Source organism: Urocitellus parryii, chromosome 8, assembly GCF_045843805.1.
Source record: "Urocitellus parryii isolate mUroPar1 chromosome 8, mUroPar1.hap1, whole genome shotgun sequence".
NCBI lineage: Eukaryota > Metazoa > Chordata > Mammalia > Rodentia > Sciuridae > Urocitellus > Urocitellus parryii.
The window spans coordinates 25,512,202-25,584,290 of NC_135538.1; positions in this window are offsets into that span (position 1 = coordinate 25,512,202).

Below are 72,089 nucleotides of genomic sequence, written 5' to 3' on the forward strand. Positions count from 1 at the left end.
GGAACCTAACTCTGCCTTTCCCCTAGGAACACTGGTTCAGTATTCACTAATTTAGTACTTACGGCAATTTTATAAAACAACTCCACTGAATAATGAGAACCAACTATATACAGTGTGCTACATTTGCTAAAACTATATGTGCAATTGATAGAGACAGAGATATAGACACAGATATATAAATTTGTAGAAACAATGAAAAGTATTTGGAACTATATATACCAAATTTTTTATGCTTTTCTGTTTTTGACAAATTTTTCAACAAGTAATTACTATTCTGCTTATTTTCCAAACCAATGTTTTTAATGAACTAAAATTATAAATTCTCCTTTTGAAAATAAAGACACAAAAACTTAAGCAAGACCTAGGAAAAACATCATATAATCTCTGAATATTTTCATTTTAAAAGAAACATTAACAAGAACATGCAGGTCTGTAAAGAAATAAAATCAAAATAGATCAAATAAGTGATTGAAGGGACAAAACAGTATTGTGAAAATAACATTGCTTAACCAAATTGCTGAAGTACGTAGATCAACAGCAAGTATCTGTAGTTAGGAGATTGCCTCGAAGCCAGCAACAATGCAAATGAAAAGATTTGTAAGAAATGTAAGAAAAGAGGAAAGTCTTTAGGTTTGGCATGAGTGAAAAGAAACAACTCAGAAAAACAAAACAAAAGCTGGAAGCAAACAAAACTGCCCAACTTTCTGTATAGGCAAAATGGAATAGGCTCAGAACAAAGGAATTTTGGGGGGGTATGACTTTCAAGCATCTTACATTTAAGCAACTAGAATTTTTTAAAAGTAGCATCCAATTATTCAATCTTTTGCAAAATGTGGCCCCTTAGTAGAAAATGTGTCAGGTTTGTTTTTTTGTTTTGTTTTGTTTTCCTTGAAAGAAAGAAAATTGTATTCATGTTAGCTTGGAAGAGCAGGTTACTGGTAAAGATGAGTTAATTTAATCAGGCATAAGAGACTTAGGGACATGCACAGGTAGATGAAAGAATAAGATTTAGCATTCATTCCTAGGATAGGGGATGAGAAGTAAGACTGTTTTCAGAGTTAAAGTCATTATTCTTGTTTCATGAACAGAAAGTCATGAAGTAATCATTTACATGACTTTTCCCTCTTTCCCAGATAGCAGTAATACAGAATAGCACCAGTTGGCCTTGTGGTTAGCGAAGTTTAGCACTGTTCTCCCCACCTCTTTATACCACAACCACCCTCATGAGTTCCTTTGTCCATAGTTCTCCCTAGAAAATGTCTTGTTTAAAAGGGATTCTATGGATAAAACATTTGGACAGATAGACTCCCACATAACCCAAGCATAAGAAAATCTAGACAATCAAATGAGCCATCTTGGAGCTTTTCCCCTGGCAAAGAGAAGTTGGATGGGTAGGACTCAGTGGTTTCATGGGGAAATACTGAAGCATAATGGCTTTACCTGGGAATGTGGCCCTTTAAGATGTCAGATCAGTGTTTGACACCAACACAAACTTGAACAGCATGCTTTGCAATTATCAATGAAAAAAAAAATCCACACAGCTACATTTTTTGCTTCAGAGTCAAGCATAGCAATAAGATGTTAGAGAATAGAAATTAGAAATCTTCACATGGGAGGTTCATCCAAAAGAGCTACAGGTAGCATGAGCATATGCCTGATCAATGAGCACAAAACTGTACTTTATTTCTTCCTGGATGCATTTTTGTTTCCTTAAATAAGGAAATTTTTCATTTTAAAAAAAGCTTCCAGGGCATTTATTGATCTTTCAGCATGAACATTTATATTAATGGCTGAGAATAAAATTGGAGCATTTAAGAGGAAAAAAAAGCACTATGCAAGTTAATCTTATGCCCAGCCTGCAGCCAATCTAATTGAATTTTAAGGATGGTCGTGAGTTCTTCCTTCTTCCCACCTCTAATATATTTTTCTGAATACAGAAATAATTTTTTCACTATATATTTAAAAACTCATTAATAGACAACATTACAAGTCACAGATGGACTAGGGAGAGGCTCTCCTGGGGTTTCATTCCTCATATTACTTTCTTAGTCTACAAGAAAAGAAAAGGACGACCTTAATTAAAATTTGGGCTTGACCATTCTTAGGGTAGGTAAATTCTAGGGAAAGTTTCTACAAGATATCACCAATACTCAGCAAAATAAATGCATTTTAGAAGCTCAGAGTTAACTTCTTCTAATGAGCCTATAATAAAATTTTTTCCCAAGGACTTTTTGCCTGAGGGATTTGGGCTTTGTTATTGGAACATAAGAAATTCTAGACTCTGAGAAAGGCCACTTGGCTAAGTGTGGCTGATAGTTTCAAATTCCCTGATTCCAGCTCCCCACAGTTTCTTAATTTACAAACTCATCTATTCATGTTTGAAAAAACTTAAATGGTGCTCCTACCTTCTAAAGCATTTTTTTTTTTTTTGGCAACTGCTTACTTGTGACATTTGTCATTGAGTTAAGAGCTTTCAGCAACAGCATCTTTCTTCTCCTACTGTCCTGTTGGTATAAGGTCAGGTGGGCCTCTACACTATGAGCATGAAGAGCATAATTGGAGCATAATAGTATTGTCCTTCACCATTTACAGAAATACGTTTGGCCTCTATGAAATTCATTTTCCTCAGAGAGAATAAGCTGCTTCCTTATTAAGCCCTTTTTTAAAACAGAAATAGTTCTTTTGAACCCCTTGGTGTTAGCAAGGCATTCTACTGTGCTGCTCTGAAAGCAAAAGAACAGAAGAGAGACGATGGATTGAAATTTTATTCTAAAACAACCTCCAAAAGTGAAAAGCTAAAAAATCACTGGTTCAGTGTTGAATTGGTAGATTTCACAGGAAGTGTTCCATTGAACCCAATAGGAAAGGATTTGGTTTTTAAGAAAATAGAATCCACCATCATGTGACCTCCATGCATGAATCTGTCAAGGTCCTTTGAATTATAAACACAATGCCCTCATCCATTCCTGTGACTTCAGCTCCCTTTTCTGCAAAGCTGGCAGTCATTCTAGGCAACCACTTCTCTTGGATCTCTTTCCCTCAGAGTTTGAGCTGCAAAACCTACAGCCAGAAATCCCACTTCCTGAAGATCAAAATGAGTAGAACCATGGCTTCCTTTTATCCCTTTTCTATTGCTCAAATTCTCCCCCATCTTTTTCATGTCTATCATTCACCTTCACCTCAACATTAGAATTTATTGCCATGCCCCCAAACACTGGACTTTAAACTTCGGTTCCCATCTTCTTGCCTCAACAGTCTACCTTTCTCAGCCTTTTGGTCATCAGCCCATCTAGCTGTTTTTCCCAGACTCTTCTCTTGTTCACAGAATCCTGTCAATTCTTACTTAGTGATGTCACTCAGGTTTACTTCTTCCTCTGTCTCAACAGCCATTATCCTACTTAAATGCTCTTTACCACACTGCTTTTTATGACTAGGAAATAATAATTATTGGTATTTATCTGCTTCTACCCTTCCTTCTTTTAGTCCATCATATACCATGAAGCCATCTCTAGCTTCCCGAAATGCCATTTTCTCTGTTCCCATCTTCTCTAGACATCTCCATCCTAGCTTAAACAATTAACACCAAACAGCGGAGTACCTGCTAAAATCACAATAGGCACTATATGAAGTGCTTTTTATATGTTATATATAATCTTCACTGCACCCTAACAGTTAAGTTTGATTATTCTCGCTTAACAATAGAGAAAACAGAGCCTTAAGATGAACAGGCAACATTCCCAGTAATGATTAGAACTGAAATTAGACTTCTCATTAGCTTGACTTCCAAACCCATGCTTCTCCCTGATTATGAAGGCCCTCAATTGCCCGACAGATCTATCAGAAATCTCCCAGATGAGTCAACACCTTGGCCCACCCACCTAATCTCCCACATCACCATAAACCTGGTACTCCAAAAGATGGAGGTTAATATCACATACTCTGGGTTCAGATCCTAGCTCAGTGGCTTACCAGCTGAATGGGCCCCAGCAAGAGCTTCACCTCTCTGCATCTCAGTGTTCTCATAAGTCCTAATAACAGTACTTATTTCCTAGAAATGCTGTGAGACAATGCCTCTCTTCTCACTGATTTCTACCTGTCTCTTCTGTCAATAATTATTTTTCCCTCTTTTTGCAATTCATGAAGATGCAACACAAAACAAAATAAACCTTTTAATAGTCAATTTCATCTCACCAGATTATTTTCTGTAGTAAATTCCATAATTTCATACTCTCACAAATATATTAATAATATGCCATACTATCTTGCTGTGGGTTACATATTATATTCCTTTTTTATTCTTTCACTTATCCTTGTATAGTGTTTTTCTCTTTCCAAAACTATTACAAATTTCCAAAGGATGCAGACATCATTTCCCATATGCCTCACAATAAGAATTTAATACTGCGCTCAGTACGAAACGTTTTGCCCACAAGCTGAGACCCTCAGATTTGCATTTCATATATTATTATTTATTAACTATAATGTCAGTTACCTTTCACTCTCTATGTTCCTTGCTATAAACAAATCCCTCTTCTAGATTCTAATCATCTCCAGCCAAGATCCTAACATACCACCCCACTGTCTGCACCCCTAGCAATTGACTCACTCATTTATGGCCAGTAGAAGAAGCTGAAGGAAAGCCAGTGTGACTGAAATAGGAGAAGGTGAAAAGACACAAAGGAAGACTAAGCCCAAGAGGAAGGCAGCACCAGCACTTACAGAGCCCATATGTTTCCCTTGCCCTATTTGAGACAGAGCACAGTGGCTGAGAACGTGCCTCTGGACCTGGATTCCTTAAGTCTGGATCCTGTGTGACTGAGCTGATTACACTTCCTTCCTATCTAGTTTCCTTGCCTGTACAATGGGAATAATAAGAAGGTTGGTGTCATTTATATGATTCCCCAGGAATCAGATTCTGAGATAGAAATTAGGACAGGTGAGCTGTCAGAAAAATCCCCAGAATGCAATGAGAGAAGAGAGTTGGAGAAGAGAAAGAAGTTGAAGCATGAAGCAATTGCAACAGGAGCTTCAGCTGATTCCACAAAACTCTGAAGCTGGAATAGCCCCATGGAGATATTGACCCACCACTGGATAAAGGCTGTCTCTGGAAAGAATGTAGCCTTGAAGAGGGAGCTCCTTACTGCCAAGGGCAATTTCTCGGGAAGGATTTAGTTATGAGCTGTCAGCAGACAACACTCCAGGAGAGGAAGGAGTGTAGATACCTCAGAGTTCTGGAAGCAGATGGCTGTGTGACACACGACAGCATACATTACAGCTGGTTTAAGGACTAAAAAATGAATTAATACTAATAAATCACCTAGGATGTATCTGGCATATTTTAACTCAAAATAAAAGTTAGTCATCATATCAGTTTCATTGCCTAGAAGGTCTCTTTACCTAAGGGTTTCCTGGTCAAAATTTGAAGAGTGTCAGTATTTCTTTTTATTTCAATGCTGTCCAATGCAGCTAAACTCGGCAAATATTTATGCATTCATTTGATTATTTATGTGTTTGCTTTTTTACCTATTACATAATTCCTTGGCTTGTTGTACTTTCAAGTGTTTATTTCCATACTGCCTATCACCGCTTAAAGCAAACAGAAGAGAACAGTGTCTTCCTGACTAAACATGACCATCACTGAGCACATGCCAGAGCGACCGCTGGTGATTTAAAGAATAATCAATACAAGAGAGTCTTGAAGAGGAAAATGAAATTTGTAAAAACAAGACCAAACTTAGGGGCATACTTAAATGCCACCAGGACTAGAACTTGGCAAATCTCTGAATGGAATATCCTTTTTCCATGTATCCTCTGGGCAACAGTCTTAAAGCCCTGACTTCTGCATCCTGAGTCCTGGGTTCACAGCAACAAAAAACCTGGCAGTAGTTTTTGCAAGAGATCTGATTTATGTATGCAGATACCCAATTTATGCTCCTGTTGGTCCAAAAATGAAAAATATCAGTTAGGAGGAGTGACTATGATGACTATGATGACTGTAGCCTGTGAGGTAATGTATAAAGTCAGTTAGCTTGATTTAGCCATTTCACAAAGAATATATATTTCAAAACATGTTGAACGTGATAAATATATATAATTTTTAGTCAGTTAAAAATAAAATTAGAAAAAAATTAATAGTCTGTATCTCTCACTGTAAACACCACTATCCCTCAAAATAATGTAATAGTGCGATTAGCAATGTGTAAACACATTTAATAGCATTAGTGAATAAATATATAGTTTTCTTTCATGAATTTCTTTAATCAATGTTTAATAAATATACAAATATTATATATGTTGTAGTAAGGGAGCATTCTCATACTTAGCCTCTAGATCTCTGCTTTTCCCCTCATCCTTAACATTAAATGTCTTTTTTCTGTTAAGGTATCAGAGATGCCAACCTTCCTCTTAAGGTTAGAGACAAATGTCTTATTCTTCTATATATTCCTAGAGTATCTTTTATATAGTATAAAAAGCAAAGAAACATAATAATTTTCCAAATATGTTTTGCATACTTGGTTCATGCCAGATACTGTGCTAGGTGCTGGAAATATCATACTGGACCAAACATATAAATTCTCAGCTCTCATGTAGTTTACAATCTAGTAGAAAAGACAACCTCTAAGGGGCTGGGTCTGTGGCTCAGTGATAGAATGCTAGCCTAGCATGTGCAAGGCCTGGGTTCAATCCTCAGCACCACATATAAATAAAGGTATTGTGTGACTACAACTAAAAAATAAATAAATATTTTTTTTTAAAAGACAACCCATAAAAGAAAAATCTATACTTTGGATAAGTGAGATGAAGGAGAAAAAGGGCATGCTAAGTGCTTGTTTCAGGGAAAGATGTTTTAGGTTGGGTGAGCAGGAGGAGAGAAACACTAGGAAGGTAAGCATCATTCAAGCTGAGGGCCAAAGGATGAGTTGCTGTTCACCATGACTGATTGTTGGAGAGTCCCAGGCAGAGCGTCTATCTTGTGAGTGCAAATAGAGTTACCACGTACAGATGGTTAGGTCTAGTTGCAAGTTATAAGAATGAAATTCAGAGATAAATTCCATTTAAACTTTGCTTAACATGCAAGGTTTTCTTTCTTTCTTTCTTTCTTTCTTTCTTTCTTTCTTTCTTTTTAAGTTGCTTACTTCAAAAACAATGTCAAGACAACACATTTTTTGGTTTAGCAGTGAAATCCTACTAATCAACCATCATAGTAGGGGTCAAAAATGCTGGTGAGCAAGACAGAGTTAGTCCTCCAGGAGCTTACAGTTAAAGCCAAAGGGGAGGTTGGCAGACAACTACAAGAAGGAAGGGCAAGTGTTGAGAAGAGGACTAGTACAAAAGAGATAAGACAAACCCAGAAGGGGCCATTAACTTCAAAGAAGGCCTCCTGCTGGAAGCAGCATCTAACTGGAGATGTGCTCTAGGGTCCCATTCTTAAAGCAGCCCAGCAAAAAGCTACAGGACTACTGATGAGAGAGGATTATTTAGCCTGCAAATGTTGGGGAGCCTGGAAAGAGGACTTACCTCAAAACAGGGGCCCTGAAGAAGATCAGAGCTTGAGAAAGATATGTGAAGGGGACATAAAACAGGTAATAATTTAAAACTTAGAAGTGGGGGGGGGTACTAAATTTTATTTAAAGTTGAATTAATACATCAAAAAACAATTCTCCACTACTTGAAAAGCAAATCCAACGGTACAGGCCAAATTATATTGCTGTGTTGTGTGCATGTATGAATATGTGGCAACAAATCCCACCATTATGTTTAACTATAATGTACAACTAAAAAATATGGAAAGAGAAAAATAAATAAATAAAAGCCAATTCAAGTGATTGAGTGTTCTTTCATTTAATACTTTACAACTCTCTATTTTTCTCAGCTTGGTGAAGTAAATTGAGAAAGATATATTACTCAATTTCAATTTATGGAGGTTTCCATTTAAATCAAACTTCTTAAATTTAGATCTCATCTGCCTAGCCATGAGAGGGCTAGTTTTGCATATGGACCTTATCATGGACACCCCATACGTTTTTTAAAATAAAACTGACACTAATAATGGAAGCCACACCATCTCAGCATTTCCTGAGTGTCAGCTTTGATAGGAGGCTCTTTTCAAGATCTCAGGCCTCCTAGGAGAACACATTCTTTAGGGGTTTTGTTTGCTATCTCTTTAGACATGCCCCTCAGTGCCTGGCTCTTTCTTAATTAGTTAAACTGTTGAATGGCAAAAGCCTCTTTTCCTTGGGGATGAGAACATTGCCACATGATCCTTCTGCAGGTTCCAACAAAAGACTGTCACCTGACTCCCACAGCCTCCTTGGGTCCTAAGTGTTTGAGTTAAATTGTGATTCCTTCACATTAGTAAGTATGTAAAGAAGAGCAAGAAGACAAGCAGAGATCCAGAGGGAGGAAGCAAGAGGTCAGGAAAGAACAAAAGTTGGAACAGCTTAGGACAGAGAGCAGTCTTTTTCAAGTAGGTTACCAGAGTTTCTAAAATCAAAAAAAGTCTTTGCAGTTATTTCATTATAATTTTGGCCACATTTTATAATGATCAGATATTCCCAGGAGTTTAAATGCCTAGCATTTTTTAGTAACTCAGTTCAGTTATGATCACAGTTCCAAATATACCGGCATACTCCACAAAAATTGCCCAGTGAGCTTGCACTAAAAGAAAGGAGTTTTCCCTTGAACTCTCCATCTTTGCACTGCTTAATCAATACATAAGATAAAGAGAAAGGGATAAAAATTACTTTGGTCTGCACTTTGCATTCATGGAAAGTGCCAGAAAAAAAAATATTCTAATGCCTACACTTACACAGTCAATCAAGGGCAATGCCAAGCCCAAATGCCATGCCCCACCCTGTGGATTCCACCTGCCACCCTCAATGTATCAGAATGGATTACTAATTTAAACAAAGTCATCCTTTAGCCATAAAACAAACAAAACAAGGGTTCTTTGGTGGTGGGAATATTTTTTTTCCTTAAAAACACACCCTCTTAAGAAGGAATATGTTTATACTAAACATAAAAGAATGTTGTAAAACCCTGTCTCTTCGTTTCAGAGCCATTAATCGCATATATGATGTACTTTGGTTTGTAACATCTCTCTAAGCTTCCTTCTGCTGACAATGAGACCCTGAACCACACTTGTACATTGTACGGTAGAGGAACCATCAGCCTCCTCTGAGGGGATTATCTAATATTTATTTGCAAAACTACTTTTATTTGGATTCATGCTTCATTTCATGCTTTCAGGAGATCTGTACCTGAGAGGGGAGAGAGTCATGATACAGAAATTACTGCAGATACTTAGTGCTGCATTTGCCTCTGGTAAAACCACTCAACTTTTGTATTTTGGATGTGGTCTCCTAGCCTCTCTAAGATGTTCTTGGGGACCCTGAACAATATATGAGCTCCTGCTACTGTTCACAACAGCACAGCAGTGGCTTTCAAATGGAGTCATTCAGTGAAATCCGAGCATAACAATGAGAAGTGGTTGATCCACTCTCCAGCTGGTGGTAAATCGTGCAAGGTATTATCAAATCCTTTTCCCAAAGCTGGCATCTTTCCTTCTGTTCAGTAAATCCTTCTACAGAATCCAAATACTTCAGGGTCCAACAGTTGCATGGTAAGGACTCACAATCATCCAATACTTTCTGCAGGGGATGTGCTCACACAAAGTTCTAGCAGGTCAAAGTTTTCTGCAATTTAGGCAATGTCCACTAAGACTTGCTTCCCTACAACAATCCAACTTGATAATAACATTTGCCACCATCCTGTAACACAACATGAGAGAGTTTGGCTTAATAGAATCACCTACAAAAGGCCAAAAAAGGAAACTAGAAATCAAAACTTGGTGTTTTGCAAATGAGAGCAGAGATTCTAAGACAAGTGGCTTGTCCAATGTTACCTCAACAAATAGCAACACAACCAGGACTGGACCCCTGACGTCCTGGCTCCTTCTGCCTCTGCCTCTCTTATATGTCCTACACTGTAAGATGCAGGACTGCAGACACCATGCCTCGTTCATTTGTCACTTCATATCCAGCTTCTAAGCATAGTGTCTAACACATAGCACAGAGAGAAATATTTAACACTTGAATCCTGAATCTAACTCAGTTTTTGTCCTAAATATTTTTGCCTCTATATCTGGGAGTAGGATTATGGTGAAGAAAAAATAGAGAAAAAAGCCAGTGAGCACATGGAGAGTAGTGAAAAACCAGCCTCTACCTCAGAGCAAAGCCTGTCCAAGGAAGGGACATCACCTTTGTCCTTGGAAAAACCCACAGAGCACTCCTAGGCACATTCCCATCCTGCTAAGTTGTTTATCTACAAATAACTGGAGAGATCTGCTGCTCCAGGTGTCCCTGACTCAGTCAGGCTAGGTGGGGATCCATAGCAGCCCCCTAGCAGCCACCAATCAGCATGAGACAGGGAAATACCTGGGATGCCAGATGACCCTCCCAGTAGTTTATGGTGGTTGATAACAAGTTGGGAAACCATGTAGTTCAGCATGTACACCCCTCTTGGCTTAAACCAATCAGTTCAAATAAATACCCCTTTTGTACTAACCAATCACCCCTACCCAACTTGTTCCCGCCAGTGAATGTGCTAATCATGTTTTAGAGTTGTTATTTGTGTGATGATTTGCTAAGAGATGCTATGATGTATGTGAAGTCCCTGCCTTCTCCAAAGAATGTATAAAACTACTGCAAACCCTGGGCTCGAGGCCTCTCAGTGTCACCAGTTGCTGTGTACGCGCACCAAGGACCGAGCTAGCTCGCAATAAACACCTCTTTGCTGCTTACATCGATCTTGGGTCTCTGGTGGTCTTTTGGGGGTCCCGAATTTGAGCATAACAGTAGGTTATGGGGTTTGCAGAGAAAGTAGGAGGTTGGTCAGAAACTTACAACTGAAGAAATAAGCATCAAGGCAAATGTCTAGGCCCAAAGTGTGACCCATGTATCAAGGTGGTTGGTATGAGTGTGTGATAGCAATACAGGGATCCGGAACAGTGCTGCTGGTACATTCCTCTTGTCTCCCAAGACAGCAGCCTAGATCATCAGACACAGAAACTTCCATATTCTGATTCATGCCCTCCTGCCAAGAGAGCCTGTTCTCCTTGAAGCATTAATTCCAAAAGCCTCTTGTACCAACTTCCTGGCCCCCTCTCAGGGCCGTAACCCAGAGCCCAACTTACATCACATTCTACTGAAGGACATGAAGAGACACAATGCAGGTGGAAGCTTACTTCATGAAGATCCCAAGTGCCTCCAAAGTCACATGTGCTCTCCCAATACTTCCCTGCTTCTCCATCCTTATACCATATATGTACTCTGTAAGTAATTTCTTATGCCCTGAAATGATCTCCTCCACCTTCGGTGTTTCAGCCTTTTAAATGCTAATGTATCTCAAATATCTATTTTCTGGCTGAGTGTCTCTCCTTTCATTCTAAAACATGCCACTAGCTGCCATCTGTTGAAGGCACATCAAAAGCCAAATTTCCCAAGTGAATACAATGGATCCTTATAACTTGTAGATCCTGTATTTGTAGGTTTTCCAATTTTATAAAGTTTGTTTGTATCCCCAAAATTAAAACTCATAATATTTCCTAGTCTTTGGTAGACAAGAGCAAAGAGGTAAAAAACTTGAGCTGACAAGCAATAGCACAGGAAGTAGAATAAAGCAATGCTCTTTAAAAGACACATTCGGTTTGTGTGTATTTGTAGTATGTGTGACTTTGCCTACTTAATAAAATTTATTTGTAACCCCCAAATTAATATTCCAGTGCTTTTGCAGTCATTTGTGGACACATGCAAGACTGCAAAATTTTCAGGAGTGCTGCTCAGCCCACACATTTAGCTGAGGTTGAACAGGTGAAACTTTACCTTCTTGTTTCTGTTCTCCTACAGTAAAGTACCTTCTATGCAGTTTACTTATTGCCACATTTTTCACATTTTGGTGCACTGGAGGGAGGGGGTCACTTGTTAAAATGCCACACCCATGTAGTGCCCAAATGTTATCTAGTATTCCCAAGCACATGAAAACTATGGTGTGATTTACAGAGAAAATACCCAAGTTAAGTTTTGTTCAGGCATGAGCTATGGTGCTGCTGGCTATGACTTCAAAATTAATGGATCAACAATGTGTATCAATAAGGTGTCTTCAAACAAAAGCATGCATAAAACAATTTTTGTACCCATCAACTGATGAAAATGCTGTGACCAGAGACTCAAAGGAACCTAACCCTGTATTTCCCCAAGGAGCAATACTTCAACAGTCTATAATTCAGTATTTGAGGCAACTTTATAGAAATAACTACTGTAAATGATAAGAATCAACTGTGATTATTTGTTTATCCCACCTAAATCCACAAGCTCAAGTAATGTCCCAGAAACCTGAAGGTATCTTAGTCTTCTCCCTCTCCACCCATACCCAATCTGTCCTCAGCCCAAATAAACGCATTTTCCCTCCCCACCATCTTGAATCAGGTCCTCATTACCCAGCATCAAAACAACTACCATGGGCTCCTAACCTTTCTTCCTCCTTTGCTCCTTTCCCCTCAAAGCTCATTTTCTGCCCTTGTGAACTGTTTGTGACTCTACCTTTGTGCTCTCATAATGCCTGAATCTACACCTCAACTCCAAACTCTGCAGGGGAGATCTTAAAGCCCCAGAACAACTATTGAGGTTCTCTGCATTTGCCAATCTTCTCATCTCCACTAATTTGCATATGTTGATCTCCTTGCCTGGGATGCATTTCTTACCCTTTTAAGTTGACAAGTTCCTATTCTTCCTTTGAAACAGCTCATTGATCCTCCAAACTAAAATTTCCCAGATTCAAATACAAGTAGAGGCAGGAGTTTCCTATATAAAACTATCTCTGTTCCTGGAATATAATTTTCTAATTACCTTGATGACATTCAATAGGGATATACATAAATAGTATTTATATTTTCCTATTCCTTTACCCTATCTGACTGAACCCAGAAAACAAGGGCAGTCTTTTGATATCACAAGAAAAATTCTACAGAAATTCAGTTTTAAGTTTCTGGTCAAAATTTAATATTCAATAAATAGTGCTGAAAAATGAATGAGAGAATGAATAAATGATCCTATCTCCATGGACTTCACTGACTTACTCTTGTCATCAGTGAATCTCACTTTTGGTCCCACATTCCTACCCACTTAAAGTCATAATTTGGTAAGTACACATTCAGACAAGGGAGAAGAAGTTTCTAGGCTAAATTATACCAGTAGATTTTGACTGTTGAAAGCATATAGTTAAAATCAGGTCAGTATGAGAGTAGCACAGGAGGAGTACAACATAATGAATGGGAGTTAATTCTCTGGGATTTAAATACCTGGGGTGCACTTCTGATCCGGTTACTTTCTATCTGGGAAAATTTATGTTATTGAATCTATTTGTGCCTTGGCTTCCTCATTTATAAAATGAACCAATGATAGTACATACCTTATAGGTCTTCGTCATGACTAAAAGAGATAAAGCATATTATGCACTTAGCAAATTCTTTACCACAACACCTGGTACACCCCCACATGCCCATTATAGTTGTCCTGTGGGGTGTTGGTTGCAGGACCCCTGTAGATACCAAAATCCATGGATATTCAGGTGTCTTGTATAAAATGGGATGTTGTTTGCAAATAGTATCCCAAATTACCTTCTGGATTACTTACAACATCTACTACAATGTAATTGCTATGTAAATAGTTCTTTTGCTGTACCATTTAGGGAATAATGACAAGAAAAAAATCTATACATGTTCAATATGGATGCAATTTTTTTTTCTGAATATCTTCAATCCAAGGTTGAATGATGCTGGAGAATTACAATGGTTTGGAGGTGAGGTTGAAGCAGAAAAATCTAAATGGATTTCTAGTGCTAAAATGACAAAAGTAACTTGAGAGTAACAAATAAGTGCAAACACCAAGAGGGAGATTCTCAGACAGCCCTGCTGGATCACACCGGGTCAAGGGAAAAGTGCATGGAGAGAGGCCTCTAGAATAAAGTGATTCTGAGTGCATGAAGTTTGGGAGAAGGAACAAGCAACATAAAAAAGTAGATATATTCTAGAACAGAAGCCAAGGGGCTGCTGGCTTAGACAAGGCCCAGAGAGCTAGAGTCAGAGGCTAGAAGGAAGTTTAGCATTATTGCAAATTAGGAGTGAAGGTTAGGAGCTCCCCAAGATAGAGTCAGCATGGAAAGTTTATCTTGGTAGGGAAACATGTGACAAAGGTATTCTGGAATGAACTGTGAATGCTTTGGCCTGAGGAAAGAAGACTCATTGAAGTTTGATCTTTCTCAACCTTGCTTGGTTTGTTCCACATAGATCTTCACCTTGTGTAAAGGTCATCTGTGTGCTTGTGCCCATCCTTAGGACTGACTTCCTCATTAGGCACAGTGGCCCAGCATTCTGGGCTTGCAAAGCTTTCAGGGCTTCATTACAATGTTTCAATGTTTACTTAAAATCAGAAGGATAAAAGACATAATTATGAATATGTAAAAATGTCACTTAGGAAATTATATTCATTTTATACCAACGTGGTTATAAAATGTAATTACCATTATTTTTAAGGGACTCAGGAAGGCAAAATCCAAGTGAACCACTTACCAGATAAGGCACAAAGGTCATAATTTGACCCTGTCAATCATGTGAGCTGGAATCCAACGAGCAAAGAAAAACCTTAGAAAGAATGTTCAGAACTCTAGGGCCATATGTTTAGGAAAGAAATCTCTCTTGTTCTTCCTCCTCCTCCTCCTTCCCCCTCCTCCTTCTCCTCCTCCTCCTTCCTCTTCTTCTTTCTCTTCTTTTTGTTGTACTGGGTATTGAACTCAGAGTCATTCTATCATTGAGCTACATCCCCATCCCTTTATAATATTTATTTTGAGACAGGGACTCCCTAAGTTGCTAAAGACAGCCTTAAACTTGAACTTGTGATCCTCTAGCTTCAGTTTCCCAAGTTGCTGGGATTACAAGTGGATACTCCTGCACCCAGCTGAAATCTCTCTTATAAGTGAGGACAAAGAAGTCCCCTTCCCTGCCCACTCCCCCACACCCACCCCAGCAACAATGCAACTCATAAAGCACTTTATGCACCTTTACATTAAATATGCCTTTGGGACCCACTCACTCATTTCCATGCAACATCAAAGATCACCCAAATACTCTGGCATTCACATTTCTATCATTTGGTCAAGCTGTTCCTCACCATGAGCCTATTCCACTGATGGTACTTTAAAATGTTTAAAGAGTGACAATATCTATTTCCTCTATGTTTTGAGCTCGTGAATCATAAATTTCAAAGAATGGAATTTTCATGCTGTGTTCTATAACCCATAGATCTATCCTTATGAAATATTAAGATCAATGAAGAACAGCTCCTATCACTGAAATATTTAAATGAGTAAAATAGAAAAGGAGCTATTTCTTCCTCTTATTTTGCACTAAACACAGTTCCTTGGGGTTTATAAATACACTTTATCAAATCCCTCTGTGCAAGTAGTCCTGAGTGTTCCCCCACCAACCCTGCACCATGAGAGAATGAATAAATGAATATCTAACAGGGCCCACACAATACCCACGAGATAATCGGCATTCTGAAAGTGTCTGAAGATATCATGTATGATAGACACCAGAGAGTGACCCTGTGCATATTACTCCTGAATTACTGGTTGGCAGAAAGGGCTGAACAACACAAACAGATCCGAGAAGGACGCAACAGATAAATTCAGAAAACAGGGTCGGCATGATTAGTAGATGTCAGAAATGATACTTTTCTATCCGTTCTGTTTTATGCAGGACCCAGTTTCCGATTTCCTTTGTTTTTCAGTTCCAATATATTCTGGCTCCTACTACAAATGGCCACACTGTTACTGTTTACTGATGTGTAGTTGTTGAAGGAAGAAGGGATGTAAGCAATGTCTAACCCCAGAAGCCCAGTCCCCAGCCTCTTTGGAGTTCCAGCCTTCTAGAGAATAAAGACAAAGGTTGATCTCCAAATTGAGTTCTTGTAAGACCAGCTTACAGAGGCCTCACAATAGAAGAGGACACCAAAGGAACCTGCCAATGACAGACAGCCATACTAAAAATAACTATTCAGATCCACAAACACAGCAAAGCTATGAGAATGGTCTTATGAGCAAGGTCTGCTTTAATAGAAACATAAGTGTTATGCATTGCAGTCTATTATAAATTGGTTGTAATTTTCTCCTGACAGTTTCTGAATTAAACTAGTTAGTATACAAAATAATAATAACAATAATAATAACAAATGCCACAAAGCAAAAAGCAAACTCAGTGTCTGAAGGTTAATGATTGCTCATGAAAGCCACAGAAATAAATTATCTGCCTAGGGACACTGTCACATGATCAGCACAAAAGCTGTAGCAGCCAAAAATGTTTATGTAGAGGAAAAAAACACTGTCAGCGTCACAGCACCCTTCCCCCCACAGCTAAATTCCAGTCCTGAGCAGCCAGCTGCTCCTGACTGCTTACATTAAACTAATTTGTGCTGCTACATTGCAGCTGCTTAATTTTTAGTCTGAACTTTATCACCAATAAGTGTTACAATAACAAGCGATATGATGGTATCTCTAAAGAAATATCCATCAACTCCCAAACAATGACAGCTTCACTAGAGTGGATTGTAGGAAAAACAAATTTTAAAAAGAAGCAGAAGAGGAGGAGGAAAGACAGAAAGAAAAGAAAAGAAAGAAAATTACCCCCGCACTGCCTCTTTAAAAGGGGGGAGGGGCGAACTTTTAGTGGGAAAGCCTTTAAAATGCTGCTTTGTTCCGAAGGCCATTCTGCAACGATGAAGGGGATGATTGAAAAGGTTAGCGAGCAGGGGAAGAGTTAACAAGTAAGATGTGCTTTTGCTAAGAGGGGGTGATTTGCAAGGTGAGAGCCTAAGACTGGAGAAGGCAATTTCCTCACAACAATGCAATCTGTGCTTACTGTATTCCAAACGTTTTTGCGAACCCAAACTGCAGCTTGGGCGGTAATTCCTGAGTTGCTCCAAACGTTGTTCTTTAGCCAGCCTGGCATTGGAGCTTACAATATTAGTTGTTGTTCCCATGTTTTCCTGTGTTATTTTCCTAGCCCAGTGTAAATGCACAAACTCTTCTTTGGGCAGAAAACAGACACTGGCCTGAACTGGTTTAAATTCCTGCCAAATATGCAGGCCCTGTTTTTGCTACATTTTGGAATTTGGCTGAGACCATATGTCAGGCATTTATTTGTACTCAAAACTAGAATAGAGACCTAACAACTTAAAAAAAGAACACATTTTTTAAAAAGCATTAGGAATGCCCTGAAACTTTTCCATTATTAATTAATCCGTATATGACTAATGTTTTTAGTTGAGATATCTCATTACACACTATCCTGTTTACTGCTGAGGACAGTTCAACTTTACCCTGCTCAGTAATTACAAAAACAATTCCTTTGAAAGCAGGGGAAGAACACCCATGTCAGCTATTTACTGCATTTTTTAAATTCTGTGGTTTTCAGAATTAAGGTTCAAAGTGAGTGTTATTAATGTTGAGTAATAAAGTAGTTTTTCTTGCACAAAGAAATCCTAAATTTAAAAAGAGATGTTTACACTGGAATGATTTTCTCAGGGCAGTAAGGGGGAGGGGTGGGGAAGGAGGTGCAGATTTTAGACCCACCCTTGTTTTTTCAACTTGACACCTTCACACCTCATGGTCACAGTCCAGGTCCTAGCAGTATTTTCTTTTTCAAGCAGCTGGTAAATCATGCTGCAAGACTGAATCAGGGCACCACAGAGAATGGCCCTGTTTCTGTGGGTCTCTGTTGAGGACCCTCGATTGTGGCACTGTGATTGTGTTTGCAAGGGCCCTCCACAGGACAATCCCAGGGGAAGTGGATGTGGACTCCCTAAAGCCCATCAGGATTACTCTCCCCGGTGCCAAATGGGTCACAGTTGCACAATGAAGGGTTTTCTCTTCTGGAGCTCAGCGTGATGCCTCCTTTGCTATTGGCCAGGGTTTAACACTGCCTGGAACAGAAAGCATCCTCTGGCCTGGAGGTGTGGCAGGGTGTAACTTGAAGGAGAACAACATTTTAAAAGGCACCTAATCATAGGCAGGCAGGGCAGGGATCTGGAGAGAAGGGCAGCAGTAGGAGGGTCTCTGAAAAAGCTGCTCACTTTTCTTAAAAGGATAGAATGGGCAACTGTGTTTGGCCTTGAACAGAGACCTTCTTGCGTTTGGAGGCCAGAAGTCCTGTCCAAACTTCAATTATGAAATTGTGAATTAATTGATGGGATTTATCAGTCTGTCTTGTCTGTCTCTTCACAGCTGGACCAAACTGGTCTGACTGGGACACTGTGTTATGCTCCAATTCGGGACCCCCAAACACCACCAGATCGATGTAAGCAGCAAAGAGGTGTTTATTGCAAGCTAGCTCGGCATGCGCACACAGCAACTGGTGACACTGAGAGGCCCAGAGCCCAGGGTTTGCAGCAGTTTTATACATTCTTTGGAGAAGGCAGGGACTTCACATATATCATAGCATCTCTTAGCAAATCATCACACAAATAACAACTCTAAAACATGATTAGCACATTCACTGGCGGGAACGAGTTAGGTAGGGGTGATTGGTTAGTACAAAAGGGGTATTCATTTGAACTGATTGGTTTAAGCCAAGAGGGGGTGTACATGCTGAACTACATGGTTTCCCAACATGTTATCAACCACCATAAACTACTGGGAGGGTCATCTGGCATCCCAGGTATTTCCCTGTCTCATGCTGATTGGTGGCTGCTAGGGGGCTGCTATGGATCCCCACCTAGCCTGAGTCAGGGACACCTGGAGCAGCAGATCTCTCCTGTTATTTGTAGATAAACAACTTAGCAGGGTGGGACTGTGCCTAGGAGTGCTCTGTGGGTTTTTCCAAGGACAAAGGTGATGTCCCTTCCTTGGACAGGCTTTGCTCTGAGGTAGAGGCTGGTTTTTCAACTGAAGGCTAGTGAATAAGATCAGAGGATTTGTGAAAGCCAGGTAGAAAGAGCGGGGTTCGTGTGTTCCCATGAATATCAGCACACATGAAGCACACAGATGAGCTCAGAAGAAGTAGGTGTGTGGAGAGTCTTCACCCTCAGAAAGATGACAGAAAGGACTCATTACCAGCCAGGAATGACCTCACAGGGTTGAGGAGTTTGAATTGGCTACTTTCCTGAGAATCTCTAGAAACAAAGCCTTTTCAACATAGCCTTTTCCAGAACAGCATCAAATCAGAGTCCACTGCAAATCCTGAATTAGGATCATAATTCAGGAAAGTTGTTATTTTTACCCTTGGGGTCTTCATAAGCAGCAAAGCGCTCTGGTCTCAGGTTCCTTCATCACATCTCTGAACTTCCTTCAACTAACTTTGCTTTTTAGCTAGAAATGATGCCTTTTTGGCTTTTAATTGTGGGAAAAGTGGAAACAGTTAATGAGGTATGCAATGAAGTATGCTGTAATTTCCAACTCACAGCATTAACGCTTGTACTCATAAGCTTGAAATGTATCATTTTTCACTAGGGCAAAGTGTGGAAAGTAATATATATGACTAAGGAGTACAAATTTTATTTTCTATTTTTTGCCTACCTATTGGAGCATAGGCCAAGTTTTAAAGTGACAAAAAAATATAGAGCTTATTTTTCCCAGTATTTTTCTTAACAAAATTATAAATTTCAATTTACCTAAAATTAAAACCACTGTTACTATACTACCTTTATATAAATAAATTATAAAATATTTTTCCTCTTAAGGTTTTAAATGACTTTATAGCTTATCAAAAGAGTAAGTGGATAAAAGTGTTTTTACAAATTGTGGTTGCTACTTAAATATAAATATCTACATTATTAGTATATCCATCTTCAAATTTTAACCAGCAATCCATTCTATCTTTCATCTGCAACTTAGCAAAGAAAGATATATATGAAGAAAGGCTTAGTTTGCGGAATCTTCCAAGAACAAAAACTAGAAGACAAGAGTCTGATCACAAGTCTTCACTGGACCAGAATTTCTCGTGTGTTTACTGTGTGTGCAGAGTGAGGGGGTTCTCTGGTGCCATGTGACTTAGAATAGAATAACTTCTCCCTGCTCAAAATATGTATTTCCATAAAATCATGGCATTTTGGAGGTTAATGGATGGCATTGGAGAAGATAATGCTAAGTGAAGTTAGCCAATCCCCCCCAAAAAAATGCCAAATGTTTTCTCTGATATAAGGAGGCTGACTCATTATAGGGTAGGAAGGAGGAACATGGGATGAATAGATGAATTCTAGATAGGGAAGAGGGGAGGGAGGGAAAGGGAGGAGGCAGGGGATTAGCAAGGATGGTGGAATGTGATGAACATCATTATCCAAAGTACATGTATGAAGACACAAATTGGGTGTTAACCTAATTTGTATACAAACAGAGACATGAAAAATTGTGGTATGTATGTGAAATAAGAATTGTAATGCAAAAAAAAAAACAAAAACAAGTATGTACATAAAGACATGAATTGGCGTGAACATACTTTATACAAAGAGATGAAAAATTGCACTCTATATGTGTAATAAGAATTGTAATACATTCTGTTGTCATGTATTTAAAAAATAAAATCAATTTAAAAAATTAATTAATTAATTAAAAAATACCCCCATTCAAACACCAAGAAATCGGGCAACCAAACAAGAAGCCAATGTCACTGCCGGCCCTCATTTGGCAAACATTTGGCTATACTGAATCCAAAGTGCTGAATGACAGGGAAGATATGGATAGAAATAGCCATAAGCAGGGGCTGAGGTTGTGGCTCAACAGCACAGCATATGCCTAGTGCGTGTGAGGCCCTGGGTTTGATCCTTAGCATCACATAAAAATAAATAAAATAAAGGTTAAAAAAAAAAAAAGAAATAGCCATAAGCAGAGCCACCATACCCTTCAGGCACACCTAGCATCACGTGCAGAGCCCATGATACCTTTAAGTGCCCATGAAAATATTTTAATTTCTTTTAAAATCAGAAAATGGAAAGCTTTTGATCTTTAAAAAAAAACTATTTTAGATATAATATTAATATATTCATCTTTATTCAACACAATTCTAAAAATATAATTTTTACTGCTTTTTAATAGAAGAAAGAGCCCATGAGGGCAAAATTCTCTGCATTAGTTTCCTATTGCTGCTGTAACAAGTTACCACAAAGTTGGTGACTTCGATATCATGTATTTATGATAGTCAGCAGTCCAAAATGGGTCTTTTGGGGCCAGAATCAAGGTGTGGACAAGGCCGCTTATCCCCCAACAGGGAGTAAGAGTTGGAGTTCTTCATCTTGTTAAGGGACAGAGCACTGTAGATGTCCCCTTCCTTAGTCCTCTATCCCCTTCCTATGCTGCTTATTTCCTTATTGGAGTTAGAGACAGATCCACATTGGGAACCTCAGTTTCTGCACCATGGGATAGAGGACCATGAAAAATGCCTCCCCCAACCACTGTACCTGAACACACGTGGACCTCACAGCTCCTTCACTTCAGAGTAAGTTTTCTAAAGCTAATACTAGTGACCACAGGCAAATGGGACAAGATTGTCAAGATACCTCCACTCCGTAGGTTGGATACTTCCTACAGATAGACTCTTATTTTCCAAATGTCCTTTTCTGAAGGTCACAGCCGTATGTATCATATTGAGATGACCATTGAGAATCTGATGGACACATTTTCAGGACTGGAATTGAGCTTACAAGAAGAAAGGCAGATTTTCCGGGCCCTGTCCAGCCAGGAGAGGAATGTTTATGAATAAAAACCTGAGTTGAGCAATGATCCAGTGTATTTCTTCCTGCCAGGGAAGAGCACTGAGCCAGTGGGACCCACAGTTTCCTCACTACAAGGGAATTTTCTCTCCATAATATTAAGTACTTGATTCACATCCTCTCATTTTTCCTTTGCAAACCCAGACACAGCTTCAGAGTTAAGTCCCCAGATATTTCATTTTTATCTGATTTTTGGCACATAGAGACAAATTTGCAGTCTGCAGCTTAAACTAAACAATGGTCTGGGACATTTTCATGATTGTAGGTTATAATTTCAACTTCCTGGTAATCCATTCCTCTGTATTACCATCTATAAAATGGATATTGCAATAATAAACCAAGTCATGAAATTATTTATGAGGATTAACCACTGACGGGATTGTATGGCACATTACACATAAAATCCTGAGTAGTCCAAGCAATAAAAAGTAACATTTCCCAGTGACATCTCCATGAAATTCTGAACAAGTACAAACTTTCCACAGAAATGCCAAACCTACACCACTATACAGGCAGACATGAAGTATGGACACAGAGAAAGAGAAATGGAATTAAACCTATATTTGAAAACTGGAGTTTCATCACAAACACAATACCTAACACTCCTCATCTTTTTTACTTGCCACCGTGAAGAAGAAAAAAAATCACAAAAAAGTTATTTTAAAGATAGGCCTAGCAAACACTTGCTGAGTTTTCAGATGAAAGATTCAATTATCATACCAAAAAAAGAAATTGCCAAGGGAAACTCTGAACTGTTTATATTGCCATTTGATAAGTTTATGTTTGTTGTTTGTTGTTTGTTTTTGTTTTGGTGCTGGGAATTGAACCAGAGTCTGTGCCTACTAAGCATGTGCTCTACCTCAGAGCTACATCTCCAATCCCTGTTGAGAATGTGATTATTTGCAATATTTTTAAATGTCTTTATTTTCTAAGGCCTAATAGTAGGATGCATAATTGTAGCAGACAATTTAACAAATGAGAGAGAACTAACAATATCAGTGTAAAATACATATAGCCTTCCTGACTGAAGATAACTGAAATGGGGATCTGTAGCTAATGAAGAGCAAAGTAATCTGAAATTTGGGGCAGTTTTAATTTTGATGGTAAAAAAAAAAATTCTCCACTGATCTGTAATCTATACAGAGTCTAGGTTTAAAAAAGAAGAAAAGATCAAGTCGGGAAGGTCAATGTGTTATATAGGATTTCTGCAGAGAAATTATATAACAGTACTTTGGAAAAAAAGACTTAGGTGAAATGAAATAATGACATCCTGAATATTGTTTGGCCACAAACATTAGATATTTCTCTCTTGGAATGCTTTCCACCTCATCACTGCAAAGCAAGATAGGGACCAGAACAAACTCTCAACAGCAGAGAACTACATCTAACCAATAATAGCACAGAAGAGAAAGGAAACCATGATGTGGGGTGTTAAATTGTTCCAAAAATATTCTTTGACATTCCCTAGGGTTTTTAATTTTTTTTTTTTCATTTTGCTACTGTACTTGCCCAACCATGCTGGGGAGTTATGCTATTTTAGACATGAGTTAACAGGTCTGTTACATACACACATTTCCACATTCCAAAGAGACCTATTATATCCTTTTGCTCCCTACCCCACCCTTGCCACACACACGCGCACGCGCGCACACACCACACTCTCTCCTCCACCCACACAGCACCCTCTCTCTCCATTCATTTTTCCTTGTTGTTTAACACTTCACAATTACTCAATGTTTCCAAGACCATGCAAATCCACATGTACAAGACAGCTTTCTACCATGTGACATGGTTGATTCTACAAATGCTTCTAGATAGAAAGCAGGTACAACAGAGTGAACGGCCAGGAAAAGGAAGAATTTTTGACTTGGCTGGTAATTGAGAGGGATAAACCTCAAGGAATCTATAGTCCTTGATACTCACCATGCAATCCATGGGCCCATAGCATCAGCTGGGATCCTCTCAGAAATGCAGAATTGCAAGATCCACTTTGCATCAGACCTACAGATGTTAGTAATTTCTATATTTATATCCAAGGGGAAGGAGACTCCCAACTTCTCTTGGCACATATTCACAGAACTATTAACCTGAGCAATCAAGATGTAGTTATACTCCTCCTCACCCTTCACTCATCATCCCTCCCGTGATTTACTAGGACGCCATTACTCTACCCACTGATTCTCTTTCTCTCAACTTCCCAGCAAAGGAAGAGAACTACAGTCAAATGGTAGGCTTTGGAACAAAGACCTAGGGCCTTGATACCCTCTACCCACTCAGATACTACACATGTGTTGGGTGCTTCATCCTCCCCCAATCGCAGTGAAGCCAACTTACAGAGAAGGAAAAAGGTGACACTAGTGTTACCCACTCCAGAGACACTTTCACCCACCTCAAAGAAATTACCGGACCTATAGTATTTGTGAAAAGAGATGAAAATTCATCTATTCCTTTTTATGTTAGGAAGTTGCGCTGGAAGACATTCAAAGTAGACAGGGATCTTCTTTATAAGGACAGTCTTGCCCTAACTGCAGTGGTGGAGAGTTTTATTTTGGCATCATATACGGATTTATGGTAAAGGGTCTCCTAGGAGTTGGAAATAATAGAAAACAACAAGTGAAGAATCAGGGGGAAATTATGCAAATTGGCCTTAATAGAGAGATAATTCACTATGGAAGAAAAAATCAACTTGAAAGGGGTTCATTGCCATGGAAGGAGAATAAGGGAAGAATCTCAGAAGCAAACGTGTCAGGGCCCAACCAAGCACTCTGGGGAAGGCCCTCTCTACCACGACACTTTGAGATTCAGCATTTCCAGTTCCATTAAAGATTCATTATTCTGGTGGAGGCAGAACATGTGGCCACAGACTTTATTGGCAAGATCATTCTTATTATGATTTGGATGTTTTGAGCCAACTTAACCTGAAGCCATGATACATTCAATTCATCTAAATCCTACTTTTTAGATTCTACTCTACAAAAAAAAAAAAAAAAAAAGATGAATTATGATTTCACCTTCTGTAAAACTTTATGACAGCAAGTAAAGGGCTAATCATGCAGGTTCTAGTATTTTGGTGCTTAATGCTTTAACTTCTTACCGTGAATGAATGAGTTAACTTTCTAAATTACATACACATCAACCTTAAAATCTGGGTTAATGTGAGTGTACACCTGAGAAAAGGACACCTACCTAAGATGTTGACAAATCAAGTTCTTGGGTAAACCAGCCTGGGGGTTATAGATGGACCATGATAAATTAATCATGGCCCAGATAGCTACTCTATGAAACTTGTCCAGAGATAGTCCTGGATTTTTCTCTTATGGTAACCATATTATTATTAAATTATTATTAGATTACAATTAATCTCCAAAGTCTGTAATTTGCAAAACTTTTAGTACTCTTTAGAAATACTTACTCACCACCCTATACAGTACTAGGAATACCACAGGGATATCAGAGAGTAATTATAAAAGTCATCAAGAGAGAACTCACTTACCTATTTTTCAACAAATACTTTCTGTATTTCTCCCACATTCCTGGCACAATGAATAATATTGGGAACACAAAATGGGAAATGGACAATCTAGAATTCAATGTGCTACTGCTAGAAACATGTGAGAAATGCAGGGTGCATAGGAAAAAAGGTAACCAAGCCTTCCTGGGGGTTTCAGTATTTGAGCTGAAATTTGGTGGGAGGAGTAGAATTTGGTCAAGTACTTACTTGATCAAATCTGGGGGGAAAATCTGACTGATATGTAAAATAAAATGGTAGAAGCCACAGAGTAGTTAAAACAACATATAACAAAGTGAGGATAAAACTGTGACTCCTCTGGAAACTAAGAGAGGGCAAAAATAAAGCCTATGACCCTTTTACTAAAGTATGATCTGTGAAGCAGAAGCATCAACAGGGATCATATTAGAAATACAGACTCTTAGACATCATCTGAATCAGAATGTGCATTTTAGCATATTTGGAGAACTATATGTATTTCCATATAGTTAAATGTAAAGCCATTAAGTAATGGCAGGAGACTCAACCAACAAATAAGGTAGTGCTACATAGTAAAATGTTGTATTTGCCATCCAGAATAATAAACTTAAGAATTTTAGACTGGAGAGATATTGCGTATTCAACACGTCTCAAATAGCAGGGTAGAGAATGTTTTAGATCTAAGACAAATTTACTAGTTATGGCAGAAAAGAAAAAGTCTAAACTAGTGCAAGGACACTGTCAGTGGGAGAAATTGAGAGTTTTTGAAGAGGCAGATAGGACAAGAACTGAAATCTGATTGGTCTGAGGAATTTGGCAAGAAGAAGGAGACTATATTTCTCAAGTGTCCCAATTGGATGATGGTGCCATTCCTACAGATGAAGAAAGTGGGAGGAAAAGATAAGTTTGGGAGGTACAATGATCTTTTCTAGACCTGTTCAATATGAGGAGCTTTGTAATAAGCATATGGAAATACCTACTAGTAGTTGTACATTTGAACCCAAGCTAAGAAAAGAGTAAAAAATTACAGATCTGGAAGTTATCAACATAGAGGATAATCGATAATATAGGCAAAAAGTATTTTCCAATTTTTCTTCAATTTTTATTCAGTTATTTCAGCACAAGTTTTCTGGTCCTTCCCACCCTGTCCCACCATAAAATTTCAGAACATTGTTGTCAACACTGGTGAAGCACAAGTTCTAGGTTCTGGAATATTTCATGACACTTATAATCATCTCTAATATATATCTGTCCAAAATTCTACTGGATTATGATTCTACATTGGACCAAATGATTACACATGAATTCAACTTTAAAATTCAGAGTAATGATTTCTAAAAATTAACTTATTTCCCATCCTAAGAATTATCTGAATTTTAAAAGGTCATTTACCTGGTATCTGTATTTAATGCAGTTCACCAAAGGATATGTAATTCACTGGTGATTTCTAACACAATGGCTCACCAAAACCAATCATTCTTAGGAAACAGATGAATATTGTGTTGAACCTCCTACCATTATAAAATGGAAAGCTAACATTTCTCTTTCTCTCCCTCCCCAGAAAAAGCTGATAAAAGATACTTCATAGAAGAAGAAATACAATTGATCAAAAAATATGAAAAGAATGTTCAACGTCTCTAGCAATTAAACAAATGCAAATCAAAACTACACTGAGATTTCATCTCACTCCCATCAGAATGGCAACCATCAAGAACTTAAGCAAGGAAGTGGGGAAAAAGGCACACTCATATATTGCTGATGGGACTACAAATTGGTGCAACCACTATGAAAAGCAATATGGGGGTTTCTCATAAAACTTGGAATGGAACCACCATTTGATCCAGTCATTCCACTACTAGGTTTATACCCAAAGGACTTAAAATCAGCATACTATAGTGATGCAGCCACAGCAATATTTATAGCAGCTCAATTCACAATAGCTAAACTATGGAACCAAACTAGATGCCCTTCAACAGATGCATGGATAAAGAAACTGATATAGAGAAATTATGGCATTTGCTGGTAAATGAATCAAAGTAGAGAATATTATGCTAAATGAAATAAGCCAATCCCAAAGAACCAAAGTCTGAACGTTTTCTCTGATATGTGGATGTGGGTGGGTTGGGGGGAATCATGGTATTTTGGACTAAACAGAGGGGAGTAAAGGGAGGGGGTCAAGGGAATATGAATGATAGTAAAATGGATTAGACATTATTACCATATGTGCATGTATGATTACATGACCTGTGTAACTCTACATCATGTACAATCAAATAAATGAGAAGTTATACTCCATTTATGCATGAAGTGTCAAAATGCTTTCTACTATCATGTATAACTAATTAGAACAAATTTTAAAATGTTTTTTTTAAAGGCTATTAAAACCAAGAATGAAGTGATATATGATCTCTGGGGGTTGTCTATAAAATAATCCAGTGGAGCTCATGGAGACAGGAAATGGAAATTGAAGGAATTTATAAAGAAATGAGACTCGTCCTGAGTTGATCACTGTTGAAGCTGAATTAGCAGTACTAAGAATTATTTATGTATATGCTTGAAATTTCCATAACAAAACTTTTAAAAATATCAGATTGAACATTGGATCTAAATTCTTCTCTGGACAAGTCATATTTCTAAGGACAGGGCAAGACACAAAGTAAATAACAGTTTTATCTTTGGATTTGCCAATAGTCTCTAATTCTTTGCTTAAGGCATTTTTGTCATTCCAATTAATCTAACATCATTCAACATACTCATTAACACTATACTTACTACATCTTCCAAATCATAATTAATAGAAATAAGACCAAGTATTTTATGGTGGTATAAATCACTGGGAAAACCTTCTCAATTATATAGTTGATGAAAAGCAATAAATGATAATAATTCTGCAAGTTCACCTCAAGATGATCCTCAACAGATCCATAAGGTTCATTCATTTCATTTAAATTCCTACACATCACATTTAAATGCCTCCAATATTTCAAAAACCAAAGTCAAAAAGAGAAAGTAAAATGATTGTTATATCTAATTCGGCCTCCAATTTATTGGGACAAGGGGATTGTTCACAAGAAAAGCTTGTAAGTAACAGCTTCAAATTCTCTTTCTTGGTTTGCCATTTAGAAATAAGTCAGAAAAAAAATAATCTTAAAAAAATATTTAATTTTTTAGCACAAATATAAAAATTCCTAACCTCAATTAAATAAATGTTTATCTTTTTGTGCCATATGTTGCTGAAATAATACAGGAATAAAGAATTAATCACTTGATTGATGATACATTGATATGAAAAGGATTCTTCCGCCTGAAAAGGTTGAGAAAGAATGATATGCTGAGGTTGGGGCTGGGCTTGTAGCTCGGTGGTAGAGCACTTGCCTTGCATGCATGAGGTTCTTGGTTCAATCCTCAGCACCACATAAATAAATAGAAAAAAAGATATTGTGTCCATCTACAACTAACAAAAAATTATAAAAAAAAATGCTATGCTTCAATCCATGCTGAGAGTCTTGTGTAAATACACCTGAATAAATGCTGCATAAAATTAATAATTCTAAGTATACCTAAAATATTTTATATGAAATTGAACAGCTGCATGAATAAAGCATTGTTACCTCCATTAAACCATTTATTCATGTCTTTTACCTGTTTACTCTCAAAACCATTCCTCATTGTTCCTCTGGGTCTACAACATGTGTCAAGGCAAACTCTGTAAACTACATTTACCAGCCCTTTTACACTTACTTCCCTTTGGATTTGGCCAATGGAAGGTACTAGTGAGAGATTTGAGGATGGGGAGCAGGAAGAAGCCAGAGTACTTCTTCCCCTCTTTCTACTTTGTACAGTGTCTGTATCTCCTTCTTAGACGTTTTCTGGCAGAGAGTCTCTCCCTTTGTAATTCTAGCCCCCTCCCTTGTGTCTCTGGATGTGATCCAGTTCTTAGCCAGTGATCCTGGTCTCAGGGCTCTGGTAACAGTGCCTCCTCCCTGGGTTCCACCAGCCCCACAGAAGATAGAGGCTTCCTACTATTGTTAATGACTGGTTTGCCTTCCTTCCACCTAGGATTTTTAAGCTTGCCCTTGTCTTTGCAATTATTTACCCATATAAATGTGCTTACTAAAATACATCTAATACAGTCTGATTTCCTGACTGGACCCTAATAGTCTCCTCCTCTACAATTTTTCAATTTTATAGTATTTTTTAAAGCTATTTTGCATGTTGGCATAATTTTTACCCTTACAAGATGATTCTATTTATTATTTATAATCAATTGTTTCTTAAATACTTGCAAGCATTCTTCTCAGCAATTCTCTTATTTCACTGAGTATTGATGAATGTTTCCAGACATTTCAAAGGGATTTTTACTTTAAAAATTGGTATGTTTTATTTTGCCTAGACAGTTGACAATTGCATATTCATTTCATACCATATGTGAAATACTAAAAATAGATTTTTAAAAAATATCTTTCTGAAGAAGAACTTTCTATCTTACTATAAAATATCGGACATACTTATTGAAAAAGACTATAAGATTAATAAATATTTATTTTCATTATTACATATATGTGTGTATATATATTATATATATACATATGTGTGTGTGTGTGTATATATATATACACATGTCTTTACTTATTTGTGTAATAGATATGTTCCTAAAAAGCCTAATGTAAAGCAAGTCAATCTTTTCTCTTACTAAGTAACAAAAATGTGAATGTTATGGAGGTTTATAACATTGATGTTTGCCTTTTTACATCCTTCTCCCTTAATTCTCTTCTAGCTTTGCTGGTTATACTCGCCAGAAGTGAGTATTATTAACAATTTGGTGTATATTTTTATAGACACTTTTCAATACATATATATATATATTGGCTCATTCACTCACTCAACAAACATTTATGAATTTGTACCATATGCCATGCACTTTCTAGACCCTGGAGAAATAGCAGCTGGTAAAGGACACCAAGTCATTACATAGCTTAGAGAATTCACAGGGGAGACAAGGACAAACAATAAATACATAAATGTATAGCATGCAGGGGGTGATACAGGCTAAGAAAGACATAAGGCAGAGTAATCAAGATGAAGAGTTAAAGGCTTTCTAGTGCAGTGACTTCTCATGAACATGTTGTTTCACAGGTTTTAGGAGGTCTTCTTTTAGATACAAATGTGTGAATGGTTGACATCCACTTTAGTTTTTTAGAGTAGGAAATCATCTAGGTAAACTCTTCAAGTTTCTTTCTGCCCTCACTTTGTTATCAGCAACTGTAAAATTAACCACATTATTAAAAACTCTATCTTTACAAATTTGTTCAAAGTGTAAAACTTATAAAATTCTAACCATTTCACAGTTCATCTCCTGAATTATCTTTCCATTCAAATACACGGGTTCTTTCCCTGTTCCACACAAATTATTGACATGCATCACATAGGTATTCAATGTGAAAAAAATCAATAATGTATTTATACCAGAAAAGCTATGCAAATACTTTGCCAGGGGACTGGGGTTGTGGCTCAGTGGTAGAGAGCTGGCCTCAAACGTGTGAGACCCTGGGTTCGATCCTCAGCACCACATAAAAATAAATAAACAAAATAAAGTTATTGTGCCCATGTATAACTTAAAAAAAGATATTTAAAAAAAAATACTTTGCCAGTTTCACTACACTCTTCCCAGATGCTCAGAGTGCCTAGCTCACCCAGAATTTCCTGCAGAAAGCTCCAGAAACAGCACAACCTGGCCACAAATTAGTGACCGGGGTCAACTCCTGAGTCAAGAGCAATTGGCTCCAGACGGGTCATCAGCTCATGTATAGACACCAGCACCAAAACTGAGCCCAGAACCAGTTAGCTTAAATCGGGTCCCATAAGATACTATTGCATGAGGATTATAAATCTGAGACTTGTACATAGGGCAGCAAACATAGAGCAACTGCAGAAAGTAGGCAGTGAAGGTCACGAAGCAATAAAGTGGAGGGTAATAAGAATTCTGTGCTATGGAGAAAGAAAGTGGGGGGAGATGGTACTTACTATTAAGGGAGAAGCAAGAAAAACCTCCTCGGGGAGATGTTGTTGGGTTACCAGGTGTTCTGCCATCCTCCTCGAGCATCACTGTACTCCAAATGCCTGGAACTTTCTGGCCTGTGTGTGAGCTGAGCCAGTCTTAGGTCCTCCTTATTTCCCTAGGGTTTAGCCTTACTTGAAAGTGTATTCGATGAGGTCACTTGACAGTCATAAAGCAGAATTAAAACTGCATTTAAGGAAACTTGCCAATATCATTTATGCAACAAGTTGACCTTCTTGGCCTGAGTGGTGAGGCCAGTTATCAATAACATATCCCAAAGGCCTACTGTAGGCAGAGAGCTCCAGCAAATATAAATGATATGGGACATTATGACTCAACAACAGGGAAGCTAATGAATGAGAATGTTCAGGATAAAGTTTTACAGGAAGTTTAGCATGAAGAGTTACATCACTACACTACAGTCATGATTAAGAGCACAGACTCGAGGCCTACACAGCCAGGGCTTGGTTCCCAGCCCTTCTGCTTAGGAGGTACTTAACCTTGGGTGCATGATGATTAAACGAATTAGTATATGTAAAATGCTTATTGTTATGCTGATATTTATAGCTTATGATAATAAAAAGGATGGGCTGTACAAATACAAATATTGAGAATTATAAAAAAAATGATTTCAACTATATATTTATCTTTTCCATGTGTACTAGTGTTTTGCCACACATGAAGGGTTCCCAAAAGACTGCAAGTTCTAGAAGCTCGGGACCATATTTAATTTGCATTCATAGTCTCTCAGCAACTGTCAGTTTCTAGTAGTTGCTCTGTAGTATTTGTTAAATTAATAAATGGATAATCTAAATCCACAGAAATATCCTATCATTAATATATTCAACTAATATTACAGTTCTGCTCCACTTTTTAAACTTTACATATTTTCCATATAGGTTCTATTTGCCTTATTACTTCATCTATCTCTTGAGGTAAAACTTTCCTTAACAAAGGTACAAAAGGGTTCAAACTTGCTGTGACCATATTCCTGCTTGATAAATTTTTTTTCCCTCACAAGTCTTTCTGTCTATTCTTTCAAACAACTTATTATATCTATTCTTCAGTCTAGATTCCTCCAGAAACAGAGTAGCATCACCCAGTCTGTCCCTAGATCCCTCATCAGTGGGCTCTGAATCTGTTACAATCAATCAACTTACCAGGACCTGTGAATGTGCATGAAATTCCTCTTGGCATCCTTAGGTCTCTTTTGCCATATCTTTTGCCCTGCTTCTAAATGAAGCCAACCATCCCTCCTCTGGTCTGTGCCACAGATGTCTTTCACATCAATACCATCTGTGATCCCAATAGAAAAGATGGTTGAAATTTGTTGCATCTGTTATTGGACCTATCTTTGTAGTAGGAGTAATGGAATTTGGCTTCCAAGCTAATTTATCTTTACGCAGATAGCCCAAACTAACCTGCAATTAGGTAGGCACAACTGGGAGATACAAATGAATACGGAAATAAGGTAGATCTTTATCAGTGAAGAAGCATGGTGATTTTGGAAAACATCAACTGTAAGAACTTAGTCAAACTGGTAGAGAATAAAATTATGGAAAAAATGCATTTTGTTGGTTGACCAGAATTGTGGAAATGAAGAGTGTTCGATAACCTGAAATATGCTGTTTCTAAAGCAGTATTTTTGTGCTGGAGCTGGGAGGTCACTGTAGTTTGTTGTTATTTGAATTGTTTTTGACATGGAGTAGAGAGAAGGAACATAAATGTGATTGCAGTCAATATACATGTAGAAGAGTTGATTAAATTATTTTTCAAAGGAGCATTAGAATGACACTCCTATTACTCAAAATTGAAGATGTTTGATGCAGATAGTAAAATGAACATTTTTAAGATCTTTAAATGGTGATTTTACATTGATTTAATAAGATGTTAAGAGATTTTGAGGCCCAAAAAGCTTAAAAATCTTCATGGATACCAAGAAAATATTTTTGCAATTCCTGAATTATATTAACATCTTAATCATGTAGATAATAAACTAGCCCTCGAGGAAAACTTAGTCCTATTTTACTTAATTTGACATTGTCTTTTCACACATAAGAGCACTTTCCTACTTTTCCAGCAGGCACACATGTGACTGGTGAGACACTGGGCCAGAACCCCATCCCCCTTCTCTATCCAGTACACAGGGAGTCCACAGCCCTGCACTCAAGAGAAACAGACAGTTTAACCAGACCAGCAAATCCCAGGAAAACTGCCTGAGGATGGACTACTCAAAGGGCATGTGCCTCGTCAGAACATGGCAAATAGTGAACATTTACTCTGCCCCAAGAAATATTTTGTTCTGACCAAATATAAAGAAGTTTGTAAAACAAAGATTTAAAAGATAATGAAAGTTATGCTAGCTAGGTAAGACTATAAATATTACTTCATAAAACTCTGTTAGGTCCATTTCATAGAAAAGAATTAAAAGTTCAATCTTGAAAAATGCAAACAAGAACAAAAACTATATGCTATTCCAGAGAAGCATGCTATGAGTTTTGCCCAGCCTATGGATTGTACCACATTGCATAGGCATAAAGCAGGATTAAAATTTCATTTAAAGAAGTCTGCCAGAGCGACTTATACCATAACAGGGCCATCTATGGAAGAGAACATAACATGAATTGCAAATCATCATATGCACTATGAACACTTAAGAAGATACTATGAGATGCTGCAAAGGAAAAAACCTGACTTCTTATGAAGATTATTATGATAAAAAGAAAGAAAAAATACAAATATGTGATAAAAATAAAAATACAAATGGCATAAAAGTCTAGGTTACACATGCTAATTATTATCATATTTACTGCTATCCTTTGATGATCAATAGATTAGTAAATTATGCCTATGTTGACTCTCAACACAAAAGTTCATTTTTTTAAAAACAAGTGACTACAAAATTCTAAGAAACACTCAATCCAAAGAATATTGTTTACAAACAACTATTGATTACTTAGCAAGATAAAAAAAATCTATTTCAAGTCAGGAGTAATATCTGTCCATAAAACATTGGTGACATTCCCTTTCTTTTTTATTATAATTATATGTAGTGGGATTCATTATGCCATATTCAGACACACCCATAATTTGATCATTCTTATTCCTCAGCACCTTCCCCTTCCAGCCCATTCTCTCCCCCCCCCCATCTGCCTGCTCTACTCTACCGATCACCCTTTTATTATTATGAGACATTCCCTTTAAAAAGAGCTGGGCGCAGTAGTACAGGCCTGGTGTCCCAGCTTCCGAAGGACTGAGGCAGAAGGATTGCTTGAGCCCAGGATTTCCAGGCCAGCTTGGGCAACATGGTAAGACCCCCATTTCTAAAAAACAGGATGTCCACATTATTAATCTTGTGCTACACATTCCCATCAATGCAATAAGCTATATTTTTTTTTAAAAAGTATAGCTGTTATTATTTGTAAGTGCTATGGTCTACTTAAAATTTCCAAAATATAAATTGAAAATTTAATAAAACTTATAAGAAAGTTTACTAATATGATTGAAAACAAAGGAAGCACAAAAAAAATCAATAACTTTCTAAGATAATTCCAACAATAAAGGGAAGTGTAAGGATAAAAAAGATTTTTTTTCACATTTGCAATTAAAAAAATGTTAAACATCTAAAATAATTCAGAAAAGGGTGGGACTTTAACCCCACACCCCTCCTCTCACCCATCCCAAATCTACAACTTAGAGAGATAAAAGAAAACTCAAATAAAGTTTATTTACTATACTCTTAGATGGGAAACTAAATACTATTTTTTAAAAATTACTTTTCATGAATTAATTTATAATTTTCAGTAAGTTATAATAAAAACATCAGTGAAGTTTTTTCAAAGTTGGCAAACTGATTGTGATAGGCTCTGTGAGGAGAAGGGCAGATTTTATTTGGATTTTTAAAAGTAAGAAAACATGTCTTACTATTTTTCTAAACTTATGAGGTGAGGATCATGCATATATATGTGCATAAGAACAGCCTGGGAGAAAATAACTTTAGAAATGCTTGTCCCTAAGCAATTAAATTATGGATGGATTTTATTTTTCTGGTTGTCGTCCTGTATTTGCTCAAGTCTTTTTTTTTTTTCTTTTTTTTTAAGCTGTAAATGGACACAATACCTTTATTCATTTATTTATGTGGTGCTGAGAATCGAACCCAGTGCCTCACACACGCCTGGCAAGTGTTCTACCACCAAGTCACAACCCCAGCCCTTTTTCAAGTCTTTAAAATAACTACTTATTAATTTTAGAATCATAAGTGATACACATTTTTATGAGAAAATAAGGGGGAAAGAAAGAAATGGCTTGGACTTTGGAAGCAAGAATGAACTCCAACAAAAATGATGAGGTCGCCATGCTCAATAAAAACCGTAATGATATATTGAAAATCCACTTATGAAGCCTGTAAGCATACACATGTTAGGAAATCCTGTGTTGGGTCTAGGCAACCACATAGTTATAATCTATTTTACTTGTTAATTATTAACTTGTTCATATATACTTGTTAACTATTAGCCTGTTAACTATTGGCTTGGAAAAAAAAAAAGACTTAATGCCATATGCATAAATTTGGCATTCGAGGAGAAGAAAAGGACCATAGATGAAAAAAGTAGCAATGTTTTCCAAAGTGAAGATGCCTTGTGAGGAGAGCATGCGGGGTTGTTGGGGCAGGAGAGTGGAGGAACAAGATGGGAAGTAGATGGGAAGTGGTGAGGACAAGTACATTTTGTGGATTCTGTGCTGGCCCTGGGTCAAGATTCCTGAGGCTACTTACTCAATTTGATGCCACTTTTTAAGGCTTGAGGGAAGTCTCCCGTGAACTCCACACACCATTAGATGCTGCTGTCACCACACCAGCAGTGAAAAACATGGCCCTTGATCTCTGGGACCCTTCAATCTGGTTGTGGAGGCAGATAATACATGAGCAATCCGAGGACAAAACAAAAGAATAAATAGATTAATTGCCCATATGAGAGGTTCAGAGAATTGGTGTGATAGAAGGCCATTGAAGGATAAAATCTGGGGCCAGAGTAGAAAGACTGTTCATGCCCCAGGAAACATGTTGTGACTTGTAAGTTCATCTCTACATCCTCCATTCCTTCTTTGATGTTGCACAAAAATCACAAGTCCCACGGGCAAGCCTGTCTCCGGATTAGAAGTCAGTCCCTAGAAGTTCAGCCCATCTCTTGAACAATAGCTTTGTTTCTAATTACATTTTTCTTTTTATCACATCAAGGATTAATCACAGCACTTTTCTCTGCACACCCTCATGTTTTCTAAATTCATGAAGTTGATGACCCAAGCTTGATAGATCAAGATGTTTTTCCACCCAAGTGAATTCATCCAAGCTGTGACAGTATAAGGGACTTGAGAAAAACCTTGTTCTAAACAGCTTTGAATCGCATACAAAAAAACAATGTGGGCAATGATCCAGCAGGAGAACATGCTTTTCACTAGACTACTCTTGAGATCCACGTCAACATCAGATTGCATCAAAAATTTCAAAGGGAATTGAATTATTCTGTTGCCTTTGATTGGAATTCAGAGGCAAATGGAATTCAGGGTGAGATCTGAAGAGATAAAGCCTTTGTTTTTGAAGGGATAGCAGAGCCTTAAAGTGGTCAGAGATCACTTCAATAGAGAAGGGTTCAAATTACGAAGGAATTTCACCAAACACACTCAGCATTGGCTCCCACAGATAAACACATAGAGCCACGGGTGGTAGGTTGACCTAAGATCACAATACAACCTATTACCCCAAGCTTTCATTATGCTATATAGGAGTAAAATCTTTAGAAATTAGTGCATCTGTGAATTAATTTAATGATCCAGGATATTTCTGGATCATGATGCAATCTAACTCAGAGTTCGAATTCTATCATCATTCCCTGGATGCAGATACTTGGTCTCACATTCTGTCCTTGTGTCAGGCAATAACTCTGAACATAAAACACACTCGAAATGCACTTCAGTTTCTTTGGTGGAATTTCTTTGACACCTGTTAAATTTTAAACAGCTCCGTGAAAAGCATTTTCTTAACTATTCAATGGGCTCTTGATTGATTTATATGCATAGAAATGCTCTGAAAGCTTAAAATCAAAAGTACTCTCCATTACTTTCCAAAATTTTTTCTCTGGCATTCATTCTTTCTCATCCTCTTGTTGCGGGCTACTCTTGAGTAGTTGGCCCGTTTGGAATCCTCATGGGCCAGAACCATGCAGATCGGACATACTGCTGTCCTGAACTGTATCGTCAATTGTAACCTCAAACTCTATCCTCAACTGTACCGTTATTTTGATGAGTAAATATTATTGGACCACATGGTAATTTTGTGACAAATTTCACCTGAAATCCATAGTCATTTCAGTCCATTCTAAATAGATGAAATCAAATCTTAAAGCTATCTCTGTATAGGTGAAATTACCGAATCTTCATCTGCTCTAATATTTCAACCACTTTAATCTCTGATGTGTATCACTGAGCAATTGTGTACACACACAAAAAAAAAAATTTATACAACTCAAAGTACTAAAACAACCATGCCTCAGAAGAATAGATAGCTCATGGAGAGATCTTATACCCATACACAACAACCTACAGTTCTCCCCAGTGGGGCTACATTCTTCAACTGTTCTGCCATTATAAAAATTATCCTCTTCTGGAATGCTTTGCTCTTCCTAGCCAGAGGTTCCTTTGGGAGACACCACCTGTAGGATGTCTTCTCTGATTGAAATGCAGAGATCAAGATCCTGAACAATTTTCACACCACCACGCACCATAGTAAGCACTCTTGAGGAAACAAGAAGCTTGGATTCAAATCCTGACTTCATTGTTTGCTAACTTATTTTTCAACTTTATTTTCCTCCTATGTAAAATAGGGTAATAACAGTTGCCTTACACAACTATTGTCAAGATTAAACGAAGCCATGCTTATAGAAAACAGTAGAGGAGCCCAGCACAGAGAAGTGTTAAATAAAGATTAGTCTACAGATAGTCAGTCAGACCCACAATTTTTTCCTATAACACATTTAAGCTATTTTTTGAGGCTTGGGATTTTTTGTTGATATTTTGCATGTTATAATTTTGTATACTATTAATATATTTCTCAGAAACTCGTGCAATCTAAATATGTAATCTAAATGCACTCAATAAACTGTTGAAAATGATTTTATAATGAATGGGGTCAAACTGTTATTCCACACAAGTTCATCTCCAATTTTCAAGAAAATGAGTGAGAATATAGGCTTTGGGGCATAGAAAGCAGATTTTGCTCCCTCAGGAATACAGAAATTCTATGATCTAAATTCTATAATCTAAAAAATTTCTTATGCCTGACTGTAAGTAACTAAATAGCCTATATGACCAGAAAGAATGGAAGCATATATTATTTCTAGATATGCAAGTCTATTCAGTAGCAAAAAATACAATGATTCTAGTCATGATAAGCTATAATCAAATAATACAGCTATTGAGAAGATGTTTTTTTTTAAAAAATCATGGACATACACACTTTATTTCTCCTTTGCTGTTTCTTGTCTTGGTTTTTCTCATTGAACCAAGCAAGAAAAAATAGTAAAAGAAAATTCAGAATTTCATTGCTATGAGAATCTGAATTTTTTTCTGAAAGCAGCTGACAAATTGTTAAGTCAGAGAATTTTAAAAGCAAACAAACAAAAAACACATATAAATCTTGGTGATATTATTGAAAGTCCAAGGGCAGAGAGAAAAATCAAATCTTCTAAGGAGAAAAAAAAAATATGCGTGACCTAAAAGAACAAAAGCCAGTTTGCCATCATATTTTATATCAACAAGACTCAGTACCAAGAATAATAGAGAAATGCTCTCAAAAAAAAAAACTAAGAAAAAGTTATCTCAAACCTGGAATTCTGTAATAAAATAAAATAATAATCTAGAACCAATAAAAAATAAGAACATTGTTATATGTGCAATGATTTATAAACCTGACCACCCAGGCATCTCTTTGTAGATAGAAAAAATTTAAAAATTTTATTTTAAAGTATTTTAAAAAGGAATGTCATAACACAAAAGGATGGGTGAAACAGTTTAATCTAAATTGTTTGGTATAATGTAAGCATAAAGCTCAATGCAATTATTAAGAAATGAGATACAAGAAACAGGGGAATGGGTTTTAAAGATGTGTAATAACCAAGACAATTTCAAATCATAGAATCAATTAAAGAAAGTAGAAGAGGAGAGAGAAAAGTACAGGCATGCTACCAATCTAGCAGTGTTTGGAGGGCAGGGGGCAGTTATAGATTCAGATTCATCCTCAATGTTGACTGAAATATATAAATTTAGCTACGTTTTTTTAAAATTGTAAAGATAGATAGCTCAGATTCCCTATAGAAAGGCCCCATGTGAGGATGGGCATGTGAAAGGTGGGGTTGGTGGGGACTGTCAACAGGGAAAGTCTATCAGAATCTGCACTCCCTGAAGGAGCAATGTGAATTCTAGGAATTCAGCTACAGAAAGCTTGCATGAGCACAAAGATAGGTGCATGTTTACCATCGTGGAAACCAATACACATGTTCTCTGAATGGAATTGGTTTATAAAGTGTTGGTTATACAGTGTATATTCACAAGGAATGTCATGTAACCATTAAAAATAATTAAGTAGATTTATTAATACAGACACAGAAAGATATACTGTGGTAGGAGAAATATACTGAAGAAAGTCTGGGTAATGTAATTTTAATTTATGATATTTTAAAACTCAATATGTGTGTGGGCACATTTGTGTTTATAATGTATAGGAAAAAATGTTGCAAGCAAAGCAAGTTAAGAAATAGAATTGGACACATTGGCAAAGAGAGACTTCAAATTTTACTGAATATAATTATGTATTTTGGATCTTTTCTGCAAAATATTGCATTATTTTGTGATTCTATAAACAAAACGGTGAGAAAAATGACTAGATACATTGTACTTTATTGAGGCAAAGCACTGCATTTTATGGCTTAAAAACTACAAAACCAACCTGTTTGAAATGAAGTGAAGAGACAGAGATTATAATTTTGGAAATAGAGTACATATTAGATCTTCTGTGACAACATCAACACACGGTGAAACCTAGCTATTAGGGAAAGTAAGAAGGAAAGGAGGAAAGGCAGGAGGGAAGGGAAAATGGGCAGATGTAGTTGTGCTCAACCTAAATGTCCTCTTTCAAGCTATGATGTGACTGCAATTTGTTATAGGCATATATTTTGTGAAATGTGGTCTCCAAATAAATTAAGGTTCTTCAACTAAACTTTCCATCTGGACAAAACAGTCAAAGACTGCTAAAGGGAGAGAGTAGTAAATACAGACAGTCTAGACAGCAATTATTTTACCTTTGGGAGGTGAAACTATTTTTACTTAAAAGAAAGTTTGTAAAAGTAGCATTTTCATGTTTTGCTTCATAATGCTACAAACAAAAAATGATTTGCTATAGAAAACATATATATATTGGGTGCCTATCAGTTGTCCTAGAAAAAAGACCCAAAGATAATAGTAGCCAAAATGTTTTAGTCTCTCTTCCCTCCACATTTATGAAACTTACATTCTATGACAAGATAAAAGGGCTTAAAAAGTTGAAAATGACATCACCTGGGCCCACAAGAAGAGCAAAAGATGAAGGCACCTAAGTGGTTAATTACAGAGCAATTTGGGAATCTCTGTAATTTGTGTAAATAACACAAAGCACATTCCAACTTGGTTACTTTGTGGGCTCTGCAGTTCTGAGCAAGTTACTTAAACTATCCATGCCTCAATTTTCTCATTCATAAAATAGGTATTATGATTATAGGATTTCCTAAGAGTTTCCTAGGGGCCAAACTCAGAGAAAATCTACACACAAAGTAAGCAGTCAGTAAAAGTTAGCTACTATTATTTGGAAAGGTGGCATAAGATCATTATGATTTATAGCATGGACTCTGGACTCAGACTGCCTGGGTTTGAAACTTTATTGTAAGACCTTGAGCAAATTATTATGTGGAGTCTTAGGTTCTTCCTCCAAAATCAGTAGATGATAAGAACTCCTGAGCTACTGTGCAGGCTGAATAAGATAATCCATGTGAAGAATTTAGATCAGCCACTGGCATGTCAGAATTCCATTAATATCAGTCATTATCAAAATGCTTCAAAAGTAAAAAGAAAATAACAACTAACTCTTCGTAAAGATGGCAGAAAACATCTAGAAGAGCCATTCTTGAATAAAAGGCAAGCATGCTCCAAGCCAGGGTGGTGGTAGGAAGAACACAGTAACCCCCCTCCCCCCCCAAAAAAATGTGAAAATGCACGGAGAATTTAATAATGATCACCACAAATAATGGTGATAATAATAATGCAGCCTATTTTTTTTTTAACAAGAGAAAATATTCTAAAAGCTCTAGGAAATAAGAAATAGGGTTCAGCTGAGAAGTCACGAGGCAGAGAGCTTCATCAATGTATTTGGAATGAGTGAAGAAATTCGAATAGAGCAGGAGAAGGCAACATGAGCAGCCCATAAACAGATCCCCTAATAAACAACATCAAAGGGCAGGAGGAACCAGCAAAGGAAGCCCATGAAGGAAGCTCAGAGATGTAGGAGCCGGTGAAATAAAAGAGGCTGAGAAAGGAAAGAGTTTCAATAAGGAGAAGCTGGTCAACCGTGTCCAATGTTGCATAAATGTCAAGTAGGATGACAAGGGAAAGTAGGACCACTGAGTGGGCCAATTGAGAGGATGCTGGTGAGAGAGGATTTTTAATTGAGTGGTGTTTGTGGAAGCCAGACTGTAATGGGTTGAGGAATTAATGAGATGTGAAGACACTCTCAAAAGTTTAGTAAGCTCAAAAAAAAAAAAAGTAAAAGTAAAAGAAGTCAGCATACTCTAGTGATACAGCAGCCCCAGCAATGTTTGTGGCAGTGCAACTCACAAGAGCCAAGCTACGGAAACAGCCCAGGTGTCCATCAATAGAAGAACGGATTAAGAAAATATAGTATATGTACACAATGGATTTTTATTCAGTCATTTTTTTAAAAAATGAAATAATGGCATTTGCTGACAACTGAATAGAACGGAAGAATATCATCCCAGGTGAAATAAGTCAGACTCAAACAATCAAGGGTCGAATGTTCTCTATTATAAGAACAAGCTAAAACAGAGTAAGAGGGGGAAAGTGGGGGTCAGATATCATAAAGATAGGGAAGATCAGTGGAGTAGAAGGAGAGGAAGGAGGGATGACAAAGGGAAAAAATGCAGAATGAAATCATGCTATGTGCATGTTTAAATATGCCACAGTGAATCCCATCTTCATGTGCATCTATAAAGCACCAATTTACTTATTTGTCTATAAATAAATAAATGAATGAAAGAAAGACAAGCAGAGTGGAGCAAGGGGAAAAGAGGGAGGGTGGAAGGAGGGACACCAGGGACTGAAATGGAGCAAGTTAAATTCCATGCATGTATGATTATGTCAAAACGAATCCCACTATTATGCATAACTACAATGCACTCATAAAAGCATAAATAAATATGGAACTGGAAAAAAAAGTCTCATAGAAACTGAAGATGTTAATTTTCACATATCCCAAATTTGCATTTGGTAAAAAGAGTAAATTTCCCAAGACATCCCAAAAAGCTAAAGGGAGAAAATTAAAAAGGAAAGGGAACTCAGCACTTGGCTTAAATGGGATTAGGGACTAGGGTAAAGATAGGCATGGGGCAAAGAATTGAAAAAGAACCACTTTAAAATGACTAAAAATTAAGATTCTGAAGAAGAGAAAAGAGAGAGAGGGGATGATCTTGTGAATTTTTTGGAAGAGCAAGAGGCAAGAGGCAAATTTAGACTCCTATAAAAGAATGTGATCAAAACAAAAAAGCACGCCCCACTGTCCCTCAGACAGTGTGGGACACCATGAGCCAGAAAGTATGTCCTGGTTAGAATTCTGACTGTTGGGTGTACCCAGGCTTATTCTGGCAGCCACAGTGGTTTATCCCCAGCTGGAAGTACAGTCCCCTTTGACCAGGTCCTCTCTTGGAACATTTGCCTAAGGCAGTGTGCCAAAAAGTACACCTGTCCTGAACAAGCCAGCAGGAAAAATGTGAGAGAAATATAGGAAGGCTGCCAGGCAATACGAACTACTGAATTTGGGGATAAAAGAATATTGGATTATTGTTTTTTCTGGAATATCTTTTTTTAAAAAATCTGTCTTCGAATGTTTCAGTCAACTCTTTGACCATAGATCAAGTGTTTTTAGAAAACAAGTCAGTGTGCGCTCTGTGTGGTTCTCAGTTCCCACACCTGCAGAATAAGTACAGGGAGGCTAGTCCTTCTGCCTCTGCACATTACCAGTCATTTTCACGAGAATGTGTCCCTTGTTCAAGCTGAGGTCCTATCTTCTTTACCATATTGTTAACCCCAATTTTTGTTTTGGTTTCCTTCTTTCATTTAAAGAAGTTAGAAAATGTGTCAAGAGATAAGACAGTTGTAGGACACCCTGGGCGAGGCCAGTTCTTATCCAATGGCGGGCTTTTATGTGGAAAACAGCCTTCGACCAAGCTGAACCTACAGTCTGAAATGAATATTTTGATGAAATGTTCTGTAAAGAAGAACTAGTTCTTATCCGAAGAAATGAATGCCCACCCCCAGTACAACAGTCAATTCCCTTTCGAAACATTTTCTTATTGTTACGTAAACAGCCTAAGTGGATTTGTTAGAGATAATCACTAATATTCTCTTAACCTAGTGACTTGGGAAGGATAAATGGGGAGGGGAATTATTAAGAGCAGATAGACAGGTAGTGAGGAAAGGGATAGTTTACATTAAAAAAACCAAATGTATTTTTTATTGAACAGAGACTAAGCATTGCTTTACACACTGGATCCTGTTTCTAATTCTATTATTCTGGTTACTAAGTGAACAGATGATTTCTCAGGGTCTCAAAATATTCTTTTTGGGGGGAAGGGGTATGGAGGTAATTGGGAATTTAACCCAGGGTGCTCTACCACTGAGCTACATTCCCAGCCCTTTTTAATTTTTATTTTGAGGCAGGCTGAAACTGGCCTCAAGTTTGCAAATTCTCCTGGCTCAGCCTCCCAAGGCACTCCCAAGTTGATAGCCTCCCACTGCACTTAGCTCACAACACCTTTTGCACCTTAAAAGTAATTGTGGAGAAAAACACATTTCTAAGTTATAATCTCACTTAAATTTTAAATATATAATTTTCAGATGTGAGGGTATTTTCCCTTTTAGTACATTCTCACCACATTTTAATTTGCAAGCCTTTTTTTTTACAGAATGAGAACTACGGATTTTGCTCTGGATCAAACTGATTCGCAAAGGAATATAAGAACTTATCTAGCTAGGAACTCATAAAATGGCAAAGTATATCTGATTTCAGAGTTGGATGGCAGATGTATGTGTTTCTGGTTTGAAACACCATGAGATTTGGTGTTTCAAACTCAAGGAATAGGATGAACTCCCCAGGTTAAAAAGGGTCTATGCAGGATACGCCATGATTCTGCCGCTCTTTAACCACCTGGAAAACTCAGGGATTGGCACTATTCGCGATCAAAGTTCACTTAGAGTTCCAAGTTCCACCCTTTCAAAAAAATTTCATGTTTAACAAGTACTACAAGTTAAAAAACAAGAGAGAAAGGAAGAACAAAGCCAGTCTGAAAGAAGGCATCGCTCTAACAAACCCACAGAATTTTTAATTCTGGCCAAGATCCTACTGTTTGTTTTGCCTCTGACCTGCTAGGAGACCTTTAGCCACCAGCAGAACAGCTTGGTGACTTAGTTTACCTCTCCATGAAAACATTTGCCTACTCCTTGAAGTTGTGAAATGAAAAGTCCGAAGGGTCTTATGAACTTCCATGTTTGCATAATCTTTTCTCTAGCATTTAGTTTGTTGAGCTAATCCAGATGGGGACAAGCAGCAAAACCAGAATTCAAATGAACCAGGTGGAAGCAACTCACCATTATTGTGTTATGAAGGAGGCTGCGCCAAACTAAGTGATATTAGCAAAGAATAGCAGCTTGCACCACTTTTCTGAAATGCTGCAGTTTTTGGTGGGAATCTTTGTTATTCTTGTTGAGTGAATCCTTACCAGAATACACTTGGGAGAATAAATGTGAGACAAAGCAGGTTTAGTCTTTACTTTTTCTTATATTCTGATTAGAGGAAATAGTTTGAATCCAAAAGGATGTCACTGAGTGCAAACGCAATCCTGGAACCGGGCCCGCTGGGCGTAAATCTCAGGGGTTATTAATCTACAACCTTCAATTTGTAAATATGCAGGAGACTGAGTCAGTAGAAAAAAATAATTTTCAACATCTGTGGTATTCTTTCTGTTCCAGATTAATTACACTGCTTGTTTGTTGATACTGACCAGAATTTTCAATCCTCTGATGCTATGCTTAGAACGCCATAAGTATTTTTCTGCATGTTTATCACTTATGTCCCATGCAATTTTATCTCTGTCACAGTCTGTCTTTCTTAATTTATTTTGGGTCCCAATTTTGATCTTGTGCTAGCCTGTCTTAGATTTCTTGGTTTTCCTGTGATACTGAATAAGGTGTGTCTCTTTTTCTTCAGTATTTATATTACTTTTGAGATACCTTCTTAGTACGTAATCCCTGCACACACACACACACACACACACACACACACACACACATCATTCAATCAAAATGATGATATAAATGAAAATCTAAATGTGCTGTTTAATCATCTGGAGAGGTTGATAATTATTTTCAATCAGCTAGGATTGCTCTGCTAGTTCAAAGAATTATTAATGAGAGCCAAATTTGCTAATAAATTTCGAGCAGCCCTTTTCTGTGAGTGAGGGCAGATATCAAGGAAAGCCATTCCAGAAGATGCTATCTGGCCTTTACATCATACCTAATGAAGCCCATAGCCTCCCTCTGAGTGAGCCAAGAAACTGGCTGCTAAAATCTCTATCCTAAAATCCAAAAAGATACCTTTTTTTTTTTTTAAGCTGGATTATTGGCAGCTTTAAAGAGAGGGGAACCACCAAGCTACTCCTTCCTAAAACGGCCCAATTTGAAAGTGGGAAACGTGCCAGATCTCTGCAACAGGCAAAGCAGCTGTAATGCCATCCCCAACCCAGTCAGTCCTGGGGTCATGTCCCTTCTTTTGTTCCTCCAACTCCACTCCTCACCATTGTCCTCCTGTGGCCCCCAAATGGCCAGAGAGCTCCTGTTTGGGGATCTTCATTCCCTTCCCTTTCCTGGCCCCAAGAACTTTCTCTCAAAGTCCAGCTGCTTCCGTGGTCTTTTCCTTTCTGCCAAATGCCAGCAAGGTCGGCCAGCTTTGGCTTTCCTTTTAACTTTGCTGCAATCTACTTCATTCCCTGGAGTCTTCTCTCTCCAGGCAGAAGAGGGTGAGGCACACGCTATGCCACAGCTCACTTCCTTCCTCCTCTGCATGATAAGCGCATGGAGAGCTGTTTTGTTTTGTGGGTTTTTCTGAGAATTGCCAAGGAGAAAAATAACTAAATAATTCATGTGGAAGAGATGTGACTGTACCAGAACCCTTATGCGATTGCTAGATTCAACAATGAACTTTTATTGATCACTTCCTACACTTCCATCACCACCCTCCGATCTCAGTTATTGTTCCCGAGCTACACTTCTTGGATGATCTTGGAAACGCCATTGGCCACTCTGTCCTTGGCAAACAGCTCACTAATCTCTTCTGTCAATAAGGAGAACAAAATAAAGAGCAGGCAGTGCTCTCTCCTTGGCTAATTTGGATTTCTCTACAGCTCCACAAACCTGGGTAGCATATGTATTAAAGTTCTTCTACCTATGTAGACATCAAGATATCATAAATTGAATTACGATACACACACCATCTAATATAATAGAATTATTTGACATTGAGGTTATTTTGAAACTTCAGTGTCTACTCAGTTTCCCATGCTCACTCTACCTGCTGAGGGTTTCCTGCTGGAATCTGATAATTTAGCATGTATCTAGTGATGTGCTCCTAAAGCCACTCTCTGACAAGAAAAAATAAACACACAAACAGAAAAGCCCTGATCCATAGCTTTTGCTGATTTCCGAGATGTAAATGGCTCTACCATGGTCAATTTTCTTAGTGGAATGATTAACAACCCACTAGCAAGAGCTTTTGCAAGCCAGTCGAGTCAGTTCTAGCAAACCACTCATCCTCCCAGTCTTTCCCCTTACCATGTTACCAAGTCCTTGTTCTCCAAGGTACTGCTTTAGGATTTGGTTTCACTTGGAAAGCCAATTATATTGGAAAATCAACATAGTAAGCAAATTCCAGTTATGTTAATGACTGAAAAATGCCGGACGTGTTAAGCCTGCCAGGGGTATCTGCCTGGTAAAGGTCCTCCACTCAATGGAAGAAATTCAGTATCAAAACTGCAGGTGGCCTCTACGACTAAGGGCATACTCCTCAGAGACAGTGCCAAGAGAGACAGGAGAAAGGACAGGCCAAATGCCAGTAGCACACAAAGTCACTGAGAGCATGGAGTCTTGAGTGAGGGTGCCAGGTTTGTGATATTAGACAGGCTACTTAACCTCTCTGAACTTTAGGTCTTCATTTGTAAAATGGGGATATTTATATGATATTTCATGAAATCTAAGCTGTTCTCTATTGTCAAACATACCATTATTTTACGTTCCATGAAGAAATTTTAGAATGCTGCCAATTAAACTATGACACACCATCAAAAGTAAAAATCATTCCATTTTTACAAAAACTAAAGGGTGAAAGAAAATATATTTTAGTGTCACTGAATTATGGTACTCATCCCACATATGGTTGTTCAAAAGTACAAATGTAAAGTGCTTGGAACAGAGCTGGCACACTGGAGAAGTGATGGAAGATTTTGCTATTATAATATCGTTATTATTACCAAGAGATTAAGGAATTAAAAAAAAGCAGAGTATCTGATTCAAAAATTAAATGTTCAGATTTCCTCCTAAGGCCTATGTGTAAACTCAAGTGGTTCTAAACTAACATTTTTCAAGCTATTTTTCTGATAACTGCATGAGCCTCAGAGACTACAAGTGAAGTAGAAATGAGGGTATGAGTGAGGTGAAGGCCAACCACATAAAATTCTGTCACTTCATCCAGAACCAACCAAACCAGCTCCATTTTTAACAACTGAGAGCCCTGGAATTTGATGTAATATTTCATTTTAATTGTGTTCTTGTGCTTAGAACATGTATGTAGTAGGCTAGACCCAGCCAGCCTTTACAAAACACTTGTATCAGGTAGAGAGACAGCTTGGCATCACCACAGGAATGCTCTTTCCTAGTGGTAAGTTAATTCTCACTCAAAGTCACAGACCCCAGAATTCCACGCTCTTCTTGGTCACTGGGTGTGAATAGCTTCCTTCTCTTCCCTCTGGCAGCTGCGCTGTTGTCCCTGACAATGCCCTCTGCCAGACCATGTCTGTCACCTTTAGGACATTTCTGTCTTCACTGGAGCTGTTCAGATTTCAAGTCCAGTCGGCAACAAGTGTGGCAAGATCTTTAAATGCAATAGCAAAGTTTATACCCTAAATGTTTGTCCAGCAGTTCCCTTGGCAACAGTGCTCATTTCTGACGACTCACCTTGGTTATACTCTGCCAGAGATATCATTTGTCACACCCGTTCCCAAAACAGCTCAGGTGCCTCTCAGAACCCAACATTCCAAGCAGGAGCTAAGGTTAAAAACATAACACATTTTTAAATAGAGTTTTAAAATACGCTTAAGAGTAGTTATTAGCCCCTCTGGAGATACAGGTCAATGAAAAAAATGTAGGAAAAATAATAAAATACAAAATGGTGCTGCACTGTGATTCCAACTATATAACAAGTGGATATGAATATGAAGAATACCATTTGAGTGGGCACAGTGTCACATGCCTGTAATCCCACAAACTTGGGAGGCTGAAGCAGGAGGATCTCAAGCTCAAGGCCAGACTTGCAACTTAGTGAGACCTTGTCTCAAAATAAAAAAATTAAAAGGATGGGGATGTAACTCAGTGGTAACGCATCCCTGGGTTCAATCCCCAATACATCCTCCCCTCAAAAAAAAAAAAAAAACAAGAAAGGAATACTATCTGAAAATGAAAATAGTTATATTGTGCTATTATAAAAAAATGAAGATTAAAAATAATTTTATGTTCTTGTTTGATATTATTATATTTGTTTTTATTTAAAATGTCAAAATACCTCTCATGTTTTCTTCATTCAACAAACATTTATTATACACATAATTTGTATTTACCTTTATTTGCTCCACCCTACCCTCATTTTTTTTCACCTCTTTTATGTCCTCGGGTGTTTAATCAGTCCATTTATATCTGTACCTGTGTGCATATGCTTGCCCTCTCTAATCAAACTCTTTGATGACTAAGGACTGTTTTTGCCCTGTAAGCCTTAGCTACTCCCCTTCTGTGGATAATATACTTGAGTTACATAAAACAAGCTCAAGTTTACATGTTCAATTTATGTACCAGATAAATTACAGGAATGGTACTTCACACCTTCCCCAACTAGGATTGGTGGTTCCCAAGACATTATAAGTAACATCTGAAGTCCAAGCCACTGTTTTGAAAGGGATGCTGGAATTCATTTAGGATAAGTATAGGTATATCGAGCAAGGATTAATTAGGGAAGCAAAACCCCCTTGAGTAATATAAAATAAGGATTCATTATGGGGCTAGAACTTATGGTTTCCATGACTAGTACTAGGCATGAACTTGCTCTGGGCTGGAGCCAGCAGTAAGGAAGGAAAGCAGGACATGAAGTAGAAGAGAACAAGGAAAAGATAAAACCTGAGGGAATGAACTGGAACCCATGAAGACAAATTGGTGATGTGGTCATCACCTTCAGCCTCAATGATCAGATACCTTTATGGTAAAGTCAACATACTTTACCATGGTGTTGTATCTATATCTGTCTCAGGACTCTGAGAAGCCAAAGGAGGATCTTGTGGTTGCTGGAGAAACTATAATCCACCAGGTGAGATAGCAGATTAACATTAACATATGTGACTCGCCATTGCCCTAGAGCTTCATGCCCACCTTTAGAGGGAAAAATATGGCTGCTGCTTCACCTTCACCTTCCAGATCTTGTTCAAGTCTCTCATGCCCAGACATTACCTGAAGCCATACAGAAAAAGACACTCTGAGAAACTGATTTCCACTTTAGCTAAACAGACCCAGTACAAAGTCACACAAACAGAACCCTCCACCTCTCTCACTGGAATAAGTTTGTAGAAACAACTGTACACATTCTACATGACATTTAATCCTAGGCTTGGCACCAAATCTTAAGCTTCCATAATTTCTACTTGATTTTTTTAAGGGTTTCATTCGCGTGTGTCAAGTTAGGGGTGAGTCAGCCCAACAGGCGATCCTTACAGAAAAAGGATAAAAATTAAGAATCAGAACTAGAAACTACTTGAAATTATATAAATGTTCATGTCTTTTATTGAATAAAAAATAACTACTAGTAATGTAGAGGGGAATTTTCCAAATTTCTAATCTTTTCTGTCCCTGCAAAATAAAAAAAGATGAAAGTATGGGGGAAGGAGTAGGATGCTCTGTGCCTAAAGAAGCCATTTATGTGTTCACTAATAAAAAGTCATTCAGAGTATCTAACAGCTCCCTGCTTGGACCAGCACCATGGTAATACAGTGTCCTACCAGAGGATTGTCGTTAAGAGAGATCAGGACAAGGGTCAGAATCAGTTTTCAGCGTGTTTGGATAGAGAGTCACTATGCAACAGCCTTACATCTATGCAAAATGCTGGCCACTGTACCCAAGTCTGGGCATGACCAAGGGCAGGTGGAGGACACTGATACAAGGAATATTCTCTCAGAAATAAGACAGCCCCTGGAAACCCCACTTCTAAAGTATACTTGAGATTCTTAGATAAAATATATATATATATATATATATATATATATATATATATATATATATACAGATATCCATCAAAAAGTCAGAAAACAGCCACTAAAAACATCATCATCTCACTTATTGTCATCATCGTCATGACTCCTCCTACCTGCACAATCTGCAAATAGCAGGACTTTATCCCTACACATAGATTTGGAGTCCAGCCAAATACCTTTGTGGCCTAGAGCAACTACAGATCATGGACTCAGTCAACAGAAGTTGAGTGATTGGATGAAAGCCAGAAAATTCTCTACTTTTATTTCTCCCACTCTCTGGAATAAGAACACCATGCTGCATTGGCAAATAATGATCTTTAGCACTGTGCTTCTTCCTTTTCCAAAGGCAGGCTGAACATCTTTATTTTGGAAACAAGACATTTTTTACATTCACGAGTTGGGTTGGGTTTTGTTTTGCTGGTGTTGTTCCCGGTGTAATGATTATTCACATACACCTGACTAACCACCTGTCAAATTAAAAGTCAAAGGCCTCCCATCAGGAATTTTGTGGATTTATTTTCTCTGCATGGCGGCCTCATCAGGAATGACCAGTGAGAACCAGCTGGATGACCACAGCTGACTCATGCTCCATGGCCTACTACATTTGAATCCAGGTGGGTCCCAGGGAACTCTAATCCCCTTATGTGTTATTTGGATGAACTAAGTTGAAAGAATGGTGTCCTTCCCTCCTCTTATTTGGAGGAGGGAATATCACAATAACTTCCATCCTACTGATTCCAGTAAGGTTTATGTAACTATAGTTGCTCTTACTCTGAAGCACCTGGTCAGAAACTTGAACTACTGTGGGTCACACATTTTCTTATGCAAGTTAGATGGTAATGCCAAATATATGCCTTTATAATAGATTTTTACCAGGAATAAAGAAATATAATCAAGTAAGAGGAACCATGTTGAAACCTTCATGAAAACTCTGGTGAAAGCATTTGGTTTTGCAGCCATTTCTCCAGGGTAAACCAATAAGTATTAAATGTATGCATGTTAAGTGGTAATGATTCTTCAAGTTAAGTGAAAACTCCTGTCATTTCAATATTTCACCAACCTACAAGCAGTTCAATTTTAAATTCATCTAATTTTTATTAATAATCATGATAGTGTATTAAATCATGCTCATCAGTACAAAATAGAGCCTTTTAGCTCATCAGTATTTTTTACATTTATAAATTTTATAAAGTATAAGTACCCATTTCATAGCTACTATGCTTACAACAAGATAAAATTTTATTTTGGAAAAAATGTATTTGATTATTGGTCCTTTTCCCTAACTCATAATTCTCTTTCAAAAAAGATCACCTTCTTTTAATAATAAAACATAAATATGAAGAATTTAAAATATGTATATGAAAATGGATTACATCTACATTTATTAAATATAGTAAAAATGTAACATCTACCATTACTAAGAACTTGCTATAATGCCATATGCTTCACTAAGCACATTATGTGAGGTGTCTCTCAATCCTCCTAGCACTAATAGGTGTAAATGCTGTTAGCATTAGACTCATTTCATACACAAATAACATAAGGTGTAGAGAGGTCAAGTCGATATATAAGGCTACCCAGATGATAAGTGACACAACTGGGGTTTCAGTCACAGTCCTTCTAATCCTAAAGTGTGAGCTCTGGCCTCATGAATGAATGACCTTTAACCTCAGAAGGAGTTGGTAACAGATCACTCAGAGAAGGTGGTTAAAGATCCTCTCCCCAAGAGTATCCCTGTCCCCAACACACATATACCCTTTTACCACACCGTTTTGAAGAGTTTCCTGTCGTCCCTGAAAGACTCGGGGTTTCCTTGGGGTTCATAAACCCTAAATTATGGAATGCCAATGTAGATATTTCCTTAAGTATCAAAGTGTGAGGATTTGATTGTTGACTCTCCGAGGAGCTGTGCTATGCAAATGAAAATGTTACAAGAATGTGGAGAAAGAGTGACCCAGATACTAGGACACCTGGATGCCCTGCCTATGGACAGAGCCAGTGAGTCAGAAAATAAGGGGCCCTGCCCTATGGTGTCACATTAGCCTCTTTCAATTACCATAAGAAACAAGGAAGGTATGGCTGTTGTATGGAAAGAACCTCAGAGGAAGAAGAACAGGAACTGAGGTAGGACCAGACCTCTCTGAGCATGATGCTGGATCAGAAGATTGTGGATCAGAAGATTGCGCTGGTTTGGACACAACTCTCCAGATACGGTACCAGGACCATGTGTGACCCCTGTGATCTATCTTTGCTTGTCCACTCTGTTGTCTTCTTTCTGACCTACTTATTCTGACTCCAGATTGGATTTCTCATACCTCAGGGGCTCCTCTGTGTAAGCGCTATCTCCAAACTTTTACAAACTCAGATTCTACTAAAGAGCACTACTTTTTTAGAACTTCAGTTACCATGACTCCCCACGTTTCTTACTTTACCTCAGAGCTTCTCTCTTGTGTCGTTTCAGCTACGGTTTCCTCCACAAACTAATGGAGTTAATTGTCTCATTCTCAGCATTTCCCTGTTCAAAAGCCTGATTATAGCTATAGCTATGTTTTCTGCATTAGGTCAAGCTGCAGGATTTTCACCAGCTTATCATTTGGCTATGTTTAGATGCCACCTTTAGTCCAGACAGAAGTAACTGGTGGCAGAGAGAGGTGTTTGTTTGTTTGTTTGTTCCTGTGGAACTGAACATGCTCCTATGCTAGACTGGCCTGAGGTACTTTCCTCATTAGCAGATATGGGTCAGGGAATTTCCTATAGACAGGTACAGTGATAAAATTACTGGCAGAGACCCTTGGGATAGGCTGGCTATGGGATATTTCTGTGACACCTCACATACTTAAAACTGGTTCCATCTAGTGTCAGATCCCACACAATCAACTGGGTGTATTTAGGTGGGAACTTAGTGGCAGTAGGAATCCTCACTACTGATGAAAGGCCAAGAATTGAGGGAAACACCTGAATCTGAGACAAGCCAGTTGTGCCCAACAGTGGCCTGCCATTCAAGATGTCTGTGCCAAAGGATTTTTGTGTCAAGTTTCAGAACACACCATTTCACTGGTTGCTCACTGAGCCTTTTAAGGATGAAGCGGCTTAAAGGGCACTGTAACACAAGCACTATGACAGAATTACAGAGTAAAACGGAACTTCAAACATCATGTAATCCACCCATACGTGTTGTGGAGAGGGAGACAGAACCTGAGAGTAGCTAAGTGCTAAAAGGGAAGTACACAGAGACTCGTCAGCAAGTTACCTCTGTCTGGACTAAAGGTGGCATCTAAACATAGCCAAATGACAGCAAGTCGTCCCTTGCTGTCATTGAGTGCTGCCATTTTCTAGCAAAACAGAAAAAAAGAGGAAATCCTGGAAAGCAATATCTCATGCTATCAATGTTCAGTTCCAATGTGTGTGTATCTGCAGGGTCTCTCCAAGCATAACATAACATATTTGGAAATAATCCAAGATCATAGACATCATGTGTCACTCAGTTATGTGCATTAACCACCAGTCCTTCACCTGAACAGTGGACTCATCACGCACCCTTCATTTATCTAGCAAACATTAACTGAACATCTGCTTTCTTTTAGGCTCTGAATGATGTATAACAAGTCTCATCCCTCAAAGAGCTTTTATACTCTAGTAGAGGGTGTAAGTGCTACACCCAAGGGATTATGGAGATAAAGAACGAAGAAACAGCCAGGCATGGTGGCACACACCTGTAATCCCAGCACCTCAGAAGGCTGAGGCAGGAGGATCAAAAGTTCAAGGTCAGCCTCAGCAACTTAGGGAAGACCGAAGCAACTTAGTGAAACCCTGTCTCAAAATAAAAAAAATAAAACGGGCTGGGGATGTGATGTGGCTCAGTGGTCAAGCATCTTTGTTTTCAATCCCCAGTACTGAGGTGGGCGGGGAGAGAGGAGGAAAAGGAGAAGGAGGAGAAGGAGAAGGAAACTAGCAGTACACCTAAAATACAGAGGTCAATGGGAAGATAGAGTGGGACTGGCAAAAGATGAGGCTAATTACCAAAGAATATCACAAACCATTCCCTCTGTCTCTGCCGGCTCCCTGTTGTCTATGGAAAGAGCAAGAGGATGGCAAGCTCACTGCAGAAGCAGGGAGTGTGTACATAAGGAATATAGTGTGTGTGTGTGTGTGTGTGTGTGTGTGTGTGTGTGTGTGTGTGTGTATGCACTCTAAGGACCATAAAGCTCATCTCAGTCTTGGCAAAATGGCACAAGCACCTGAGAATAAAGAGCCTGTGATTAGTAGAAACACCTTGTAAAAATATCTGCTCCTGAAAAACTAGGTCTCTGAAATGTAAATGTCTTGCCAAATCTGCAAGTCTGGGAAATAAACTTCCTGAATTTATCCCCCTTGGTTTTGGACAATTGTTCCAATGTCTATATGGAGAGCTTAGTTCTGGAGCAAGAAGACTAGTTAGGAGCCTCTTGCTGGGGTGGTGGGACCAGAGAGAAGGGGGCATATTCTAGAGATTGTTAAAGGTATAACTGAAAGGCCTTGAGGGTTGCTTCTGAGCATTAGGGAGAGGGGATGTGAGAAGAAAGGAATGAGTAAAGAATTTAACCAAGTTCCTGGTTGGGGTGGAAAAAGCAGGAACCAGTAAGTTTGGTTTGGGAAATTGGAGAGAGTTGTAGTGAATCAACCAAGCATAAAGTCCTTGTAGAACCCTGGTCTGCAGATCAAGAATTCAGCAAAGGCATCAGCTAAGAATACAAGCATCAGCCTCCATACAGGAATGGTTCTTAAAACAGAAGAGGGAGGGCTATCAGAATTATTTATGGAACTTCCTCCAACTTCACCCACCATCCCTAAGAAATTCTCCAGTGCCTTTCCTCCCCACCCCTAAGCCCCACATCCTTCCAGTTCTTAAGCTCATCAACCATCAGCAGAGTAAATCATTTGCACCATTGTGGAGTGAAGGAGAGGAGAGCAGGAACATTCCCCTCAGGACACTGACATTTAAGGTTTGGGGTAAAAAAAAAAAAAGTGATAAAATAGAGCCTGAGGACCTGCTGCTACAGCAAAATAACATAAATTCAGAGGATTAAAAACAACAGAGGGGCTAGAGTTGTAGCTCAGTGGAAGAGCATTAGCCTAGCACATGTGAGGCACCGGGTTTGAAACTTACAACCACATAAAAATAATTTAAAAATTTAGATATTAAAGGAAACAACAGAAATTCTTTCTCACCATTTTAGAGGCAGAAAAGTCTAAGATGGAGGCAAATGCGGTGTCTCATGGTGAAGACCCATGTCCTTATAGACAGCTGTCTTCTCATTCTGACCTCACATGGAGAAGGGGCAGGGAGACCAGGTGCACTCATGAAGGGCACTAATCCCATTCACAAGGTCTCCAGCCCCAAGACCTAATCACTTCCCAAAGTCCCCACCTCCTAATACCATGACCTTGGAGACACAGGTTTCAGCATATGAATTTTGAGAGACAGAAATATTTAGATCATAGCATTAAGAAATATTGGCCCAAAGTGTTACAGAAACCCAGAAAGGATGTGAGGTGCTTTCTGAAATACTAAATATTATATATGAGCAGTGAGAATTATTTCCACTTGAGGCTTTCCCTACTTTGCAAGATCCTCCCTGTCCCCTCCAGGACACCCTCCTGATGTTCCAGAGCATCAAGTGGTACCCCAGGGCAGAGGCTATGTGTACTTGGCCTGTGCTCAGCTCCAGAATAGCACCTGACTGGCAGGAGGCAGGAACAAGGGCTGGAGGAATGAGTGGATGATTAGGATTGCATCACTGCATTCCTGGTTCTCTGCAGCACAGAAAATATCCAGATTGTTTTTTTTAAACTGAACCTAATGTGTTTATTTCTTTTTCTTGGCATATCTTTGTTTCTGTTTTATTTTATGCCTTCACAGTTTAGGAGAAACTAATCAGCTCCCTATAGATATTAAATAAAGATACATAAAGAAGTATTTCCTGTAGAGAGCTTTGTCTTTCTCCTCCTACCTCCCTTTCCCCTAGGCACCTTGTATCTTACCAGAACCCATGTTTGTTGTCTGATTTCCAGCATGTTCCTATCCAAATCAATCTGAACTAATTTTGCAAGTCAAATGTTTTGAGAGCTCACCCTAAGTGCTTTCCGAAATTCTAAACATTTAACATCTGCTTGACTGGACTCGGTTCCTAGTCTTGTAAGTCTACTTATATTCACCAATTTGGCTTGTCATAATTTATCTCTTCAAAATCTATATTATTTATTGCCCTTAATTATTGTATTATCACAGGTGTTCTGTGCTATTAATGCTCCCCTCAGTTTCTCTTACAATCTCCTGTGAGATTTTCATATCAAATTTACCAGGAGGTCATTTCTCCTCACTCTTTTTCCAGCTTTTGTAAACTTATTCCTGAGTCTCTTCCTTGCTCTAGGGTACATTTTTAAGGATGATAAATTCAGGAAGTTTATTTCCCAGACTTGCAGATTTGGCAAGGCATTTACATTTCAGAGACCTAGTTTTTCAGGAGCAGATATTTTTACAAGGTGTTTCTACTAATCACAGGCTCTTTATTCTCAGGTGCTTGTGCCATTTTGCCAAGGCTGAGATGAGCTTTATGGTCCTTAGAGTGCATACACACATACACACACACACACACACACACACACACACACACACACTGCATTCCTTATGTACATACTCTCTGCCTCTGCAGTGAGCTGGCCAACCTCTTCCTCCTTCCATAGCCAACAGGGAGACAGGAAGAGAAAAGCCTCACCCGCAACCTTTGATCCCAACCATCAATTGCCTTCAGCCTCATTTCAGATATCACCCCTTTCAGTTTCAGGCCTGGCTGCAACAGCAGACAGGGAAGAGGAGGCAGAAGGCGCTCAGCAAAAAAAAAGGTAACATGAACAGGTGTAGGAACCCGTCCTGGGCCTCTGGGCCCACCCCTCAACCCACAAAAATAGAAACGATTTCTTCCTCTTCTGTGGACAGGAAAGTTCAAAGCAGAAAAGGTATTGGAACAGGAAAAACATCAGATCACACCTGACTCAGATGATACAGACATGCCTGTTGGCGAGTCCAGCTCAGGATTTGTAACACCAGAGCCTCCACAGAGACAGAGAGAACAACGCCTCTTAGACATCTTGGGAGCAAGCAGTCTAGGCTATTCTTCCGTGCTATGAATTACCTTGGCAACTCAGACTTCCAGTCAGGTGTCTCTCAGTACCATACTTATAGGAAAGAGAAGTTTACTTACTTGACTTGGGCCAGTGATTTCTGGACAAGTCAGCTAATAGGAGCAAAGCATTAGTACAGACAAGGACATCGGGAAAATTGCTGTCAATCCTGCAGACATCCTAACTTTCATGTATTGCATTCCAGAATAACAGCTCTTTCTTAGAGAAAATATTTGTTGTCCATACTTCTACATCTCTGAGGGTCTCAGTTCTCTAGCAAACATTTTTTTTTCTTTTTAGTACTGGGTATTGAACCCAGGGAAGTTTTGCCACTGAACTACAACCTCTGTCCTTTTTTTATTCTTTTATTTTGAGACAGGATATTGCTCAGTTGCTTCAAGCCTCACTAATTTTCTGAGGTTGACCTCAAACTTGCAATCTTCCTGCCTCAGTCTCCCAAGTCTCTGGGATTATAAGCATACATCACCCCACCCAGTCTAGCAAACATGTTAAATACCTTTTTCCTTGTTCAAAACTGAAAATAAAAACTGTTGAAAAGTTTCTGTCTTTTTTTTTTTTTCAGTCTTTGGAAAAACAAAGGAATAGACCAACTTGGAAAAGCCATCAGTTAAAATATTGGTATACAAGTAAAATAAGTAACATCCCTTACACCTCATTTTGGTTATTTATGAAGTGGTAATAATAAGATCTATGTTGTAGGATTCTTCTGAAGACAGAATATTTTATACAAAGAATCTCAAACTCAGTAGAAATGAACTATAATTATGCATGTACTTATGTATGTGCATATGTTATCTTTTTAGAGATGTAGTGACTCAAGCTGGTGATATAGCTCAGTGGTAGAGGTCTTGCCTAGTATGCTTGAGGCCCTGGGTTTGCTCCCCAGTACCATAAAATATTTTTTTTAAATAAAGATCTATTGCCTAACTAGGAAATAGATCAGAAAGATCTAACCTCATCTGATTAACCTCAGTGGTTAAACATATGGGTTTTCAACAAACCCACCATCCTTCATACTGTGGATCAGATCAGTATTTGTGGTAGCCAAAGGTCCTGAGCTTTTGCTTAGGTATCAGATGGGTTAGGACCTTTTTTCATCTATCTTTCTGGAAACGTTGGCCCACTCAAGGTTCTCTTCTGCACCCTTGGCCCCCTCTCTTCTTCTATGGCTGGTACCCAAACATCCACAATGACTGAGCAAATTACTTTCTGCAGAATCTCATCTGAGGGCATTCTACAAACTCAAGGGAAGCTACCCACCTGGCAAAGGTGCTCTGACTGTGGAAAATTACTGATCCACACAGAACTACACAAAAACCATTCGTAAAAGTCCTAAGAAGAGCAAACACTTCCCCTGGCAAGTTTTCCAGAAGGGTCTTTGGCTGGCAGAAGCAACCACCCTCACTAGGCACCAACCAAAGGCCTGGTCCAGAGCAGTGACAAATCTGGAATCCTCTGGCCCATGCCAATCCAGTGCCTACTGCACAAAGGGAGTCCTTCTTACAAACTCACACTGAATCTGAACACACATAGCATTAGTTTTGGCTGTAAGGGAAAAGTCAATGTGGAAAATATAATCTGATGGATAGGGCTTGAAATAAAATACATAATATGGCACAAGCTTCTAGGGCCTGAACTCTTACTCTGCAAAAGCAAAAACACTCTTTAGAAGCTAAGACTAGGACACAATGTGATACTGCAGCAAAAAGTCAAGAGTAGCCAAGGGTTTAAACATTAACAAACTCCCTCCAATTTACTATGAATCACTAGAATCTAAATAGAGAGGAAAAGGTGGATCAGGCAGCAGTTTACCTTGTCTCCCCTGTGCAAAAATACTCTTCTAGTGCCTGGAGGCCTAGGAGACTGTCTTACAAAGGACTCTCTTACAGAAATGAAAAAGACAAGTCCTAGCCCTTGAGGAGTCTGTACCTGGTGAGGGAGGCTGGCAGGTAAATAAAACACTTGGCTCTGCATGGGAGGTGCCAAATTCTGAGTCACTGCAAAGGGCAGGAAGATAACTCAACCTCAGGGGAGGAAGAGGGTCCCCTGAACAGAGGTCAACCTATCTGGGTCTTGGAAAGACAGCAGGATTTTGAGAGGAGAATTTTGAGAGAGCCGCAGGAACAGAGGCAGCTCAGAGGCAAGGACAGGGTGTGGCCAGGCACTGGGCTCAGCTGGGCTGTGGCATAAGCTGAGCCAAGTGGGGGTTGGGTGGGGAGGCCTTGACCTGTAGGAAGGATGGCCCTGACTCCCAGGGCCTTTCCAGCATTTCAGATCTGTTTTTGAAATGAAAGCAACTAGCCCATGTGCATCAAGAATGAATCAATTGGAATCAGGGACAGAGTTGAAACATGAATCTTTATGTCTATATTTCTTTTTCTGCTATTTGAAAAAATGATCACACATGCAAATCAACAATTGGCCTTTCACTACATCCAGCAGTTACCTAACCCTGAGCATAGATTTACTCTCTTCATTAGCAATGTTCTGCTGAGGGGGTCCCGCCACCCCTGTACTGTTGGCCCCTATCAGACCAGGCCAATTTTGTCTCAGAGATTTTATTGCCTGTGTGTTCACAGCACATTGAAAGCTAAATTTAACTGCAAACGGGTCATTAGTATCATCGCAGGTGCACAAGTCCTCAAAATTAACTATAATTTTGTTTCTGTTTTGTTTTATTTGCTGGGTTTCCTCAGCATATTCTGGATGCAAATAGAATTTAAGAAATAATTCTAAGCGGATGCTAAGTGCTTAGCTTTTTTAAGATCCTAAGAACACAATTGCATGGCTTGTTGGTAAAGTCAAAACTTTGTTGATGACAATTGAGACAGGAAATATCCAGCAGAGATGAACTATGATTATTTATGAAAGGCTGTAGCAAGAAATTATTCACTTCTTTGGGCAATTTCCACTTTGCTTGTGATTTAAGTCCTCAGAGTATATTTCATCTAGTTATTCACACAAAGTTAATGGAGCTTACTATGTTTTTGATAGTACAGCATGTTGAATCTGACTCCCATCTTCTTTTCCCTAATTATTTGTAGGCTTTCCTCACCTCAGTTTTATCTCCTTAGCACAGTCATTCTTTGTTTCAGCAGGGAGGCAATGTGTAGAGTGTTAGATGTAGTTCTGGAATGTTCTATAATGCTGGAGCCCCTGTTTCGAACCAGGTGCTGACAGATTAATTTGTGTTAGTCACCTGAAGAAGTCTTGTCTAGAGAGGTCAGAGCTATCCTTTCCCCTAATTTAGAGCAAAGAGGTGGGAGATCTTGGGATTGTGGTTCCATTTCAAAGTGGCCTCCAGTCCTCCATACTGTGGGTTTGTTTCCTCAGTGCTGAAATCATTGTGATTTTCCAGGTATCAAATTAAGAGAGAAGTAGTTAACTTTGGGACAGGTTGGTTGTTGGAAGCTTGCCTGTGGTGGTGATGATGAAGAAAGTTCTGGCACCAGCATTTCAGGAGGAAGAACAGATTTAAGACTAAGCCAGAAGACGATCAGTTATTTCTCCAGCACATTTTCTAATTACACAAGAGGACCCGATCTCCTAATCAGTGGATTTTAAAGGGCAAACAATTGCACCACAAGACTGAAAGCGACCAACCCAAAGGGCAGACTCTGTCATTTTTAGTCACAGGATTCAGAAATGGTGAAGAGGTGAAGAGATTGCATTTCCCACCACAGCACACACTGGAGCCCACGTTTCCAGGATGCCCCGTAAACAGTGCTCAGACTGTATGGAGTTCTAATGGAGAAATCAACTTGTCACATAAAAACCTCACTATCAAGAGGACTTTATTAATAAACTTGGGGTGGTGGGGGGATAGTGGAGAATGAAACTAACACTTTTTGAGTAGGTATATGCTCTCCAGATTCCAGTTACTCCCTCCATTATCCTTTTAAATCCCTAAAGATACTTCTAAGAGGCATTTTCCTTCCATGGTACAGAAAAAGAAACTAAAATTCAGAGAAATAAACTCAGTAAGTTAAAGTCACACGATTAAAACAATGTCAAGACTACATATTTGAAAGTCCATCTTCCCTCCAAGGAAACACTCTGCTCAATTTTAACTTATAGTAATTCAGTATTAGGTGAACTTTCTAAAAAAGAGAACTGTAAAGACACCAAGATAGAAATCCCCAGTTTTTCACACTCTGGTAAGCATAGGATTCTAGATTACTTTGGATAAGGTACAAAAAAGGCATTTACATTTGCTGTTAGAATGCACTCCATATTGTATTTTTGCAATAGAAATGGAAGTCAACAAATCTTCCCTAATATCCTCTGGTAGGACCGAAACTGAAATTAGGCTGCAGGTGCTGAGCACAGTCCCTGATGAAAAGGTTTCCCAGGAGCTTATATAGTGAGGATCAACCTGGGAACAAAAGCTTTGTCATAGATTGCTATGGTAGGAGCAAAGTGCCCAGTGGGGAGGCGGACGTGGAGAAACAAAAGATTTCAAGATAAAAATTCATCTTTAGAACTTGTCAAATTATAAACAGAAGTCTCCCCTTATCCAAGTGGATGTGTTCCAAGACCCCCAGTAGATGCCTAAACTCTGTGGATTATGCCACCCCTGCATATGCTATGCTAATTTTAATTACACATACATACCTATACTGAAATATAAATTAGTCACAGAAAGAAAGTCACAATAATAAAATATAATAATCATACTGTAATGAAAGTTATGTGAATGTGGTCTCTTTTTCTCAAAATATTTTGTTCTGTAGTCATCCTTTTCAGATGTCAGTTGACCATAAAAAACTGAAACCTGGGAACTTGAAACCATAGATAAGAGGACCATTAAACTTTGAGAGTACATAGGCATGCTCCCCAGGGACTTCAGGGATGGTGGGTGCTCGTGGCCCATTTTTCCCTTAAAGAAAACCTACCGAGATTACATTCAAGGATGGGACGTGTTTCCAGAAGATGCAGTTGATGTTAGATCCCAGAAGGTAGGCAGCAAGAGAGTGGAACAAATCTGCTTGTACTCACCAGGTTCATGAGAGTTTAAGAAGAAGCCAAAAAGAGAATTTGCACTTTATCAATTTTGTGCTCAAGTAAAATTTCCCCCATCATTATGAGAGGGGCTGGTTGTCTACTCTCTAAGGAAATCGATGGCCTGTGAGGATAACCTGGATCAGAAGCCACAGTGGTGAAGATCAAACACACATCTAGGTAAAAAAAAAAAAAAAAAAAAAAAAAAAAAAAAAAAAAAAAATTAACTATCATTTTCCCAGAACAGGAAATATCCCATCAGGTGAGTACCTACAGGAGATGACATTAATAGCCAGGTTTGTTTCATAGATTTGAAGGCCATTGTTTGAAATTTCTGACACTTCTTCCCACAGAGAAATTGCCAAAAATATGTCCTACATAAATCCACACTGAGAAAAGGTCAAGATACCCCAGTTTTTCTAAGACATTATAAACTTCAGACTCTTCATCTGTTACACGGGGATAAGGATACCTCTCTCTGCCCACCTCACAGAAGAACTGAAAAGAAAATTTAGGAAATGTGTCACTGAACAGATGCAAGGTGTTTTAAAACTACACAATTCATCAACATATTAACATACAGCGTGGAATTAGTCTCAAAGTACACTAGTCATGTTAATAATGAAAAAAAATGAGCAATTTTAATGAGGAAAAAATATTTTGTGCCATTCTGAATGCTGTAACTGGAGGAAAAGGAAAAGAGGAAGAAGAATGGTAGCTTTTCTTTCCTTTTCTAAATTCTATTATCTTCTAACCTGACATTTAGCTTGCTTATTGTCTTTATTGTATCGTATGCCTGCCTTCTCTGTGAGCAGGGATCTTGGATGTTTTTCTTACTGGTGGAGCCAAACATTTAGCACAGTGCCTGGCACAAAGTAATGACTGAGCAAACATTTCTGGACAAGGTGATTTATGCTTTATTGATGACTCAAGGCACCAGTGCACACGCAGGGACTCTGCTGGAATGAATCTCAGGGCATTTCCTGAAGCACAGGTTCCTTCAAAACCCTAGTGGCTGTTTTCTTTCCACCAGGGATATATGATCAGGGAACAAGTGGCGATTGCTCTGGAGGAACAGGAACTAAGGAGCTGGGATTTGGCTTTCTGACTGTGCCAGACCATGATTCACCATAAAGAGTGAGAACACTTGAGCTGCCCCTTTGTCCACCTCACCTGCTCCTCTCCCCACTCAGTGAATGTTTCTATGTAACGTATATGTACATATACAACATACATGACACTGGTCCCACCCCCTCTGTGCTTCTTTGAACAAGAAATAGCCACGTCCCTGCAGGTCTTCCTCCCTCCCGCCCTGGGCCTGTCCAAGTAGCTTCCTCCACAAGGTTCCACCCAGTTTCCTAGAACTGCTGCCTTTTATCACAGGCACTGGAGCTGGGGGCCGGAAGCAGGCAGTGGTGTGCCATCCTCAGTGGAGAGGAGGGTGGGAAGAGTCCAGTGGCTGCCCACTCAGCGGGGCCACTTCTGGGTTCCAGGTCCACAAACTTGGTGAAGAAGCATGTATTCCAATGTCATTTCCTAAGCAAAGTTTCTGATTCAACTCACTGGATTTTAGAGCCACCAGAGAGCTCAGAAATCAAGTTAAACTTCCTCATTTCAGAAATAAGTGAAGCCTGAGGTCACAAAAGACCAGCAAGTGGGAGGAAAAAGCCTTTGTCACCGTGACCATACCTGTGCCTGTAGCACCAGAAACGTCTAGGGAAGTCAACCTTAGACTTCACAAGAATGAACACTAGCAGTGTTTTGAGAGTTTCAGCAGAAGTCTGCATGAATTTGTAGGAATAAATCTGATTTTCATAATTTTTGAAATGTTATATCCAGATAAATCCAGTAATGGTTACTTGATTCATTTTTAAAAAAAAAAAAATGATTCCTCTTTCCAAAAGGATTTCCCAGCAAATTACTTTGAATAGCCTATTCCCCCCTAGAGTATTTGAAATATGGTTTCATTTGCACACTTTGCTTAATCTCAACACATAAGGTACTCTTCTAAGGTGTGAATAAACTCAAAACTTCTTAGGTAATTCTTTTTACAAAATTATTGTCTTTTTTCCAGAAATGTGGTTAAGTTTTTCCAAATTCTCATTTATGGGTTGATAAAGTTAGGATCAGGGAATATGAGAAGCACAGATTAAATAAAGTAAATAGATTAACCCTAAATAGATTAACATTTTTGCAAAAACAGGGTATAGGCTGGTACCAATTGAGGGAGTTCAGGGTTGCTTCTACAATCTGAATTGACAGATTAAAGCCAAGAAAAATAAGAACATTCTGACCATAATATTTGAGAGCTAAAAGGAGCCATGAAGATATATTATCTAGTCCAACTATTTCACAGTGTGGATAAGAAAACAAGAGCCCAGAGCAGGGGCTGATTGATCCAAGGTCAGCAAGGTCTGCTGCTTCCCAGTTGGGTTCTCCTTCTATAACAGCCCTTGCACTGGGTGGAAGGGAGGAATAATAAATAGGGCAAGGCTAGAGGGGAGCATGGAATTCTCTGGAAATGTCATGAGCTCTTCCCAACCAATAGGAAAACTCTCAAAGAACTTCTGTCAACCTCAGTTAGTTCTGACAAAAGAGTGAAGGGATCTTTCAGAATCACTGGCATAAGGCATATGCAAAGCCTGGGTACGCAAGCAGACCTCTCTGGAAATTTTATTTTCAGGAATCATGGTCTCTACCTCGGATGGAGAGCAAACGTCCATGAGAGGAAGAGGGAGGTTTGTCCAAGCCCCTACCAGAGACCAGAATTATATTCCCGAGGGCCTTGCTTCTCGGTCTATGGTTGCAAGCCTGGAAATTTGTGCTGATACCTGAGAATATTTTGGGTTTCCACAACTAGGGAGGAAGGCACTACTCCAGTCTACTCACATCTACCTTACAGAAGCCAGGAAGGCTGTGAAAACCAGTCTTTTACCAAAAAGCCTGTCTCCCAACAGTCAGTAGTACCAAGGCTGAGAAAGAAGCATGGCTCTATCTACCTACCTTTAGTCAGTGCTCCCTTCCAAACACAAGACATCAAATAATTAAAGATTCCTCACTCTTTAGGTCTTTAGATTTTTAACATCCCCCACCCCACTCCCACCAAGATAAAATCCACATGAAGAGGAGGCAAGCAGAAGAACTGGAGGCAACAATTTCAATAAAAATACTTAGTGCTGAAAATATATGCGTAGGAGAGACTATTTTCCATGTACTTATATTTTCCCTGCTCTTGTTGTCATTCCACCATTCTTGGTAAATTTGTTTTCATTTTAAGTGTTACAAGCAGTTATTATGTATTCCAGGCAGGGCTCCCAAGCTGTGACAATTTAAATGAGGGAGACTTTTTTGTAGGAAAAAAAATGATAAAAGTATAAATGGTTAGTTGAAACACTGAAGAAAAGCTTGCCTCAGAGAGCAAAATGCTTTTTTATGTAGTCCTAATATTAATCTGAAATGAAAATGTCCTTCACTTCAAAAGGGTAAGATTTGGCAGGTATAAGATAGAAGAGGGCAAGGATATGTCCCCTCCACATTTAGAACTGCATACCTCCTGAAAAGACTTTGAAACAAATAGTATATAAGAAGCTACAAGCAATTTTTTAAATGGCTTAAAGCTTTTACACCTTCAGCTCAAAGGAACAGAATAGCTCACAATGGCAGTATGGAAGAATAGAAGGGACTCTGGATGAAGAATCTAAAAATTTGGATTCTAGTTCAGGGTCATTAATATGCTCATGACCTTAGGCAAATGATGTACCTAATTTGTGTTAGTTTATGATGATATAATAACAACACTTACAGTCCATAAAGGTTGCTATGTGGTTCAAAGGGTATATAAATATCAATATATAACCTCCATTGTTATAAAGTATGGAAGTTTAAACAGATTTTTTTTAATAAACAGTTTTTATTTACATTACAGTTTTGGAGGCTTAAAGTCCGAATATCATGGTGGTGAGGGTCCCCCTTGTTACATCACTTCATAGTGAAGGGAATCGTGGCAGGAGTATGTGTTAGAGGGAAAGATCACGAAGACAGGAAGCTAGAGAGAGTCAGGGATCAGGCTTGCGCTTTAATAACAACTCACTCTTCTGGGAACTAACAGGGGTCCCTTAAGAACTACCTAATTTTTTTAAGGGCAGTGCCCTCCGTGGCCTAACCACTTCTTACTAGTTCCCACCTCTACAAAGTGCCACCAACTCAACACAATCAAACTGAGGACTGAGCTTCCAGCCCATGAACCCATGGAAGACAAATCACATCCAAACCATAGCATCTCCTCATTGTATTTCTTTATATTTTTATATTTCCTACATTATGCCAGTGTCATCTATGCTTTTATCAGGATGATGAACAGCCACCACTGATAAACAACCTCAGGGTCAAACCTGGAGTTATGACAGATGAGTTCGGTTTGGTGGGGGTTTTTTTGTTTGTTTATTTTTTTGGTTTTTTAAGTACTGAACTTGAACCCAGGGTGCTCTCCTTTTATATTTTATTTTTGTTTGAGACTCTCTAGGTTTCCCAGACTGGCCTTGAACTTTCAATCTTCCTGCCTTAGCCCCCAAAGTCACTGGGATTGCAGACGTACACCACCATGCCCAGTAAAAGAGATCTTTTGATCTTTGAAACATCACTTACTATGTATTTTCAAATTTCCTTTCTTTAAACCCATCTTTTTTCTGCTTAAGGTGAGGAATTATCAGGGAAGGGTCACTATGTTTCAAATAAATAAATGAATAAATATCTTTACAGAAAATAAGTCATCACAAAGTATCATACCCATAAAAGCAAAGTATTGGAGCATGAGCTACAAAAGAGAAATCTTACTTTCTTGAATTTTCTGGAAAGCTTGAAAATGAGTGAAAATTAAAAAGGCAAGGACTAGGATGCAGAAGTGACCACCAGTGGAATTTATTTATATGTAAAGTAATTCAAAATTTTATCAATTATTTTACAGCATTGATATAAGGCAGGTAATATATCTTTAGTTTGTAGTAGTTCCATGGCAGACTGGGGGTCGATATAAACAGAAAATTAGCATTAATGGGGTAAAAAGTAGCAGTAGATGATAAATCAGCAGATAAAAAAAAAGGAAAACATTTGGAAGTTGTTATTTTCTTTATGTGCCTTTGGTATTTTTAATGCAGAATTTTTATGGGGGCAACAAAATGGTGGATAAAGGGAAACTAGTGGATGTAATTTATTTAGACTCTCAAGGGCTTTTGATACAGTCCTACACAAGAGGCTATTAAGGAAACTTGGCAGCCACTGGGTAAGAGGTAAAGGGCTGTCAATCATGGGTTAACAGTGGGTTAAGAGATAGAGGGGTAACGAAAGAATAAATGACTTGCTCTCAGCCTGGAAAAGAGTTAATAGTGGGGTGCCAGCAATCAATACAAGAGCAGTGCTCACAAGGATATTTATTAACACCCTCGAAAATGGACTAAATAATAAGGTGCTGAAATTTGCTGACTCTAGGAAACTATTTTGGTTCCCCAAGTCTACACAGATGGATATGAGAAACATAGAATCCAAACTCAGTAATTGGGCAAAACAGTGGCAGATGAAGTACAGAGCAGACAAGTGCAAAGTAATGCACATTGGAAGTAACAACTTAAATTACTCATCCACTCGGGTGAGTTCTGAATTAGTGCTAACCTTACCAGGAAAAGATACAGGTTCACAGAAGACATCTTAATGAAGATGTATGCAATGCTCAACAGAGTTTATTTTATTTTATTTTATTTTTAAAGAGAGAGTGAGAGGAGAGAGAGAGAGAGAGAGAGAATTTTTAATATTTATTTTTTAGTTCTCGGTGGACACAACATCTTTGTTTGTATGTGGTGCTGGGGATCGAACCCGGGCCACACGCATGCCAGGCGAGCGCGCTACCGCTGAGCCACATCTCCAGCCCTCAACAGAGTTTATTAAAAAAAAAAAAAAAGCAAATACATTTACATTTCAATAAGAATGAAAGGGAACATATTCCAGTGCCATCATAGAAATCGATGGCACATCTTTGTTCTACTTTGTCTCCCCAAACATATAGCTGACAGGCGACTGTGGTTACAAAAGTCAGAAGGGGATCAATCCCCAGGTCCCAAGAGATCAACATTTAACATTCAGTTAAAATCGCCATATTTTCAAAGGAAGATGATAAAAATAGAAATAACTGATAACACCTAAGAAAATAATTAGAAACTGTGGGAGGGGCTAGGCAAAATGTCATAGGGGAAGTTTTAAGGTTAATAATTAGTCAACCGTTTGAACAAAGGAAAGATAAACATAGGGGTCACACAGATTTTCCATAAATGTAAAAAGCTATATTAATATTTTGGCAACTTATTCGTAGGTAGACTAGAAACTATCTGTAAGTGGTGTTAAAGACAAACTGAATTTTCCTGTGATATGAGATGCTCTCAGACGCAGTTTATTTTCTTACCTATGGTAGCCATTTTTCATTACTATTAAGATTGGAAGAAAATATACATTTTATAAAGTTTCATAAATATTATTTCTAATGCCATTTATAATTTTTTCTCTTCTTCCAAGCCCAGAAAGATGCAGTAAGATATTGATGATGTGTATCAACAGATAAGTCATTGCATTCCTCTGACCCTTTTAACTCTGGGATACACAAATCATTGCACCACTCTCCTTCTTCCCTCCTGTCTAGGGGGCAATTATCCATGTACCTAAATACTAGGAGCTGTAAGATTTCCCCACCTTCTGGTTCTTCCTTCTTTCCAAATGTATAGCTGAGATAGGTGACTGTGGTTACTGAAGTCAGGAGGTGATCAATTCCTAGGCTTCCAGAGATCAAGCATCTGCTGATGGAGGTCAGACAGAAACGCCCTCCAACAATGCCAAAGTACATTATATTGACCCAGTATTTGTTGAGAAAATGACATATCACATTCGAGATGAGGCCTGCACAATTGGCAGGTGCACAGAGGGCAAGGGAGACCCTGGGGGAAAGCTACTGGCTAACTCTCTTCTTGCAGCATTTAGTCCTCCCCAGAGTACAGGAGTCATGTGACTGAGCTCTTGGGTGTTCAATTGATGTAGCAGGGAACTTCAGAAGTACTTTTCCTTGATTGTTTTTCTTCCTGCAAACTAATCCTTCAGCATTGTGATAAATAAAAATAAACTAAAAATGACTAGCAATAAAGTATAAGAAAGAAGAAAACCAAATGCTAATGTAAAAATAGCATTAGTAGACACTAAAAATTGAATGGTACCACATAAGAGAAATAGTGTAGCTTTTTTTAAAATCTTGCAAGTAGTGGGTAAAAATTCTGAGAGGGATCAGCTTTACTGATAAGAAATGACCTATTTTTTTCCAGGTGGATGTTTGGATGTTTAGAACATTTTAAGTGACATAATAGATATTTTCCTCTGAAAATATGTGGATTCTTTCTAAGACAATGTTACAAGAGGTAACATTTTCACAGCAATTCTGCAAAGTATGAAAAGCAGACCCATTGCTAGATGTTGCCATCACATGACAGCATTATAGCAGTTGGAAAGTTACTGGTGTGGATCAGTGCTGACGTGTCTTCAATTCTCCACTCTTTGCACCAAAATATATTTTAGTCCTTTCAAATAAATAAATAAATAACATCACACAGCATTTAAATAATTTGATACTTTTAGGGACCTCTAGGCATTATTTGTCATCCATTCTACTGATGATGATTTATAAATACCAATAGTGCCATCTCAGTGCCCCACCCCCACTTCACTTCCCCCAGTCTCTATAAAAGACAAAGATTAAAGTATCTTTTGTGAATGGCAGCACCACCATCACTGTCATCCCAAACTGTTAAACCTACACATTCAACCCCAGAAGAGGAGAGGAGAGAGACGAAGACAGACACAGGCACTTAGTTAGTACCCCTAGTATTGATCATCAAAACAGACAATTAAAATTTTTATGAACAACAGATTCAGAAGGACATTATCTAAGACAGAAACTCTTCAGAATGTAGCCAGAAGAAAATTGGATGTCAAAAACCCACACACTTCCTTTTTAGTGTCTCCCTCAAAATCAGTTTACTTTTTAAAGTTTATTCATGTATTAATTGCATAAGAATAGGTTCTTAGGTTGAGATCTATTCTTACAGTCTACAAATTAATCCTTACTTCATAATAAGTAGTATTTTTTTAAAAATTAACAGTCTTATTGATATATAATTCATATAGCATATAGCATATAATTCATTATTAAAGGGTACAATTCACCAATACAATTCAACCAGCACCACAATTTTAGAACATTTTTCGTTACCTCAAAAAGAAACCTTATGACCTTTAGCTACTATTCCCCTGCTGTCCTTCTGTCATACCCACCTCAGCTCTAAACAATCACTCATCTACTCTCTTCTGGACTCCTGTGTGAATGGAATCACCATCTTTTGTGACTGGCTTCTTTTGCTTAGCATAATGTGTTCAAGGTTTTCATGTTGTAGCATACTTGCTTTTCTTCCCTTTTTATTGACCAAATGATATTCCATTGTATGGACAGTCTTCATTTTGACTATCCATTTGTGAGTGGATGGACATTTAGATTTTTTTCTTCTTTGGAGCTGTTAAAATAATGCTGCAGGGCT